This window comes from Malania oleifera, chromosome 5, assembly GCF_029873635.1.
Source record: "Malania oleifera isolate guangnan ecotype guangnan chromosome 5, ASM2987363v1, whole genome shotgun sequence".
In the NCBI taxonomy this organism is placed as follows: Eukaryota; Viridiplantae; Streptophyta; class Magnoliopsida; order Santalales; family Ximeniaceae; genus Malania; species Malania oleifera.
Window position 1 is genome coordinate 43,812,665 of NC_080421.1, and position 72,089 is coordinate 43,884,753.

Genomic DNA, 72,089 nt, shown 5'->3' on the forward strand with positions numbered 1-72,089 from the left:
AAGAGGTGTGAGTTTGATTGCTCCGCTTATGTGAAGAGTCTTGAGGATGGTTCACTTATTTTTCTGTTACTTTATGTTAATGACATGTTGATTACTACAAAGTATATGACTAAGGTAAATCAGTTGAAGACTCTATTAAATAAAGAGTTTGACATGAAGGATTTGGGTGCAGCCAAGATGATTCTTGGGATGGATATTCACAGAGACAGAGTTGCATGGAGATTGTGATCATCTCAAGGTAGATATGTGGAGAAGGTTTTGAAGAGGTTTAGCATAGTTAATGCAAAATCGGTAAGTACACCGTTGGCGAATCATTTTAAATTGTTTACTACCCAGTGCCCAAAGACGGATGATGATATTCGTGACATTTCAAAAGTCCCCTATGCTAACGCAGTGGGGTGTTTAATGTATGCTATGGTATGTACAAGACTAGATCTGGCACAAGCTGTCAGTGTGGTGAGTGAGTTCCTTTTAAATCCGGGTAGACAGCATTGTGATGCAGTCAAGTGGATTTTCAGATACTTGTTGGGTACTTCAAACTATGGCATCATGTTCGGCAGGCAATAGAGTGATCTGTCAGTTGTAAGATATGTGGATGCAAACTATGCAGGGGACTTGGATGGCAGGAGGTCTGCAATAGGATATGTGTTCACCCTTGCGGAAGGGCCTATTTGTTGGAGGTCCATGGTACAGTTTTTGGTTGCATTATCTATAACTGAGTCGGAGTATATGGTAGTCGCCGAAGCTACCAAGGAAGTATTGTGGCTTACATGATTTGTCAAGGAGTTGGGTATTCAGTAAGGTGGAGTTTAGCTGTGTTGTGATAGTGAGAGTGTCATTTATTTGGCGAAGAATTAGGTGTATCATACGAGAACCAAGCACAAAAATGTGAGGTTTCATAGGATCTAGGAATTGGTTTCTTCTAGTGAACTTATGTTTGAAAAAGTTCACACTTCATAGAATGCAACAAAGGTTTTGACAAAACTTATTACCATGGATAAGTTCAAGCATTGCTTGGACTTTCTTAATGTCTCCATTTGCTAGATAGGAGGCGATCCCAACTTATTGTCCCAGGTGGAGTTACGGTTAATGTTTTCAATTTCCTCCTAAGGGGTGTATATATTCACCAAGGTGAAGATTTTTGTAATATTTGGTTCATATATTGAGTGGAACACATGCACAAAGGAAACATGGTGGAAAAACAAAGAAGCTGACTTATAGGAAGAAACCGATGACGGTTTGCCCAAAACTTTCGACGATTTTGTTCAGGTGTAGAAGAAATAGTTGACGGATTTGTAGTGTTATATTAACTGTTTGATCTCAGCATTAAATCATTGACGGTTGTCTAAAACGGTCAATGGTTTTACTTGGTTACTTGGCACTGGTTTTTGAATTTTGAATTGGGAATTTGAATAGGTTGGGTTTCGAGGGGAAAACCTTCGGAAGGGTTATATATATACATGTTGTATGTTGTAACTCAATGTCTTTGGACACAAGATAGTGAAAATTCACAGTCGTTTTCTCCCGTGGATGTAGGCATTATCGAATCACATAATTTTTCGTGTCATTGTTTTATTGCTTTCATATAACCTGCGTGATTGTGTTATCTGTATATTTCATTGTTGGTTGTTACATTGTGTGATTCAGCTTTCCACTACGCATTGATTTGCACAACAGGGTTTAAATAAACTATGCCAGAGCCAAGAAAAATGGAAAGAAAAAAATGAAAAAAAAATGAAAAACAAAGGAAGGGGGGCCCGTCTAAAGTTGCCAACTATAGGCAATGGTTGGTAGTTTAGGTAGGGTTTGGAGGGTTGTGAAGTAAGAGAGGAAAGGATAGAGGTGTTAGGCTAGGCTATCAACATGAAAATAGGTAGAGAGTAAGGGAAATCGCGGCAAAAAATGGCATCTTTGGTAGAGGAAGTAGACCAGACAGTCCCAAAACAACTCAGTTTTTACTTTTAGAAGAAAAAAAGTTAACAAAATGGCGTCGTTCAACTTATGCGATAGGTGTGTGCATGCACACAACTGCTCATGGTCTCCACGCGCCTAACTATTTTTTAATTATTTTTTATTTTAAACTAAATCAAATGGAGTCGTTTTCCTCATGGTGTGTATGTGCGAATGGGCACCCACGCCCTAGCACATGCAACCACATGTCAACTCTGACTTTTTATTTTTCATTTTTTAAAATTTATCTTAGTTTTCTTTTTAAAATTTTTTCAAATATTTTAACATTATAATATGTAAATATTATATTATTTTTAAAAAAATATTTCATTAAAATAAAAAAAAAAAATGTCATGAAGTCCACCAAAATGGCTAAAAATTCTAAAAGTGTCCAAAAATGCTAAAAAAAGTACAAAAAAAAAAAAAAATCATAATTTTGCCCCAATTTTCATGCAAGAAGTCAAACATGTAGCTTGACCCTCTCATTTTGGACCGCTCCAGATCATTTGATGCAGTAAGATTTGGCAAAAAGAGTGTTGACTTTTTGAGTCCTATCCCGTTTTAATAATGACAAATCACAGCATCTCATTTGAGCATTAAGTATATGAACAGGATTAAGTTTTAGAAAGCATAAATGACCGATGCAAAATGGAATCCATGAAGCACTCAAATTTAGCACATCACTTGGCACATTCCATGGTATATTGAAGAGCAAAGCTTGAAGACGTGTATTTTTCAATTGTAATTCATTTATGTTACAATTGTACATGAATGTCTCGATTGATTTGATGTGAACCTCACTCATGACATAGATTGACCTTAGAAACTCAAGTTTTCATGGAAAACCTTTTTATTATAAACGATAAACTAATTCAAGAGGTTTGTAATAAGTTTGAACTTGAAAAAGGTTGAAAACTCAATTTTATAAAGGGTTCAACCGACCGGATATATAGCTCAATCAATCGAAGTTCTTTAGCTTATGATCCAATTGACTAGATCATTGGGCCAGTCGACCGAATGTCACTAAAAAGGAAATCGCCTTTGAGTCGATCGACCGGAACTCTCGGGCAAAGCCAAGAAAGGCAAAAAAAAAAAGCCATATTTTGAAATATAATATGATTTTAAAGGTCATAAAGGTCATATCTTACTTTTGCCTATAAATACCAAGCTTAAACACTTGTAGAACACTTTTGATGAATCATTAAATACTCTTAAATTATTTGAGCATCTTCTATACTCTTTTCACAAAATCAAAAGTTCTCCTACTCTCTTGATTTGCAAAAGTCCATTTGAGAAAATCTTTTCCAACTCAATTAAGCTTTATTCATATCTACAGAGAGTGCATTAGAAAGGTGTCTTCATTGTGCTTATCAACTCTTGAAGGAGCATTTGTTGTACATAAACCTTATTTCCATCCGTTATTTTGCGATTCAGGTTTTAACAGTCTCAAGCGAGGGTAAATCGCTTGGAGAGGTATCTCCGCCTATAAGGAGGGGTTGTAATAGGTATCTCCGCCTGAGTGAAGGAGGGTTGTACGAGGTAGCTTTGTCTTGGTTAAAGGAGTCGATAGTGGAAATCCTCAAGCAGTTGTCTTGAAGCAAGAACGTAGGGGGGTATAGCCGAACCTTGTAAGTCTCGATGTTGTTTTCTCTATCCTTACTCTCCTTAAGTTTCCACACTTGTATGTTTATATATTTTTTGCATTTGTGATTGATTCATAAACTCTAAACTTGAGATTGATATTGTTTGATAAGTAGGTTAAATAGTTGACCTAATTTTTAAATATCCAATTCACCCCTCCCCCTCTTGGGATTTCACCAAAACTAACAAAGAGAATCAAAAAGCTAGAAACGATGATCTATTGGATACCTGTATGGTAATGCATTGATGCGTCTGTGTGAACAAACTGGTGTGGTTATTCGTATGCATCTTAATATAACGTTGGCATGAGGAGGTTGTTATATTGCCTAGATATAAATCATGATATGACGTTGGCAGGTCGAGGAGCTCGTCATATTATCATTTATATGGGGTAGGACATTGGCAGGTCGAGGAGTTTGTTCTACTGATGTACGACGGGTAGGTCATGGGGATTGGATACTGGTGAATAGTGGTGCCTATGTGGGCCACGTGTCGCGGAAGCTAGAGTGGTGCTCGTGTGGGCCACGTTATAGCCTGTGTGGATAATGGCGCCTGTGTGGGCCATGTTATGCATCCTGTGTAGATGGTGGCACCTGTGTGGGCCATGTTATGTACCATGTGTGGGTAGTGGTGCCTATGTGGGCCACGTGTAGATAAGAAGTACGTAAGTGTCTATGTGGGCCACGTACTGACATGTACGCAATTGCTCTGTGTGGGCCACGTACTAAGGACATTGGAAGATGAAGTATGAGATGCATGATTCCTGTGTGGATTTGTTGTGTGCATGTGAATTTAATTATAGCATAAAAATAATGGTATAACATATTGTGAATGCATGTGTGTGCATGCGGCGAGGTAAACATACCACTGGGGGCTTGCTGAGAAAGGCGAGTGCTCTGCTAAGTAGTTTCTTGGTATCAGAGCAAAGGGATGCTACTTGTATGGGCGGGTCGACATCCCAATCCTCGGAAACCTTTGCCTTTAAAATAACAAAGATATGAGTACTGGCGGCGAGATAATACTTCACCTGAGGGCTTACTAAGTAAGGTCGGTGATCTGGTAGGTAGTTTTTAGTTCCAAAGCAGAGGGAACCTACTTGTATAGGCAGGTAATCTTCCTATCCTCGGGGACTTTTGCCTACATAAAAATTATGTACTTGTGTATATTGGATGTGTGTATGATATAAGATGTCAGGGATGTTATTAATGGTACACTTTCTCAGTTGTTATTGATATTATGTGAGAAGCAGTTTATTTTTATATGTAAATATTAAAACTTATTTGTCACACACTGTTATAATTTATTCCACCCTTACTGAGAAGTGTCTCACCCTAGTGGATTAAAAACTTTTCCAGTTCTTCTAGAGATCGGGCTTGAAGGCCTAGGCTGGGATTATTTTTGGTGGTTTTTTTTTTTTTTTTTTTGGCATTGTGAGATACTAGTGTATATACAGATACATTTGTACTGGGTTATGTTTTAAATAATGGTTGTGGATATGGATATCTGATGTTGTAGTGTTCATTTTTGGGTTGTTATATAGAACTCTGGTATTTATTTGAGGTTATTTATTTATATTCCACTACGTGTATGTTAATTATGGTATCAAATACAATTGATTGGAACACATGGCACCTGGGCCCCACATGGCAGGTTCGGGGCATCACATTGTGGTATCAGAGCATTAGGTTATAGGTTTTGTAGACTTTAGGATTGATTAATATCAGAGTACAGGTACGTATAAGGATAAGGATAGGAATGGATAGATTAGGATGTTGATAGGAGATTTTGAGTTTTATTTTGTAGCTTAGAGGCAGAAATCCCTTGATGGACTTCTATGAGTTTCTGAATCCGACCAGTTTTAGAAAATCACGGTAAATCCGTTGACAGTGATGTTTCTTAGCAGAGAGACTGAAACTCAGAATTAGAACTTGAGGGTTAAGTTGATTTGGGAATAAGATGGTTGTTTGATATTTTAATTGAGAATTTAAATATTAAACTGATTCGTTGTACTATAACTGTACCTAATGTGATATGAAGGTTCTAAATTCGCTTTTGTCTTGTCCACCGAATGGATTCCAGGGGAAAGGACGTTGATGTTAGAGAGGAGAATGAGATAGGAGCTACCAGTGTGGGAGAGATTGATACCTTCACTCTACTATGGGGTTTAGCTCGGCAGGTTCGAAAATAAATTAGGCGAGACTCTGAAGGACAGACTGCCCACCTGTGAACCAGGGCTGTTTGATTGACCTATTTACTTGCCTAAAACCTTCTACATTTGTGGGCAGTGTTGACCCACTCGTAACGGAGAGCTGGGTGCAAGAAATGGAGAAAATGTTGGCAGTGTTATCTTGCACTGAGGCACAAAAGGTTCTCTTCGCTACCTTTAAGCTAACAAGGGAGGCCGAGCGCTGGTGGCAAGCAGTGAATCTACTAGAGGAATAGCAGGGAGTACCCACGAATATGACTTGGAGTCGATTTAAGGAGCTTTTCTACGATCGATACTTCCCTGCCGCCACCAGGGCTGCAAAGGCAGAGGAATTCTTCCACTTGATGCAGGGGCAACTTACTGTGCAGCAATACGCTGCGAGGTTCATGGAGCTCTCCCGTTTTGCACCTTTTATGGTTCCAGATGAGTTCCAGAAGGTGAGGTGGTTTGAGAGGGGATTGAAATCGAGAATTCACGAGCAAGTGGAAGTTCTGAAGGTACAGAACTTTTCAGAACTGGTGGATAGAGCCACCGTGGCATAATTAAGTCTACAAAAGAGTGCAGAGATGGCAGAGCAGAGGAAGAGGCCTATGCCTCCCAGTTTTTCTGATGATGCCAGACAAGGCTTGTGGAAAAGGGACAAATATGTTGGGGGATAGAGATCTGATAGAGGTAATCAAGGATGTCAGAGCGATTCGTCACCTCCCTATTGTGTTCATTGTAAGTTAAGGCATTGGGGAGAATGCCTAGCAGGAACATTAAGTGCTATCGGTGCGACAGATACGACCACATGGCCTGAGATTGTCAGGGATTGCCGAACAACGCACCCGCTCCTGATCAACACCAGAGGAATGAGCCACTGCCTCGTGGTGGTCTAGCATGTGTATATACCATGGTTCTGACTGATAAGAATATTGCTCGTGGTGCAGGAGCAGGTATGATTTTATATTAAAGATTGATTTAATTTTAGATTCACATGCTTACTTAGAATTGTGGAGTATATTGAATTTGTGGTGTAATGATGATTAGGTAATTTTAGAATTTTGTAAAAGGATTGATTAGCGAATTTCGAGAACGAAATTCTTTTAAGGATGGGAGAATGTAACGACCAAAAAAATTTTAATTATTATTAAGAAAATTAATTAAATTAGGAATTTTGAGGATTGTGGGTGCATATATATATATATATATATATATATAAGTATATAAAAAGTATAAAGTAAGGATAAAGGAAAGAAAAAAAAAAAAGGAAACTTAGTGGTTAAGTTCCTGGAGCAAGCAGGAGAGGAAAGAAGAAAAAAAAAATTTCTCACGCTGCGCAGAACATGAAGGAAAGGGAAAGAAAGGAAGAGAAAAAAAAAACTCTCACAGCTCACGCTCTCCACTCCTCCTCTCTCTACGATTTTGCGGTGGATTCTCGCCCAATTGAAAATCCGAAAATACCACTAGACTCCATTCTCCGCTACCGACATATCTACCGAAGTGGATTTGTCGTAGGAGCAATATGGGCATATCTCTTGGGGTAAGGCAAATTCTCATTCTTGTCTCAATTTTTCTTAAATTTTAAGTCAAATTGACGATCGGACACCACCACGAGAATATAGGGATGATTCTTTATAAATCTAGTGGAGCGGATTTCTCGTGGGATCGTTGTGGGAATAGCCCCAAAACTAGGATAAATGAGTTATTTAAAAATTAATTATTATTTAATTAATGTAAATTAGGAAAGTTTAAAATAATATTTCATTGGGATTGATTTGATTGAATCAGGGTTCGGATGAGCGCTGCGGGTATAATTTTGGGAGCCTTGCAGGCGTGGTTCAGGGAATCAGGTAAGTGGGAATAAAATTATATCAGTATTTTATTAAGGTGAACCGGTTATTTATGAGCGTATGAAATTTATTATTTATCTATATGATTTTTAGAACCATCTAGGTGCTAGAAAATGATGATTTTGTTTAAGATTTATATTTGGGATAATTGCATATGATATTAAATTCATGTGACATGGGAACAATTTTTCCTAATAAATTGAATATGAATTACTGTAGTATTTAGATTTGTATGTGGAAATGTATTGATCTGTTGGACTACTGCGTGGGAATGTATTGATCTGTTGGATACCTGTGTGGTAATGCATTGATGCATCTATGTGAACTAACTGGTGTGGTTATTCGTATGCATCTCAATATAACGTTGGCATAAGGAGGTTGTTATATTGCCTAGATATAAATCATGATATGACGTTGGCGGGTCGAGGAGCTCGTCATATTGTCATTTATATAGGGTAGGACATTGGTATGTCGAGGAGCTTGTTCTACTGATGTACGACGGGTAGGTCATGGGGATTAGATACTGGTGAATAGTGGTGCTTGTGTGGGCCACGTGTCGCGAAAGCTGGAGTGGTGCCTGTGTGGGCCACGTTATATCCTATGTGGATAATGGCACTTATATGGGCCATGTTATGCATCCTGTGTAGATGGTGGCACCTATGTGGGCCATGTTATGTACCCTATGTGGGTAGTGGTGCCTGTGTGGGCCACGTGTAGATAAGAAGTACGTAGGTGCCTGTGTGAGCCATATACTGACATGTACGCAGTTGCTCTGTGTGGGCCACGTACTGAGGACATTGGAAGATGAAGTATGAGATGCATGATTCCTGTGTGGATGTGTTGTGCGCATGTGAATTTAATTATAGCATAAAAATAATGGTATAGCATATTGTGAATGCATGTGTGTGCATGCGGCGAGGTAAACATACCACCGGGGGCTTGCTGAGAAAGGCGAGTGCTCTACTAGGTAGTTTCTTGGTATCAGTGCAAAGGGATGCTACTTGTATGGGCGGGTCGACATCCCGATCCTTAGAAACATTCGCCCTTAACAATAAAAATGTGTGTAATAGCGGCGAGATAATACTTCACCTAAAGGCTTACTGAGTAAGGTGAGTACTCTAGTAGGTAGTTTTTAGTTCCAGTGCAGAGAGAAGCTACTTGTATGGGCGGGTAATCTTCCCTGTCCTTGGGGACTTTCATCCGCATAAAAATTATATACTTGTGCATATTAGATGTGTGTATGATATTAGATGTCGGGGATGTTATTAATGGTACATTTTCTCAGTTGTTATTGATATTATGTGAGAAGCAGTTTATTTTGATATGTAAATATTAAAACTCATTTGTCACACACTGTTATAATTTGTTCCACTCTTACTAAGAAGTGTCTCACCCTAGTGGATTAACAACTTTTTCGGTTCTTCTGGAGATTGGGCTTGAAGGTTTGGGCTGGGATTATTTTTGGTAGTTTTTTTTTTTTTGGGTATTGTGAGATACTAGTATATATACAGATACATTTGTAATGGGTTATGTTTTAAATAATGGTTGTGAATATGGATATTTAATGTTGTAGTATTCGTTTTTGGGTTGTTATATAGAACTTTGGTATTTATTTAAGGTATTTTATTTATATTCCGTTGCGTATATCTTAATTATGATATCAAATACAAGTGATTGGAACACGTGGCACCCGAGCCCCACATGGCGGGTTCGGGGCGTCACATGAAATGACAAGAATTTTACTTCGATTTGCATATTGATGGTCAAAATAACTATTTGATCTCTTTTTATCATTTTAGATTGCTCCGAATCACCTAGTGTGGACGGAATTAACAAAAAAAAAAAAATACCCCGAAATGATAGGGATTTACCTTGATTTGCTTGCACAAGGTCAAAACTGTTGTTGGACCTCACCTTCTCATTTTGGTTAGTCTCAAATCACCCAGTATAGTCCAAAATACCAAAAAAACAAAAACAAAAACAAAAAAAAAAAAAAAAGTAAAAAATTCAAAAACAGCAAGTAAAAGTTAAAGAGATGTAAAAGGACTTGTCAATATTTATTTTAGTCAATCGATCAAAATGGTCATCCACAATTCCAAATATGACCTTATCTAATTTTTTTAGAAATTAAAAAAAACAAGTTATCTTTTTTTTCTAATCAGCAAAAAAAAATATATTAGCAAGGCATCAAGAGAATACCAACCCTTGGTAGGAAACATCAACTACTTTAAAGAGTTATAAAACGACCATTAACAGTTTTCCCACTAAGCCAGCTGGAGATAGCAATAATCCATTGGACTTTGCAGGTTTGAAGTGAAGTAGATGAAATCTTTGAAAGCTCTTTTATTTCTTTCTTTCCAAACACACCAAAAGATGGCGAGAGGGATGAGGTTCAAAGTTTTTCGCTTCTTTTTTGTGGCTCTGATGCCTTTCCGTGCCCAAATCTCACCTCCAACTGAGTTTGTTGTAACCCAATGTTACTTAGTCAAGGAAAGAGTCAAATTCCATAATTTCCCTGTCCAGTAAGATTTAAATTGTGCTATATAAAACAAGGTATCCTTTTTGTGATTATTTTGAAATCTAAAAATGAAAAATAAAAAATTATTTTACATATTTAAACAAACTTTTATTTTCTACCTTAAAAAATACAAATTTTACAAAAATAAAAAAATAAGTTAAAATTTTCATAATTCTTTGAGAAAATAAAAATTAAAAATTAAAAATCAAAAAATATTTTCGTAACAAACGGACCCTAATTTTTTTATTTTCCGACAATTGCCATCTTCTTAATCCCCCTTATGGGGAAGCCGGGTTCTTGTATTGAAATTGATTTACCCCACCCCTTGGCTGCTGAGGTTGCAAGTATTGTCAAAGATGGGATAGGGCATTGCCGAGCTGTTCAAGGAGTGTAATAGAAATCAGATCATACCTATCTTCGACCCAATCTTTCACAATCAAGTTCTCAACCTGCAATTTAAGTAGCCTTGACAGGATCTCCAAATGGGTAAAATTCATTCTACAGTTTGCCCTCTGCCAACGCCCTAAATTTTTCGCATTTTTTTTCCCTATTGTAGTTGTCGTAGGGATATTTATCAAAGGTCCGGTGCTATTTTTAAGATCCCTAGACTTTTTTATTTTCTCGCACAGATGAAGTGCTCTGAAGGCCATCTTGCTTGGGGAGTAACAGCACCGCAATCATCTGCATATGCTCATTTGGACGACTTTAATTTACGAAGTCAAAAAGGGAGGAATTTGGCAAGTGTCGAAAAGTTTTTCAACACTGCAATCCATTTTCTTTGATATTAGAGGTCGTCATTCTTCTTAAGTTTTTCTAATTTTGTTTCGGCTTTGGCGGCAGCAGCCTCTCGTTTGTACTTGTCTCTGCTCTTTTGTTGTTTCCCCTCAACTCTCCTTGCCTTCTAAAAGAAATAGTAGTCACCTTTAATTGCTTCCTCAGCCGCTTAATTATCCTACTACCGTCTCTATAAGCATGGACACAACATTTACAATGCAAAATGGGAATAAAGACTAACCAATTATGTGAGAATTGGGAATCCAAACCCACACTCTTACAGAATTTTCAACATTTCTTACTAGTTGACAAGGAAGCAACAATCTTTATTGCATCATTAATTAAATGAGCCCGAGATATTCTTGCATATAAACATCAAACTCTATGATATAGAGCTGCTTTCCACTATCTATAATGACAACCACCTGTCTCTAAACCCCATTTACCATACCAATGAAGTTCTGCTTTTCTTCCACCCCAAGAAAGAAGATTATTGACAGCTTAACAATTGAGGGCGTAGCTTTTCCTGACAAGTGAGACGCCATGATGCACCTGCACATGTACTTAACTAGGCGCACCAAGTCAGGAAGGCGACATACCTGATAATCAAAATTTGGCTTCTTTTATCAATGAAAGTAGAGACCATTGCCGGCATGAGCCAAAAATAGAAAGAGCTCGAAAGTATCAAAGCACTCTTATCAGTCAGCTAAGGACATCTCAAGATTTGAGATCTTCCAAGAATCAATATGATTTCATTAGCTCGATGCGGGCTCATCAGCTCTTGCACGCTTAGAGGGTGGGGAACTAGACTTGCAAATATCTAGTTCAAGATTCGTAGAAGCTTCGGCTTCACATGCCTTCTGCTTCCCACCAGCCTTTTCAGAACTAATTTCCTCCAGTGCACGGTTGACATCAGAGGGAATTTCTGTTTTGCCCTGGTCTCCCTGGGAGGCTTCCCTTTCATTTTTTGCAGGGGAACTTTGCATTGCATCTGGTGATGCAGATGGGCTTTCCAGAGTGGAAGATGAGGCCTTCAATTTGTCAATACCCGACTTGCATTGCTTTTCAAACATCATCTGGAGGTATCTCCCTTGTTCTTCTATTCGCAGCTGTAAATTTCTTTGTATCTGCAGGGAAATGGAAGATATTACTCGAATAACACAGATTTTCCTGAAAGCTGTGCAACACATTTTAGTTGCATGTAAAACAAGTGTGCAGGAAACAGATTCTTAGAAAACAAATTTCAAGTAGCAAGCCAATACGCAAATGCATCTTAGTTTCAAGGCACCTTTTCACCCAATATGCACAAGCCAAGGCACTGCTAACATGAAAATCACCATTGCTATGTGGATTTTAGGTATATTGGCAGGCTATGAGGAAAATTAAAATTCAATGTTGCTTAAGATGACATGGACATTCTAAGGGAAAGTTTCAGTAACAATGCCAACTCACAGGAAATGGTTCCCTATCCCCATCCTATGCATGCATGTGATTGGATAAAAGTTGAGAGCGCTGTTATACTGCCCCTACCATTCTCATATAGAATCCACAAAAGATATACAAAGAAAGACATGTAATACTTCTCTTGATCAACACAAGCTAACAATTTCATAGCCTCCCTAAAAGGATGCAGAATAATTGCACTTTCACATCAACAGCACCATCATAACATAAGCATTACAGCATTAGTATATATCACCAAAATAACCACCTCCATACTGTGGCACTATCCATTCTCCACTTGGACTCATAACAGTGGCAGACCTAAATAGAAGTCAGCGGAGATATGCCTCCACCAGAAAATTTTTTCTTAGTACTAAAGTAAGCAATCCAAAAAGGTTAAAGTCCCATGAACACCCACTTCAATTTCAAAATTAGTAAATTGTACAATTTCCCTCACTAGAAGCACAAATGTTTATTCTCCACACCAGTGCAACCTAAGCTTGTTATGGAAAAACCTTCTTCAGAAGTTTTCTCACATTATGTGTTGTAACTCCATTTTTTTGGTAGTCTAAATTTTGCCCCCAGAAGACAATTTCTGGGTTCCACCACTGACTCCAAATAACAACATTAGGATCCCTTGCAAGACAGATTTACCTACTTCATTTATCCCTTGCCAAAGACAATATTTGGAATTGATTTGTCTGGCAAAGACGACTTTTTCTTCTAAGAATAGAAGAAAAAAATTGCTAATTTGATGAATGAATGAATACTTGGTAGGTTGACACATTAAATTGGCATATCTATTGCTTCCTGGAGGTTCTATCTTCAAACCTAACTGTCCATATCTGTATTATTCTATCCATTTGTCATTATATGTGCAGTGGGATCATACAAGAGGGGCAGTGCTAGCCCATTGTTGGTCCATTCCCTAACTGCTTAATTATTGGGGCCAAGAGGTCAAGTAACCAAAAAAACCAGAAAATTATACTCATAACACGAGAAGATATAATGGACTTTGAACCATCATAATTAATTTAGCTAAGCATCAAGAGGAGGCAACCATCTAATATATTGAATTCTCTTTGCCTCTCTTTGCCTTTTCAATAGCATTAGTTTTTTAAGATGAGTTTCTCACACGTGTCAGAACCAGCATAATTTCACATTCATTAAATCCTGAAGGATTTTGATGATGAGAATCATGATAGTAAGCCTGCCACAAAACTTAATCTTTGGGGCAAAAACAAAAATGCAGACCTCCCCAGAGCTTTGGCAAAGAAACACAGGACCTCTAAATTTCAAAAATCCCACAAACCCTCAGATGTAGGACCAGAAGCAAGACCATGGGTAGATCCTTTTTGGAGAATAATTCAAGAGAATTGGGACAAGGATTGTTGGGTTTAGTTAATAGTTTATTATCTGAGTTAGTTTAATTAGTATATTATTATGGTATTTGATTACCAGGACACTTATACCCAAGATTTGTGGGATTTTAAAATTAAGAAAGGAACACATCTTTTTACCAAACCTTAAAGGACGTTAGTGTCTTTTCCCAAATCTTTGTAAGCCATTTTAAGAGTCTGAATCAATAAACCACAGCATAGTTGTGCGCTGCACTACTAGTATGACTAATCAAATCTCCATACCAACTTTCTCATAAAACAATTAAGTAAAAAGATCGCTTCTGTCTTCTTTATTTTATCCGCCCATAATAATATAAAGATCAATGTAGGACTTCAACATATTAATGAACTTTTCATTGACATAAAACTCCTTACAAGAAACTACATTTTAGACTTAATTTTAGGCCCAAATTCAATTTCAAAATCCAACTTAGCACTCTTATTTAAGCTAGGAGCTAGTTTTGTCTGACTCCTGGCTTTTTTCAATTCAATCCCTTGAAACTGGATCTGCCTCTACCAGAAAGAGTTTTATTTGAAGTCCAAACACCAATTCACTACTCCACAGGTATTTCCTTTTCCCTTTAATATCCTCTCAACTATAGGATTCACAGGTGAAGAACTGCAAAAGTGTGAACATGATTGTGCCCAACTATCTAAATTTCCATTTGAAGTTTGAACTCCATTTTTCTGATGCTCCCAATTGCAAGAAAGATACCAAACAAACCATAAGAAGAGGACCGGAAAAGTTGTCAGTATTTGCATCTTTTAACACAAAAATTCACATTTCATTTGCCTTCAACATATCTTACATTTTCCTGTCCAAACATTTTAACATAAATTATCACAAAGCTAAACCTTTCATTTGCCCCCGTTGGCAGAGCCTAAAGGAGCATGGGAGTTGAAATTTTCGTTAAGGAGCTTAGGAGCACACTTAATGGAGAATTGACCAGTGCTCTCAAGTCCATAACGCATAAGAATTTTTAACATGGGAAATTGGAACTAGAATTGCATTTAATACTATCAAATATTTCAGTTAATAAAAACCTAATTACTTATTTTGATTAAAGCAATTAATAAGAATTAAACCCCAATTCACATTTTTTTCAGATACAGGAGACAAACAAAACTTTATGCCTACTAATTTATCAACCCAAAAATAGATCCTTCTACAGCCCCATGGATAATCTAATACCAATTAAATGAGCTTCCCATAACTTCTACATTTTTTCCACGCTAAAGTGTCAGAACTCAGAAGATCTGGGAGTAACATAATAAAGATAATCATTCTGAAAAAGACCAAGGCATCCAGGTATGGTGAAGGCTGGGAATTCCATCCAATTATCAATTTTATTTTCAGGGGAAGAGGTAAAGCTTTTTTTCTCCCACCTGTCAACCTTTTTCTTTTTGGCAGATTTGGTTGAGCTGCTTTTACACCACTTGACAAGTAAAAACAAGAATACCTTTGTATCTCACACTTACATGCTAAGCAGAAATCATCAAATGACAACACAATATATTGAGTTGGCAGAAAAAAGTCACCTCAAGCTGTTCATGCAAGCGCTTCTGCACTTCCATCTGTAATCGCAGTGCTTCAGTAATCTCAATACCCCTGCTATCCAAATGAAGTTAGAAATTTGATTATATTTTTCAAAAATATAATTGGATACAACATGCTAAAAGCCTTCATGTAGTAGCCTAGACCACATGTAGTCTCATGCTCAATTTGAATAAAAACAATCTGCAACTAGAGAACTACAATTCCAGATAGTAGCCTTAGCACTCAAAACCACAAAAGAAGTTCATCACTAAGGCAAAGCAATTCCATGATGTATTTGATGCATGACCATTAAATTCCTAAGGATTTATATACAATTTAGGCTACTGTCACACAAATATTGGTTTTCCAACAATTGGCAACTTCAAAAAAATCAACAAAATAATGAATAGTAAGCCAGATTTGCAAATTTCCATTCCCTGCTGAAGAACATTCAATCAATTTTATTGAAGCTATAATACAAGAATAATCAGCTTCAACATTTATTCACTGTAGGGATCAAAAACTATGTTTGCTGCTTTCCTGTGAGTTTCACCAATGTAATTTTCCTGCCACCAACTTGTTACAGGTATAGGTAGAAATTTACATCAGTGCCTCAGTAAATTTGCAAAATTTCAAGCCAAATTACCTTTCACATCCCAACATATTTTTTTTAAAAGGTATATTTTCAATTAACCCCCACTCCATACTATATCCCCAGTCTCCTCTTGTACATACAGTAACGGCTGCCCTACAATAAAATGAGCGTGATTCCGGTATACAAGTCCAGCAAATCAAAGTGGAAACACTTTTCAGGGACCTACAGCAAGTAATCTACATTTTCATATCGGCTATCATGAACTACAATTAAGTAATTTACAGTTAGTGTAGACGCACAACATATACCAAGATATGTCACAATAAGAAGTTCGAAATTGCAGACATACTAAAACAATTTCCCCTCAAATAAAAAGAAATTAAAAAATGAATTCAGTATGAATTTGACAAAAATAATACAAATGTATGCAAGCAAAAACAATTAAGCTTACGTTTTCAAGTCCAGGGATGAGATATCTTCAATAGGAGTAAGTTTTTTCTCTGAGGACACTGCAAACAGAAGATAACCCAGTAAATCAACTAAATATTCTACTTACCCATTTTCATGCATTGTGAACCATAAAAGGAATATAGAGAATTCAATAATATCAACATCAACTAAAATGAAACGCAACCTAGGCACAAAGACTCAAGGGGACAAAAAAGAAAAGACTACTTCACATTACATGTTGGCCATGACTAATGAATAATGAAAGACTGGATTTGTTATCTCATGTCTGCTTTTCTTTGAAAAAATACCAATTGAAGTGGAGGGTTTCTTCAAACAAGGCGCTGGGTCAACTATCCCACAAGGCAAATATTCATAGAGACCATAGTTGAGACAAAAATATTTAAATGGATGAAAGAAAAGTATATCAAAATTCAAGACTAACCCTATTTTTCAAATCTGCGAATTCTGACTTTGAATTTCAATTTATGTGAAGTTGAACAAAATGTAATATAAATCGTATTGAGTTACATCCAAGTCCACACAAATTCAAATCCAAGCACTGAAATCCATGCCCCCAAAAAACAAAGCACACAACTTGGAAAGATCTATGAAACACTAAATTTGGTAATAATACAAGAAAATATAGTTGTGTATGTGTGCTTTTGTGTGTGTGTGTGTGTGTGTGTGTGTGTGTGTGTGTGTGAGAGAGAGAGAGAGAGAGAGAGAGAGAGAGAGAGAGAGCTTGGTCTTAGATTAAAAACACAACTAAATAAGCGTCAAACAGGGGAACATAGGTAAAAATGATTAATTTAGAAAAAATAATGAAGTTTCATGCTTTAACCAATACTCAAAGAAACAGCTTAAAATTTATTTAAATCACAGAACATAGGATATATGGTGCCAATACTGGCTACCAAGGCTAGACTAGCTCAAAGATTAAAAAAAATAAAATAAAATACTCTGTTAAAAGCATATTTTGTAGAACCCTAGACATCGGTAACACCCCTCCAATCTCAACCATGCAAGCACCTCAAAAAAGAGCAACTGATATTTCGTCCAACCTAAAAAGAAAAACAAAACCTAACTTTGAGTAGGGCTTAATTTCCCAATAGGAACACAATGAGCCAAATGAAGGCCAAACCCAATACAAAAACAAAAACAACGGGGAAAGGAAAAGAAAAACAATGCCATCAATTGAAAAAACCACCAAAGTTTAAAGGTTGGGATGGAGTGATGTGACTTAAATTCACTCATTCCTTACCTTCTGAAGGCTCTGGCCTGTATCTGGCTGTCCTATATTTCTGCAATTCAACGATCAAGATGAAATTAACTAAAGTACCCCAAAAAATAGTCATTTGAGAAACTAGAGTCAAAATTATATAGAATACATGCCTGCAAATGGCTTTTTACATGATAGATGGTTAAGCCTTCAACTTTCATGAGCTTAAGCACACCCTTAGGAGTAGCTCCTGTAATTTGAAAAATAATAAATCAATACAAGCTGCAGCCTCATAACTTTGCCAGTTAAATAAAGTTAAAAAGTGGAGAAAGGCCAGCACAGGCACACACTTTCACTACCACCAAGTTGGTTGACTGCCTCCACAAAGGCCTCGTGAAGTTCTGGCGTCCAGCGCATGCGGGGCTTACTTGGACCACTACTTATAGAGGACGAGGGGGTTACAACGGTGTGAAATTCTGCTGATGGAATGGGAGGCTGCTGATTGACTTGGGATTGATGCGATGGGAAATTTGATGACGAATTGGGTAACTGATATGCCGTCTGAATTAACAAATGAGGACACAAAACCATATAAATCATAGCAGAAACAATTCATTTCTGTTCAAAAATGAAATTGAAAAAGAAATGAGATACACATATTGCAAAGGTCTAAATGCCCTAGTGTCATGAAGACTGCACCTTTGGTTCAGGATTAGCAACATTCGTATCAACAAGAAGATCATTCCAATTAGAAGTCAAAGAATCATCATCAGTAATCAGCTGGTCAGCCCATTCCTGCCAATCACTGCGTTTACAAAGGTCCTCAGATGCCATGACACCACTGCCACTACAGCTTTCTATTTGAGCATTCTGGACAGGGCTGTTCACTGGAAAATCAAGAAAACCCTGCAATGAATCTGTACACCAGGGGGCACTGTCGTTTTCATTAGCACAATGACTAGATGATGCCGACTGAAGCATTCCTGAATGAGAAGAATGTGTTAACGGTAAAGATGCTCCATCACTTGACTGGGCAATGAAAGGAGAATTTCTTGAATGCTTTTCACAAGGTGAAGCAGATGAAAAATGAAGATCCATGGAGAATCCTGAGGATGATGAAAAGATGTGACCAACCACCCCACTGTTAGAGGCCAATGGAGTCGCATGCATTGCCAGGGGCTTTGTCATAATTTCCTTCTCCATTGAAACCTCTTGGGAGTTTGGCAACTTGGGATATGCCTCTTCCAAAGCAGTGGGAAGGACTGGTGAAGAGGAAGAGAAAGTTCCAGATGCTCCAAAGTCACTAAGCTGCTTCACACCTGACCTCTGAAAAGATAAAGTAGGACGTGCCTCCATTGTTATCCTTGAATCAAGAAAGGGAGCCAACATCAGTTGTTTGCCAATTAATAATAAGCATAGGGGTGCAGTCTAAGAATACTTGACTTGAACTACTGAAAGCACACAAAAAATGGGTAAAAATCTACACATCTCTAAATGATTTTGTTAACACAATACATTAATAATATAATAATTTCTCAGTGCAGATAAGATTAAATCTTCAAATCTCAATGACAAGAGTTATTGAATGAAAACAACAAAAAAGTTTTAATAAAATACACCTCAGGCATCATGCACAAAATCAAATAAGCAAAACAATTATGAAACAAGTAGAGAGTCCACCATTAAACCAGCTCATCAACCCCATAACCCTGTGTGTGCCTAGCAAGAAAATCAATCCTCGTGTATTAGGATCCCACAAAATCACAATACAAGAGGAGAACTCTAAATCCAAATTTCAAGTTCTAGGAAACATTTTAAGGCTGGCTGCATCAGAGGGCAGAGCTTAAAGCCATCCATAGGTACATTCTGACATTCTAAATTTTTATATTCTTGCTATATTACCACTACTACTTCAGTTCTTTAAAGTAAAGTTTAATTTTAGGTGTTTCCAAGTACTTTTTTTTTTCATTTTTAAAAAATTTAAATTAAGTTATTCCCACATGCTGTGACCATATTTTGTACTCAAATAAGTTATTGAAGATAATCAAATTTCAAATCATTATTTCCAATTATCTACCAAGATTATGAGAGAAGGAAAGCTTAGGCGCAATGGTAAGGTTGGCGACGTATGACCTGGAGGTCACAGGTTCAAGGCGTGGAAACAGCCTCTTGAGAAAAATGCGAGGTAAGGCTGCGTACTATAGACCCATTGTGGTCTGCCCCTTCCCCGGACCCCGCATGCGCAGGAGCTTTGTGCACTAGGCTGCCCTTTTTTCTTTCTTTTTTTTTATTATGAGTCAAGACTCTAGAATCAATATTATTGTTTAGACACAAGAAAGGCATGTAAAATTCCTTTTCTTGTGTTAAGGACTAGGAAGATGAATAATCCCTCTTCAATCATTTGTTACCCTTTGTTTATCCTTATTCATTCATTTAATTTGAATAAAATTCTATAATAGTGGCCAAGTTTGTTATCATAAGAGATATAAACCCATGTTTCCTTCTGAACCATTGATGATTTAAAGAAAATAGATACGTTGAAAAACAAATCCAGATCTTTTTTTCTTTTCATGGAACTGATGGGAAAAAAAAATCTTATGCAGCTAAAAGGTGCATGCATTTGAATTTACATCAGCTTTCTGTGCCATCTTTTGATTCTTTTCTGAAGGCTATGTCAAGTAACTTTCTATCAGCTCAAATGATGAAGAGAAGTTCCCATATGGATCCACATGTCACTTAGGCAATGCCAACCAGCATCTCAACCATGACAGAGCCAGCAACTTCTTCCTGAGGTGCCATGTTAAAGGGTGTCCACAGACCACAAGGCTCCTTGCTTTGTGAGGGTAAGGGGAGGGACGTCAGTGTACAGAGCCTTACCCATGCTTTTATGCAAAGAGGCTGTTTCCTTGGAGTTGAACCTTTGACCAACTGGTCACAAAGGAGCAACTTTACCGTTAATCCAAGGCCCACCCTCTTGGGTGCCATATTCTGAAATACAGAGTAATCAAGATAAGTCCTCCTAATTTATATTTATTAAAACATCTTAAATATAAAGGGCGAAATGTGGCTCTGACACTGGAGACACCAGTTCTACTCGAGATTATAGTGAGACTATCATCACTCAGGAGAAATTACCATACTAGTCCCTAATATTCAGGCAATTCTGGATGCAGTAACACCACTATTATTCCAACAACGTGATAAATTGGCCTAATTCTTCATGGAACTGCCAACTTGTTAAGCAGAATCAGCTCATGTACGCAGCACGTGAGCTTTTATGGGGCCAATGTCTCACAATGCTGAAACATTTGGAGTTATTGTGTCCAAATTAAAACAATAAGCATGAAATTGACTCAGCCCCTAAAGTTTAGGAGTAGAAACTGCCAACCAGCACTTCAACCACTGAAATGGGAGTACTCCCATCATTACAGAGCAATCAACTTTTTCTTGGAATGCCATTCTGAAATCCAAAGTTGTTTTGGGGAACTAATCCAATTTATCGTCATTTAAACACCTTAAACAAAAAAAGAGTATTTTAGAATTTTCAAATCTTTGGGGTAGGTTGAGTGGCCTTCATTAAAAATGTGGTTCTGCCACTGGAGATACCAGCCAGTTGGTATCCACTGCATTTGACATGAAATTTACGAGATTTAAGAAAAAAAAAAATCAACAGGATAGAGATTTTTACTTCTCATTTCTTTACTAAAGTTGACTATTCATTTTATCCTTTGATTGGCAATTCATTCTATATATAGATACACACACACACATACACACAAACTTCAGCAAGGGAATCAACAAGTTCTCAAGGCAAAAGCCTCAACAAACTCTTAACAGCAATTAATTTCATAAAAGTCTAATGATCAAGCAACTCTACAAAGTACTATAAGTTTGTTGAGCATCTCACCATTATCACTTGATAAATATTTTCTTGAACACATTAAACATATTCAAGGCCTTGTCCTCATACTACAGGCTCAAGACCAAGTGCCTTTGGATGAGATTTACTTCTTCCTTCGATCAAGGAAATCAGTTATATGCACAATTTAGCAATATAGCATCCATAATCCACAAAACAATATAATATATAGTTTAACCAAAATATAATCTGTTAGCAGCATTCACAAAGGGTGTTACACAAGCTTTTTTTCCTGACTTGTGTGTTTAAGTTCATGCCTTGTGGTTGAGTCATGATGTTCTGCTGAGTCCACAACTGGTGCACTCAGTACAAGCAAAAACACTAAGGCTCTGCCGTGCAACTGTTCTTGGGCCATGTTTGTGAGGGTGGGTTTTTGATGTGTGCAGTTGGCTCCTTGTTCGTGATGTAGGAGCAGATGATGTGTTTTTAGTTTTTTTTAGTAGCTGTTTGCTTGGAGTCTCTCCTTGAGAGGGAGTCCATGAATTCAAAAAGAAGATGAATGGAAATAATTGCCACAGATCACCAGAAAAAAAGTTGAATGAAAATTATTACTTAAAAAGAGTGGTGCAAGGCTATCAAATTTATTTCCCAGGCCTAGGCAATTTGTACATCTCTTCAGCACAGTGATGACGAACAAAAGGGGGCATGGGTTTAAGAAGATGTGTTGATCATCTCTTTGCTAAGGAATTCAATGGAATCTCGTATCACATAGATGTCTATGCACCTTGCTATCTGTAAGGAGGTCTAGAACTATGTAAAACTCTTGTATTCCATTAAGGTGACTCGCATGTACAATATCTCCCTAGTGTACTTTTGAGCAACAATCAGGGAATTGAAGTGTTACCATGTACTTTGTTGAGTTGAAGTGAATTCACAAAGAATCTAATATATGCAACCATCACAACCAAAAGAGAGGGAACAGAGGACAGTTCTATGCGCTTTGGAAGGTTTGAAACCAAAGTATGAGACAGTCCAGTAACATTATTGTCAGTGCGGAGCTACCTTCCTTTGCAGATACCTATACTTGGGTGCTACATGCCCTCTCTAGTTTTTAGCACTCATCCCTCATCTCCTCCCACTTCAAGCTCTCAAAAGTCTGGTACTAAGAGATCAATGTTCCTGGTTATCAACTTGGCAGTAGTAGAGGCTCCTAGGGTGGTTCAAAATAATGTGGTGGTAGAGACGGGCATTGTAGAGGTACAACACGCAAGTGTACTCAATGTGGACATTGTGATCATAAGGTTGACCAATGTTGGGGCTGTCAACACAGGTTTCCATCTGACTTGCTACCGCCAGGAGAAGACTTTCTGCCTGCACCACCCTGCTCTCTCTCTCTCTCTCTCTCTGTTCTAGTTCCTTCAATTCTTTGCTGACAGCAACACAAACCCCAGCAGCTCCAATCCATCGCCAGCGGGCACTAGTCTCCAGAAAATAGACATGAATGGCTATTCTTTCTTTCTTTTTTTAAAGTTTTTGCTTTTTATTTATTTCTCTCTAACTTTTCTCTCTAAAGTCCAAACCCTCTCTCTAGAACCCTTCTCTCTAACTCTCTCTATCCTATCCCTTTCTCTCTCTCTCTGTCCTACCCCTCTACCAACTCTTTCTCCTATCCCTCTCTCTCTAACTCTCTCTTTCTCCTCCCTTTCTCTCTCTAAAATTTCATCAAGAATAGCCCAAGAACATTGAAAGAGGAGACAAAGAAGAAGACAAAGAAGAGGGAAACATAAATTGAAAACTTCATGAAGAAAAAATATGCATAGTACATGATTTCATTGCATGCTAATGAGGATATTCAAAATGCAAAAGTTTTCATGCTTGATTCCATCATCATAAAGCACAAAGATAGGTAAAATGAATGAAACCATACCTCAACCAATCCTCTACATGAAAACCAAGAGTACCACAAGCCACCTCTAAACATCTCTCTCCCCCCCCCCCTCTATTGTTCTAGAACGTTTTTCCTCCCCCCTTAGAGACAATAGAGCTTCCCACCTTATTTTAAAGGGTGTTTGGAGATGAACCACACCCTATTCTAAACAAGGAATGCTTAGAATAGGCGAAGGATACCTAATTAATCTCACAAAATTGGCCTCTAACCCCCACAAAACATGGAAATGGAGCCCAAAATTGACACAAATGATGTTGGGGATGTGGCTCATATTTTGAGTGGAACGCATGCACCGAGGGAAAGCATCGTGAAGCGAGGAACAAGATTTAGGTTTGTAGGATGGCAAGTTTGAGGGCAATCCATCGACGGTTTGGGTGTAATCGTCGACAGTTTCAAACAATGCTGCAGGGCATTCTTCTTGGCTTCAAACCGTCGATGGTTTGGCCTAAACCGTCGACGGTTACACTTGCAAACGTCACGGATTTCCAAATTAGAGATCAATAAATTGGGAGTTTTTGGAGGAATTTCCTCTGGGGGATTGCTACAGAAGTATTTTAAATATAGTCGAAGTTTTCTGTACGCATAGGATAAGTATTTAATCATTATTATGTAACCCTAGTTGGGTAAGCTTGATGTAAGCTTCACAGAGCTTTGTAAGCTTCATTGTGATAGTGAAAAACAGCCGCTGCTCCTGTGGAAGTAGGCAAATTGCCAAACCACGTAAATTCTTGTGTCTTTGATCGTTGCTTTTGTTTATTCTCATTGATGAGTGATTGCTTGTTTAGTATAGTTCATCATTGTGTGCTTGTCTTGCTTGTTCCATTGATTGTTTAGTGAGTTTGTGTGAGGTCTTCCGCTACGTACACTCGGCATCAACAATTGGTATCAGAGCGCCGATTGTTGCGAACAACAATTGGTATCAAAGCTATTGGCTCTCAATGGCTGGAATTTCTTTTGCGAGGTTCAAGGTTGGTAAGTTCGATGGAACCATGAATTTCGGGCTTTGGCAGAGGAGCGTGAAGGACTTGCTAGTGTAGCAATGGATGGTAAAGGGTTTATACGGAAAGAAGCCGGAAAGCATGGACGACACGAGTTGGAAGGAGCTGGAAACGAGAGCTATGTCCACTATCAAGTTATGTATGGCTAATGACGTGTTGTATACATCATGGATGAAGAATCGCCGGCAACGGTTTGGCTGAAACTAGAGCGCTGGTACACATCCAAGTCATTGACGAACAAGTTGTATCGTAAGCAAAAATTATATTAGCTTAAGATAGCAAAGTGTTCGGACTTGACTCAGTACATTAACACATTTAATTAGATCATTAGTGATTTGGGCCAAGTTGATGCGAAGTTTAAGGAAGAGGACAAAGCATTAATGCTGCTGAATTCCCTACCTAAGTCACCTACGTACCAGAATATGTTTACGACGCTGACTTGGGGGAAAGAAACCCTGGAGTTGAAGGACATCATGAGTGCATTGCCGGGGTTCCATCAAAGGAAGAAGGTCAGCGATGAGGGTTCACATGGCGAACGGCTCGTGGCGAAAGGTAATCAGGATCATGGAAGAGGCAAGTCTTGGAGCGGATTGAGTGGTAATAAAACACAATCGAAGTCCAGGAGAAGAAAGGACGTTCACTATTTTAAGTGCGGGAAAATATGGCACATAAAATCGGAATGTCCGAAGAGAGAGAAGGGGAAAGCAAAAACTTAAGAGGGTTCGTCAAAATTCACAAATGTAGTGGAACAAGGAGACTCAGGTAGTAGTGATTGTGAGATGCTTCCTGTTTCTTCAAGTTCAAAATGCCTCACGGATTCTTGGGTCCTAGACTCGGGATCTTCTTTTCACATGACACCCAACAAAGTCTGGTTCATCACTTACAGATTGGTGAGTTCTGCTTCCATTTGGACGGGAAACGATGCGGTCTGAAAAATTGTCGAAATGAGGAATATCATAATCAAGATGTATGATGGTGTGGTAAGGACGTTATGTGGTGTAAGGCATGTACCTGATCTACGGAAGAATGTGATATTATTGGGCACTTTGGATTGTAAAAGGTATAGTTACAAGTCTGAAGGTGGGACAATGAAGGTGTCTTGATGGTGATGAAGGGCCAGAGGATAGCAGGGAATCTCTATACACTACTAGGTAACACAGTTGTAGGTGGAATTGCAGCTAAGAGTCCTGAGTCAAATAATACCATTTTGTGTAACATAACCACACACAAAACAGAGGGTATTCTTAACTATATTGTTTTTTTATGTTTGGGGACCGGTGAGGGTAGCATCACGAGGGTTGGCCATGGGTATTTTGTGAGGTTATCACAAAAGGTTTGGGGGTATCTCATGCAGCACAAGTTGGAGAAATTTTCCAGGTGTAACTTGTGGATAAGGTGGAGTACCAAACCGGGAGAGAGTTCCTAAAGTTAGACATTGAAACTGAGTACGCCGGTGTTCAAGGAGTTTTGCGAGCATGGCATGGTGTATGCAAGGTTTGCAAGGGACTTCTTGGTAAAGTCAGCGAGTATGACGGGTTTCTCTATTAATCGATCGCCAAAGGTATCACTAGATAGGAGAGTTGCAGGAGAGACTTGGACAGGTTATGTATTAGACTTCTCTGGTTTGAGAGAGTTTGGAGGTCCAACCATGCACGTTTCTAGTGAGGTGGGATCAAAGCTTGGTGTTATATCTAGACAGTACATCTTTCTAAGGTATAAGAAAGATGGGTTCAAGCTGGTGATCCAATGGCAAACAGGGTGGCGATTGGTGGAGACATGATTTTAGGTGTTAAAGCCATGGGGTAGCGTACTCAGGTAGATGAAGAGAAACAGGTGCCAAAAAGCTACAGCAACGAGCATGTTGTGCAAGTGGAGTTGGAGTTGGAGAATCAGGACAGAAATGCAAGGAGTTCTAACTTATGAGACTTGCACTATCACAGTATAAACTGGAGCAGAAAAGAGATTATGATGCAGGTGGAGTTACAGACTTAGGGCAAAGATGACATTGGTCATAATACAGGGAGTTTAAGCTCGGGAGACCAACAAGATCACAATGGGCTCAGAGGCACTATCAAGCCACCGCCCAAGTATAAATCTTATGATCTGATGTCTTATGCATCCATTACTACCAGAAAGGATCCTACTACCTTTTAGGAGGCAGTACACGGCCAAGGGAAGGATAGGTGTCATGGTGGAGGAGATAGAGTTACTATATAAGAATCAGACGTGGAGGTTGGTGAAGCTCCTAGAGGGGGAGAGGGAGATAGGATGCAAGTGGGCAATTATTCTGTTGTTTTATGTGAGTAACATGCATATTGCTGGGAAGGTTCCGACTGAGGTAAATCAGTCAGGGACTTTGTTGAGAAAGGAAGTTGACAAGGAGGTTTTGGGTGCTGCTAAGAGGATTCTTGGGTTAGAGATTCGCAAGGATAAAACTGCAGGGAGATTGGAATTATCTCAGGGTGGCTGTGTGGACAAAACTACAAGGAGATTGTGGTTATCTCAGGGTGATTTTTTGGATCAGGTGTTGGAGAGATTTAGCATAGTTAATTTCAAACCGGTCACCGGTACACCATTGGCGAATCAAAGTAAACAGTCTACCGCTTAATACTTAAGGACGGACGGTGATGTTCAGGACATGTTATAGGTTTCCTACGCCGGTGTAGTGAGGTACTTCAGTGGGTAACAAAGTGATCCGTTAGTTGTGAGGTTCGTGGATGGAGACTCAACATGAGACTTGGATGACAAGAGGCCTACAATGGCGTATGTTATGGGAAGGCCTAATTTTTTAAAGTCCAGGGTACAGTCTCAGGTTGCACTAGTTACAACTGAATCAGAGTTCATAGCAATGGCTAAGGCTGCCAAGGTAGCATTGTGGTTTAAAGGATCGTTCAAGAAGCTAGGTGTTCAACTAGGTGGAGTTCCTGTTACCACGGACAAGTTCAAGCGTGGCTTGGACTTGGTTTACGTCTATAGGTGTTAGACGAAAAGCGGTCCAAATCTACTGGCCCAGATGGAGCAGCGGGGTTATGATTTCGGATTTCTCATAAGTGGTGAATATTCGCCAACGTGGAGATTGTTGGGGATGTGACTCATATTTTGAGTGGAACACATGCACTGAGGGAAAGCATCATGAAGTAAGGAACAAGAGAGAGGTTTGCAGGATGGCAAGTTTGAGGGCAAACCGTCGACAGTTTGGGTGTAATCATCGATGGTTTCAGGCAGTGCTGCAGGGTATTTTTCTCGGCTTCAAATTGTCGACAGTTTGGCCTAAACCGTCGATGGTTACACTCACAATGTCACAGATTTTCGAATCGGAGATCAATAGATTGGGAGTTTTTGGAGGAATTTCCTCTAGAGGATTGCTACAGAAGTGTTTTAGATATAGTAGAAGTCTTATGTACGCATAGGATGAGTATTTAATCATTATTATGTAACCCTAGTTGGGTAAGCTTGATGTAAGCTTCATTGTGATAGTGAAAAACAGCCGCTGCTCTCGTGGACGTAGGCAAATTTCCGAACCACGTAAATTCTTGTGTCTTTGATTGTTGCTTTTGTTTATTCTCATTGTTGAGTGATTGTTTGTAGTATAGTTCATCATTGAGTGCTTGTCTTGCTTGTTCCATTGATTGTTTAGGGAGTTTGTGTGAGGTATTTTGCTGCGCACACTCAGCATCAACAATTGGTATCAGAGCGCCGATTGTTGCAAACAACAAATGAGCCTTTTTTTCCCTCATAAACAAAGGAATATGGTTTATTCCCAAATTTCAAATGAAAATAGCATATTAAAAAAGTGCCCACTGCCCAGTCAAAATGGGCATCAACAAGGGTCTATATGACAAGCCTACTTGCCCTTCTAACACCACAACGCCAACCATATTATGCACCTACTAGCTCAACAAAATCAGAGGGAGAGTATCCTAAGTTCCATCAATATCATGCATCTCAACAAGCATCTCTTCCTATTGCATCTCTTGTCCACAAAGGTAAACCTATCGCCTGCTTGTGATTCAATACCTCTTCTTCTAGACCTTACATTATAGATTAGTTCAGCACAATGTGTCTGTGTTAGAGCAAGAGTTCCTTGAATATCACAATCTTAGCAAACATCTCTTCGATAGCATCTTTTGCCCGCAAAGGTAAACCATAAACCTATTGGTTGCTTGTCATTCACTACCTCTCTTCTAGACCTTGGATCATAGATTTTACTATCACTAATCAAGTATACTTAGTCTTTTTTATAAACTCCAATACTTTAACATGTTACCCCATGTTACCCATTCAAACGGCTCTACTACCACAGTTTGTTGGACAGGGAATGTGAGTCCTATTAATTACATTTCACTTAATTATGTTGTGTATATTCCTAAATTTGCCATTAACCTCATGTTTGTTATTAAATTGAAAAAATCCTTAAATTGTTCAATCACATTTTCCCCTAATTATGTTGTCTTCATACAAGGAGGATGATTGGCAAATGGCATGAAGCTAGGTGGCATTACAACTTTGACTCGCAATACAAATTCACTACCTGCATAGCAACAATCAGACTTTTATATTCATAGTTGCCCTAGTCCAGACAAGTTAAAGAAGTTGGTTCCTAGTTTTAAGTCCTATATCTACTCTAGAATGAGAGTCTCATCAATTAGGAAAGCATCATCATATCGCATTTGATTCCTAGGTCAATAAAGAAGAAATTAGTCCTTTCGTGTTAGTCCATTTAGATGTGTGGGTCCTAGTTGTATCCTCTTTAGATTGGGTTCTGATATTTTGCCACCTTTCCTGATGATCATTCAAGGATGAGCCGGCAATATTTGATGAAAGATCATTGTCTTTTGTTCTTATATTAAAACTCAGTTTAACATACCTAATCAAATTCTTTATTGTGGCAATGCTAAAGAGTACTTTAGTGCCCCTTTTATCATGCATACAACTACGTCAACAATGAGTCACCAATCCTTTTTTGCTCACACCCCATGACAAAAAAGGGTCCATGAACAAAAAATAGACATGGTTTCGAAGTCACTTGTACTCTATTATTCTAAATGAATGTGCCCAAAGCATTCAAGAGTGATGCAGCTTTTACTACATGCTCTCTTATTAGTCGAATGTCGTCATTCGTCCTCCTAGAGTAGATAAATTGGACCCATGCTCTCAAGTGTGTTTTCCTAGCATATTCTCATTTATAAAAAGGATAACGTTGTCATTTCCTTACCCTGAATAATCCCTTTGTTAACTTCTTTGAGTCTACTCCCAACTAAGAAAATTCTTGTCCATTACTTGCTCTTCCTTCTCCTCCTAATGTGGTATTTTGCTTCTTCCATCTGTTTGTCCTTTTGCAACTTCATCTTCATTGAGTCCTTGCTAACTCGATCGTCCTAACTTGAAGGTATATGCACAAAAGCACAACAAAGTAGGTCAGGCCTGTTCATTCTTGTGCTCTGCTTTCAGCTCCTCTATTGTCTACAAATCCTGTGTCTTATGTCATTATCTTCCCATTATTGTTTAGAAAAGTAATCAGATAAACACACATGTACCTAGCACTTCATATCTAACTTTGTGTCGTATGACTTAGCCAACTACCTATTACTATTTTGTTACCCCTTTGTCATCCATCTCTATTCCCAAGTCAGTAACTAAAGCTTTACCCAACTCTGGGCGGAGTTCTATCATCGACAAAAAAGGTGCGCACCTTACGGACCACTGTTGTTGGTTGCTGCTGGGTGTTTTTTGTGAGTTGTAACAGTCAAACCCAATGGTTCAGTTGCTCTCTCGAATGCTAGACCAGAGGCTACATTTGGTCGCATGGATTGGATTATTCGGACAGGTTCTGTTCTATGGCCAAAGTCACTTATGTTCATCTCTTTATCTCTTCTGCCGCTACGTTTCGTTGTCTTTGCACCAGTCAGATATAAAGAATGACTTTTCACATGGTGCTCATCAAGAAGAGTTCACATGAAGCAACCTCCTATGTTTGTAGCACACCTGCACACGGGGAATCAAGGTTGGTTTTCCGACAAATGTAGTCTTTGTATGGCAAAAAGCAGCCCCACAGAGCATTGTTCGGTCGCTCAATGCTATGGTGCTTGATTTTGGTCTTCCAAGATGTGCAGTAGATCACACCATATTATATTGTCATAATGCTCCAAGTGGGATACCTCCAATTGTTTATGTGGACAATATTGTCATGACAGGGGATTATACAACTTTTGAAGCAATTCTTTCAAACCAAATTACATTATAAGGATATAGGATCTTTTAAGTACTTGGGGATTGAGGTATCTAGATCACATATGGGGACTGTCCTATAACACAAAGAAAATATGTGCCTGATTTGTTGGATGCGACAGTGTTGTTGGGATCAAAGTCTGCCAATACACCCATGGGCCCTAAGAGCAAATTAATGCCAAATGAGGCTGAATTGTTAACTAATCCAAGACTAGAACAAAGGCTTGTTGGAAAACTGAATTATCTTATTGTTAGTCGGTCAATAACTCCTTTGCAAACAGTATTGGAAGTCACATTTATTCTCCCTTGCAACCATAAGTAAATTCTCTGACTCTCTTTGAACCAGTCATTAGGATGTTATTAATCATAACCTGAGTTATCTGAAGAATAGACCTTGAAGTGGTATCTCCTATTAAGATCATGGTCATACAAGCGTTCAAGGATATAGATGAAGATTGGGCTCATTCACACTTTGACAGAAGGTTCTCCGTTCTCTTATTGGACACTGTATTTGTTGGCGGCAACTTGGTGTCCAGGAAAAGTCCAAAGCAAATGGTAGTTGCAAGGTCAAAGGCAGATTCTGAGTATAGAGCACAGAATATACTAGCAGTTGACACAAGGCAAACTGTCCAACAACGTTTATTCTCCGTTCCAATCCCCCAAACTAATAAATAAGGGCCTATTATAGGCTTACAACCCTTGGAAGATAAGAAACTAATTTAAGAAACCTAAATCAACTAAAAATGCTTAGATGGATGAATGGGTGGTATAACCTTAAAATGATAGATTAAGAAATGAACATATTCGCGAAAAGTTAGGCATAGCTCTTGTAGAAGATAAGATAAGAGAGAGATGACTGGGATGGTTTGGGCACTTGCAACATAGGCCACATAGTGCGCCAAAGAGGAAGAGTGAGTTAGTTATTATGAGGGGCAGTAGAAGGGGTAGGGGTAAACCTAAAGTAACTTGGAATGAGATAATAAGGATTTATGATTGCATAAATTGACAGAACATGATTCATGCAGCTGACCCTATCCAGTGGGTCTTGAGGCTCCATTTTTTTTTGTTGTTGTTGTCATTTAAGTCAACTAACCCTATGTTTGGAAAGGTATTGTGTTTAGATTTTTATGGGATTTGGATAAGATGTAATCAAAATCCAAGATCTGAAATCCATGCTCCCAAATACAGCATAACAATTTTTTAAATAAAGTAAAATTACTAGAAAACCTAAACAAACTATAATATTAGTTCCTTGAATCAAGAATCCCCTAAAATATTGCTTCCTAAACCATAATATCCTGGAAATCTGGAATCTTGAAGAGATTACCCAAATAACCATAAACAAAACAAATGAAAATACAATAAAATTAGTAAAGTAAAAAAAAAAATCTTGCTTGTATGGTGCGTCATTCTCCCCTCAGTTAGCAAGAATTCGACCTCGAATTTTAAAAATACAAAGGATGGAGAATAAAATTTTAAAATAAGCTTACGAAACGTAAATTTGATGGATTCAAAATGACACAAGGGTGTATGATGGAAAAGCCCATGGAGGTGTAGCTGGCAAGTTTATTTGGAATGATTTCAACAGGTTCAGGATCAGGCCTCCCGATGCCGTGGTTTGTTAAACTCAAATGGTAGCTTCTTCAACTACCTCAATTGTTTGGGGCTCAAGCTCCCAATAATTCTACAATTTCAATAGTTGCTTCCTCAAATATCTCTTCTATATTGGCTGGAAAGGAAGGCTTGCCTTCTAATTCACAATAATTAGGATTGATGATCAATATAAGAAAACGAAGTGTAGAATCAAGCCTGCTTATCCTAGAATCAAGCATTTCCATGGCCAAGTTAAAGATCATGTCCTTTTTTTTCCCATTCTGCTGTTATCTTCTCTGGCTTATTCGTTCCATTTGGGCTGAAACAATTCGGTTCAGTCTGGTCTGACCAAACCACTTTGGTTCAGTCTGCTTAATTCATCCAGTTAAAGTGAATCTGTTTCGAAAAAATTGCTTCCTTGAACAAGATTAACCAAGGTACGGTTCTGACTACTTCACTTTGCACCAGGCCTATGCAGATCTGCAACGAGCAATGACACGGAAAGTGGTAGAAATTTCTGGGATCTTCCTTCAATTTTTCAAGCCTCTGCAGATTTGGCAGCAGTGCGCAACATCACAGCAATATTGAAGCAATTGACTGGCAGAACTTCTATAACATTGCAGTGGTTCACAATCAGTGAAGTGCTGTGAAGTCACTCGTGACAAGTGCTTGGAAACAGCATAGGGCTCAGTAGACAATGAAGACTCTGATGAGAACAAGCTCCATCACTTGCATTTGTTGCTTTGTTGTAATAATACAGGACTTGGACTCAACCTGGAGTTGGAAAGTAATTGAGAGAACCATGGGTTTGATTGAAGCTGTACGAACTTCACTCCAAGGTTCTGATTGGAGAACAAAAGGCTGCAGCAACGAGCACATGGACTTCAAATAATCTGGATCTGAAATAGAGGCAATGTTGGCTGAGGTTCTGACATCAGTCAAATTAGGGTTTTGCTGTGTTTATGTGCATGTGTGTGTGTGTGTGTATTTTTCCATCTCTTCTTTTAGTCCAGGAGATGTTTTTTCCCTGTTCTCTGCTGTTGTGAAAGGAACAGGCTGTAGTGCAAGGCAATTTAAATTAAAATTGTGAACCCTGCAAGCTTAACTGATACTCACAGAAAACCCTGTCAAGCACTCACAGCTTTGGGGTTTTGAGTTGAAATTGCAAACCCTGCCAAATAACACTGACAGCTGTGTCAAATTAGAGTCAGCTCTAATACCTCTTGATGCAGGAACAACTGTCAAACAACGTTATTTCTCATTCCAATCCCCTAAATTAATACATAGGGGCCTATTCATAGGCTTACAATGCTCAGACGATGAGAAAGTTAATTTTAAAAACCTAAATAAACTAAAACACTAGTTCCTTAAATAATAATGGCAAAAGATATTGCTTCCTAAATTATAATATCCTAGAATCTTGAAGATATGAACGAATAAAATATACCCTAAATAAAACAAACCAAAATACAATAAAATTAGGAAAGAAAAAACAATTCTTGCTTGTGTGCTGCAACATCTGTGAGTTGATTTGGCTCAAGAATATGCTCATAGAGCTTGGGTCGCAGCATTCACAGCCTATAGAGTTGATGGATAATAATTCAGCAGTTGTTCATATTACTACCAATCTGGTTCTCCATGAGAGTGTAAAACATATTGAGGTTGATTGCCATGTTGTGTGAGAAAATCTCGTAGAAAAGCTCATTGCAATGACTCATATGATGTCTGAATATCAATTGACCGATTTATTTACTAGGTGATATAGGATGGGAAGTGGGTATTTGGATAGGTATTTGGAGGCCAATTTCAAAGAATAGGATCAAGAATTGTTGGGTCCCAAACCCAAATGAGCTTAGTAAATTAATAATTTATTATGTGTGTGTAGTTTGCTTGTATTGCGATACATGTTTTTGTGGTTTGTTTGTAATATTTGTGTATTTAGGGGTTGGTTTGTAATTTCATGTATATTTAGGGGTATATGTGTAATTTCTGATATTATAGGCTTTCTTAAAAATAGTGTGTGAAAGCCATGTAAGAAGTGGTTATTGTTGAATTTGAATTGAGAACTGAATGTGTGTTCTTTCCTGCAATTGTATCCCCTTCCTCCTCTCTTCTTCCTTCTTCGGTTCTTCATGTTCTTCCCCTCCCCTTCTCTTCTCTATCTCCTCCAATTCCTCTCTTGGCCAATATCAGAGCAGGATCAATTCAGTTCCACATATTCCACAGCTGTAACTTCCTTCATTTCATCTCACTTCCATTTCTATCCAATTCTACCATCTATTCTCTCTCTCCACAATACCTATTTACACATCATTGCTGCAGCACTGCTCATTGGTCCCAAAAAAAAATACAACCACTGCCCTCAAATTTCGTACACCACTTTCCAAGTGTCATATCGCCACACCATCACTACTACTCAAAAACCTCTGAAAAGCCTCCCCCCGAATTTCTTCTCTGTCCGGCAATCCTTGTGGCTCCATGCGTGCTGGAGAAAGGTTCCCCAGCCATTGATCCTTTGAAATACCCAAGTTCCTGGGATTATTTCTGCACACCACCTCCACCACTGCAATTTGCACCTTCTGATGATTTGATCAACCTGCACTCCAAAGTTCATTGCTGAAAAGTCACTTCCGGCGCTACACACGTGCCCCACATGCTGGTGATGCATGTTTGGAAAATTCCCAGAAATTTCTGCAACTTCCAGAGTCAAAAGAAATTGTTTCCAACCATGAGATTACAGGTTTTGACCCTGATATTTTGATCTACAACATGATATTTTGATTTCGAGCATGATACTTTCTTTGCAAGCAAGTGCCTCACTGCAAGCATCAGCATCAGAAGAAGTTCGCTGATACATTAAAAGAATATACATGAAGAATAAGACATCTCCTTAACAAAATCTGAGACAAACCAGATAAAAATACAAAAAAGAGACGAGAAAGAAAAAAAAAAACAAAAAAAATTTTATCAAACCAAAAATATCACCAATTGTGCTGAATATCCAAAAAGCTCACCCCCCTTAAAATTCCCATAACCAGCAAACCAAAGAGATGCCATATAATGAATCTTCTCCCAAACCAGCAAAAAATTCAACTTCTTCCCTGAAAAAAATGCATGCATAATGTTCCTGCCACAGCCCCCAAATAACTGCAAAGAAAGCATATTTCCAAACCACTGCATTTTGTGATTATTTAACGGAATTAAACTAGAAGTTTTAGATTTCAATGGTGATTTTTCTCCCGATGAATTTCATGATTGGTTGGGTACTATTTCTTATAGTACAACATGAAAGAGGCTTAGGCTGAATCAAAATTGAAGGGAGCTGCTCGAATTTGGTGGATTAAACAACAGGAGACCTTTAGAAGGAGATTTTGGTGTGATTACGTGTGATGAGATGAAGCGAACCATGCACAAGCAACTTCTACCTTCCAACTACCAGTGTGTTCATCTGCAACTCTTTGATTTGAAGCAAAAAGAGAAGACCGCGACAGACTACCCAGTTGGTTCTATCATTTGGCTACTTATGCCAACATAGAATGAAAAGAGGATGTAACGGTAGCTTCACACAGGAAAGGGTTTAAGCCAGCTATTTCCTCCAAGTTTGCTGCATGTCGTCTCATTATAGTTGGGGATGCAGTATGGGTTGCCACTGAGATCGAGGAGGATATGAAGTGTATCCTCCTAGAGCAACTTCAACCCTTTAGTTTGAGAAGATACTAGTAGAGTTGTGTGAGAGAGGTCAGTTGAGCAATTGGGTAAAGGAATTCAGACTAATACCCCTTGGAGGAGGACCCCTGAAGGAACAACTTCTAAGGTCCAACCATCAATCAAGTGCTTCAAATGTCAAGGTTTTGGACATCAAGCCACACAATGTCCTGACCAAGTCGTGTCTGCCACAAAAAAAAAGATAAACAGAAGTCCTGAGTGATTTAGGTGATGATGACAATGTGAAGATCTATTTAGTACTCCAACCTATGCTCTCTTCCCACAAGGTTGGAGAAAGAGAATATTAGAGATGAACTAGCGTTTGTCAAACTCAAGTGATTTGTCATATGCAGCTTTATACTTTGGTTGTTGATAGTTGTTAAAGCTTGGTATACATTGTTCGCCCACAACCTAACAGCTAAAGTTTTTAGGTAAAGTGGTAATTTAACATGGTATCTGTTGAAGTTTGATATACATTGTTTCCTTCTCCTTCTCCCATTAGCCGCCCCATGAAAAAATTTGGTATTAAGTAGTAGTACTAGTTTAATAAAAAAAATTCCTTCTCCTTCTCCCATTAGCCGCCCCACGAAAAGATTTGGTATTAACAACAACAAGAATAACAATAACAATAATAATAATAATAATAATAATAATAATAATAATAATAATAATAATAGTAGTAGTAGAGTAGACATTAACCCATGCTTTACTTTGGAGATAGTATCCCATGATGGTTCAACTTGTGACACATTGAGAAGAAGAAGAAGAATAAGAATAAGAATAAGAATAAGAACAAGAATAATAATAATAATAATAATAATAATAATGCCCCACGAAAAAATTTGGTATTAACAACAAGAAGAAGAATAATAATAATAATAATAATAATAATAATAATAATACTACTAGTAGTAGTAGCAGTAGTCCCCACGAAAAGATTTGGTATTAAGTAGTAGTACTAGTTTAATAAAAAAAATTCCTTCTCCTCCTCCCATTAGCCGCCCCACGAAAAGATTTGGTATTAACAACAACAAGAATAATAATAATAATAATAATAATAATAATAATAATAATAATAATAATAATAATAATAATAGTAGTAGTAGTAGTAGTATAGACATTAACCCGTGTTTTACTTTGGAGACAATAACCCATGATGGTTCAACTTGTGACACATTGACGCACAAAAGCTCAAATGTTTTCATTTGAAATTTAAAGACTTCATGAGGAATTGGGTCAATGTTGCATAATGTTAGAACATAATGGGTTAAAATGACCAAATTGAAACATAGAGGACTCAATTGATATAACACCCAAATATTAAGGACTAAAAGTGTACTTTCCCCTAACCCTCCTCTTCTCAATACCCAATTTCTCTACTCTTAAATCTATATCAAATAGTATGATCATCCTTCACTTTGGCCCTCATTGAATTCCAATATCTCAGCAAGAGCTTCAATAATGTCCATCACATTTTCTTGCCATATTTAATTTTTCATGTCTTATTCCAAATATTGAATCCCTAGATAACCAACATGGATTAAACAAAAAAGGCATCTCTTTACAAGACTTCACGCATTAGAAATTAAAAGTTCATAATTAAAAAAAAAACATTGAGTTTCTAATTTTTCCACTAAGAACTTTGAAAATAGCTCAAGTAAGATTCCCCAAGGAAACAAAACTTTACAAGCCTAAATTACTCACACATTTTCATACTTCCCAGTCAAGTCGTTCAAAATCAATATTTTTGAATTGATATCCAGATGAAATTCACAAAGGAGATGACAAATCAAGATTGATCCCTAAGGGGTCATTTGGCATCATTGTCAAAAATTATGAAAACGAAAACCAGAAATGAAAACCAAAAACCAAAAACCAACTACCAGTTTGGTTAATATTTCTAAACTAAGACAAATTAAAATTTTGATTAAACAAATGTTCATTTTTGTCCTTGAATAAACTAATAGTTACAAGATATGATTAAAATAATAAAATTAAAAAGTAATATAAATTAAAGATACTATAATAAAAATAAAAAATATTATAATCATTTTACTAATTATTATATTTCAAAATTCACTTTACAAGACCAATTTTTTTGTATATGACAATTGAAATAGAGTAAAACTATTTTGTAAATGGATTTAATTGCTTTTTAATTTTTTTGAAATTTAATGGGCATTTTTATTTTAGTCATATTTTAAATTCATATGATCATTTTATTTTGATTTTATTTAAAAAGTATAAATAAAATGAATGAGTTAATCCAAAAAAGTTAATTTTAGATACTAAAACATTCTAGCAATAGGTTGCCAAAACAACTGAAAAACCATAAAATTTGGTTCTCAGTTTTTTCGCAGACTAGTGAAAACCGTAAACAGAGACAGAGAACTAACTTAAACAAACACGTTTTCATAATATTATTTTTCATTGTATAATGACTATAAAAAAAATAAAATAAAATAAAATAAAAACGATACCAAATAGGCCCTAAAAGTTTCCCAATGTTTTTTCTCCAGAGTCCTCATAGGTTACATTATTTTTTGCCCTAATACCAAGCAAATAAACCCTAAAATACCACAAAATCCCTGTATACCGTCCATTAAAAAAAAATCATACTAATAGAGCAAAAGAAAATATGAAACAAAGCCAAATTAACAAGCTACATACATTCTTCCTAATTCCAAGAAATCTATCTCCTCACGAGGATATTAATCCTACATGAATATGGGAGATCAACTGCTAAGACACAGTCCAAAGCAACAAAGTAAAGATCTTATGCCTTTAGAAGTACAGAGCTTTTGGTGCAAACTGTTGAATAATTGGGTAGAATGGAAGACCCAATCACAATGGTATGTCTCTCCCTCTATTTGTAATACATGTCAAAGTACATTCCAAAGACTATAATACCCTTACTAACTCTAACTTGTTAACAAAACATTCACACACTGACAATGCTAAATAAATAAGATAACCATCAACACTCCCCGTAAAGTTGGAGCATATATATCATACGCTCCTAGCTTGTTACAAATGAATTTAACACAAGGACTTCACATGAGTGGTGGTAAGGAGCTTCTACACAAGTTTCGCCCGAACATATGGCAATAAACTTCAATGTGTTTTATCTACTCATGGAATATCAGGTTGGAGGCAATATGAATAGCAACTTGATTATCACACTTCATCTCCATAGACTGAGAATGTGGAAAACTCAGTTCTTCCAACATGTACTTCAACCAAACAAGTTCACATGTAGCGTGAGCCATGGCCCTATACTCTAGCTCAGCACTTAACCTAACCACCACAGTTTGTTTCTCACTCCACCAAGAAACCAAATTTCCACCAACAAAGATACAATACACGGCTATGGATTTTTCGTCGAAAGGTGACCCGACCTAATCTACATCAATATATTCCTAAATATGAGTATGACTTCGATCCTAATATAAGAGACCTTTCCCAAGTGGTTGCTCCATATAGATCTCCTTCAAAAGATCGCCATGTAGGAAAGCATTCTTCACGTCCAGCTAGCATAGAGGCCAGTAATAGGTGGTGGCTAAAGAGATGAACTAACGTACTAAGGCAAGTTTGGCTACAAAGGAAAATGTGTCTAAATAGTCCAAGCCACACACTCGAGTAAATCCCTTAACAACAAGGTGGTCCTTCAATCAAGCCATAGAACCATCTAGATAGACCTTCATAGTATACACTCAACGACAACCAACCACAGACTTACCAAGAGGAAGACATACCAATTCCCAAGTATCATTATCTGTAGAGCATGTATCCCTTCTATCATTGCATTCCTCCGACCAGAATAGGACGACACTTCAAAACTAGACTTGAGAAGAGCAATAGAATACAAGGGACTAACAAGACAGTAGTAAGAGGGTGAAAAGAAATCATAAGAAACAAAATTAGAGATTGGATGTTGGGTACAAGTTCGTTTACTTTTTTGAATAGCAATAGGAGGATCAGCCACTTGAGTAAGAGGATCATCTAATGAGGGAACTAGAAGCATAGAAGTGGAAGCTAAAGGAGGCTCTCCTCCCTTGGGTCACCGTGTGTACATTTGTAGATGGGACGATCCAAGCAACACGAAGGACTCAAACTAGATGAAGATGTAGGAAGACTAGACGAAGAAAATTAGTTAGGATCGAAAAGGCTAAGCAGAGGAAGGGACTCATCAAGGTCAACAAAGCTCACGTGACATGAATCAAACCCCAAACATCGGAACAAACTAACATAAATGGGTTAATGGCTTCATTTTATTGACTTGGGAGGCAAAGGTAACACAATGTTGCTTTCCTAATTGACAAGACTCGCAGTCGATGTTAAACACGAAACTCAAAGTAGGAACTAGCTATTTTAGCTTGTCCAATCATGGATAACCAAGGCGATAATGGATTTGATGTGGTGTAGCAACAACATTATAGGCAATAGGAGAAGAAAGCAACTCAAAGCAGTAAAGTCCACCAACCTCATGTCTTGTGCCAATCATCTTCCTTGTCTTCAGAGTTCAAATCCTAATAAAGGACAAAATCAAGAAAAAAGGTTTTAGTGACTTTGTAATTTTATCAACAAAAATAAGATTAAAAAGGGATTTAGGAATGTAGAGAATAGAAGAAAGAGAGATGGAGGGAGTAGGATTTACTGTTCCTATTCCCTTAGTAGCTGTAGTGGACCCATTAGTAAGGGCAACTTGAGGTAGATCTGTAGAATACTTAAGAGAAGAAAAGAGGTTGGTGACACTTGTCATATGATCAGTAGCAGTAGAGATAATAACCCAAGGACTAGTGGGAGAGATATTGGATGACATACAGATGCTATGGCTACTTTTTGAGCAAAAGAGGCAATGTGATGAGATGCTTGTTGGGATGCCTAATACCGCAAGAACCTTGAATACTCCTCCTTAAGACAGCTATAGCACAATATTCAGTTAAACAAGTAACTAACAAGAGAGAGAGGCATTTTTTGGGATTTGGAAACTCAATCCTAACACACATACAACCTCGATAGAGCAGCAGATCAAAAATACGGCAGGCAACATTTTTTCAAATTCACCAACTTGATCCCAACATACACAACCTTCAACAACCAATGCAAACCACAAGTCCACAACATACAAATCAAAAACACCACAAATACCACTATTTCAGGCCCAATAAACTCAATAAACATTGACAAACAGCAACTAGAAGCATCAAACATCCATTCCTCATATGCTGTAAATGACTATTTCAAGTCCAATAAACTCAATAACATTGATAAACATCTGCTATAAGCATCAAACAACCATTCCTTGGATGTCGTAAATGAGCAACTAAAAAAGGAGAGATCTTCAGACCAAAAGCATCATGAAGAACTTCAATAATATGTTTATAGAGGGATTCAGCACTGCTGGAGGAATTCAGGCCAGAAACATGCCTGAAGTTGGCTTCATGCCCCGGCTCGTGGGGTTGGCTTTGGCAACCTTTGACCAGTGCATGAGGGCGCATGGGGAAGCTTCTGGAGATGGGATTTCAGTGGGAGGCAGATCGGCAAGGTTTGTGGATTAATATGGTGTTGTTTTTGCAAAATCTATAGTAGATTTTGTGTTCCTAAACTGGCAGGGTGGACCAGGAATTTTCCGGCAACTGCTCTTGCTTCCAGCAGCTGCTGGCTGTATTTTAGGGCTATAGCGTTGTTGCAAATTCTTCTACGATGGTAGACAGGCAACAGATTCAGGGCTTTAGGCTTGTGCTTTAATGGTGGCTATGACAATTAGGGTTTAGGTCTCAAAATCATGCTTTGATACGATGTTGAATAATTGGGTAAATTGAAAACCTAATTACAATGATAGGTCTCTCCCTCTTTTTATAATATATGTCAAAGTACAGACCAATGACCATAATACCTTTACTAACTCTCACTTGCTAACATAACACTCACACAGTAACAATGCTAAATGACTAAGATAACCGTCAACACCATCTATTTGAAAATTAGGGAAAATTAGGGGATACTGTGATTTTTAAAATTGCACAAGCATAATAATGAATGATACAACCTTAGAAGCTGGACACTACATTCCCAAGGATTATGACTGCTCTCATTTCTCCCCAACATTTTTGCAGTTGCCAGAGAACTTACAAATAGAGGTATTATTATTTCATTAAAGAACTAAAAACTGAACCAAAACCAAACTGATTTTACAATTAATTTGGCATTTTGGTTTGAAAATCCTTTTTGGTATAGGCGTCAACGGAACAGCAAATAGCAAAGCAAAAGATTTCTTTCCTTACTTCAGCCCACATTTATTTCCTTATATTTCAATTCATTATTTTGTACAGTTAGCACATATTTAGTTTACATGTATAGGGCTTGACAGATTATAGTTTACTTGTATAGGGCTAGAATCATGCTAGACCTTATTTACTTTCCATGTATAGCATACTTGTAAGTCTATGTATAATATACAGAACTCAAGGCCAATTTGATTCGGCCATTCACAAAATATTTGACATGGTATCAGAGCCAGCTGATTGCTAGGTTTTTTTTCCCTTTGATTTTTTTTGTCTTCTCAGTTCTTGGTTGTTGTGGTTTTTTTTCTCTTCTAGAATTTTTCTCTGTTCTTTCGGTACTTCTGTGGCTGCATGGTTGTCGGCAAAGCAGGTTTTTGGGTTGCCATTTCTTATGCTGTACAGCAAGTCAACCAGTTTCTTCAAACTCCTCGTCATCTTCATTTGGCTGCTATCCGTAGGATAATACGCTATGTTCAAGAGACTTCTTCATTCTTCCCTGCAGGCAATTCCACTCGCCTTGCTGCTTATAGCGATGATGATTAGGCTAGTTGTGCGGATACATATCACTTCATCACTGGTTGGTGTGTGTTCTTAGGTGATACATTGATCTCTTGGAAGAGCAAGAAGCAAGACAGAGTTTCTAAGTCATCGACGAAATCTAAATACCGGGCGATGTCTCTGGCTTGTTCTGAAATTATTTGGCTTCGAGGCTTGCTTGCTGAGCTAGATTTTTCTAAGACCGATCCTACACCTCTACATGTCGATAATACGAGCGTTATCCAAATCACAGTCAATCTTTCTATCATGAGTGCACAAAGCATATTGAAGTCGATTGTCACTCTACCCATGAAGCATTTGAAGCTCATGTTATCACTCTTCCACACATTTCCACTAAATTACAAATTGCGGATATCTTCACCAAGGCTCTCACTCGTCATCGACATTGCTTCTTAAGTAGCAAATTGATGCCTGTTGATCAACCCACATCAATTTGAGGGGGACTGTCAACGAAACAGCAAACAGCAAAGCAAAAGATTTCTTTCCTTACTTCAGCCCACATTTATTTCCTTATATTTCAATTCATTATTTCGTACAGTTAGCATATATTTAGTTTACATGTATAGGGCTTAAGAGATTATAGTTTACTTGTATAGGGCTTGATAGATTATAGTTTACTTGTATAGGGCTAGAATCATGCTAGTCCTTATTTACTTTCCACGTATAGCATTCTTGTAAAGTCTATATATAATATACAGAACTCAAGGCCAATTTGATTCAGCCATTCACAAAATATTTGACAATAGGGTTTTAATGGTTTCATTATTCACATGTGTTGAGAGTCTAACCGAAATATCAAAATATTGAAAAAGGAATTTATATTTTTTAGCCCACAATTATGTATATTACATACAAGAATATATGTGGCATTGTGTGCAATGTGTGTCCACCACAGTGGTTAGTTCTTGAAATACATTTGTGTCTGCACTCTGCATAGTTACTAGTTGTACTTCAAAACAGAGCCTGAAGATTTAGCCTGAGCTGGAGGGAATGCTTGCATAAATGAAGAAATAAAGATCTTCAATGGTATTGTAGCAACCATTATTGTCTGCTACATGCCATTATACCCTCACATTGATTGTGAACTGCTTAAAATAATTTTTCTACACTATATTGCCTTTTTTTTCCAAATTTGAAGCTTTAAAAAAAAAAACCTGATGATCAAATTTATAAACTGTATTCATCAGATTTGCTATCAAATGGTCAAGATGGAACTAAAAATTAAAACTAAATTATTAAGGGAAACAAACCCATGTTACATGGAACAGTAAAAACACATATTTTGGAAGGTCTTCCAATGATTCCCCAAGGAAGTACAACCATTTGATCTGAACTGCTCCGCCCTAATAACCAGTTGATCAAAATGTCTATGCATTTATGTGATCATGCTTTGAATTATGAAATATGATTGTGTTTCCATTGTCTATGTTTCATTATTTTTTAATTTCTTAGTTAGGTTACATACATACTCTATAAAATAATGAATGGTAACAATTTCAAAGTTGTTTCTCCTTTCTGAAATCAAATATATATATATATAACTCCACATGTTTACCATACGTTGCATGTAAACTAACTTAAAATAATCTTAAGATGTTAGTAGGTAACATTTTTGGAGTCAAAACATGTGAATCTGCAAGTCATAAAAATCTTCTACTGCAATAAACAAATTCACAATCGCTTGTTACATGTCTTGTAACATCTGAAAAAACCATTACAGCATGACCGTTTTACAAACAAACAGTGAGTGCTTTTTAAAAATATGGTCTCATTATACACAGCTACCAAATCCAATTAAGTTGGCGGGGGTGCAACTCTGTTCTTGGCCAGATTAAGAGTCAGGTAGGGTTCAGTTTGCTATCTTTTTATATCAAATCAATTTCATTTCTTGGGGCCCAATAAGAATCACATGTTGGTATATATGTTGCTCAAATTCTACAATAGTCAATAGACTGCATAATTCTCCATTCTTTTCAGCACCTTGACACAGATTCCATTGGGTGCTAAAATTAAACTTGGTTTTGTCTTGTTCTCTCTTGAATTCTTTTTTTGTCTACATAATAAATTGCGAAATATTGTGTGTGATGAAGTAGGACTTGCAACAAACTTAGTTCATAAGATGGCCTTTGGGCTTGAACCGATATTCAGAGAGAATAAAGAACTTGCTATCCTAGTTAGAGTGTTTCTTTTCATACTTCTTTCTGTCTTTTCTAGTTTTCTAGGTTGGACAACTTCTCCCTTGTTGTAGCATCATCTCCTTTTCTTCCTGTATAAATTTTTCTCCATTTTATTTAGAATGGAAAAAATATATTGAAGGTTACAAACTTTCTATATGTACGAGACACTAATGCAAATGTGTGTGCAAGATCATGCTAATATCAATTTATAGCCACACTGAACTCAAACTCAGGCTCAGGATCACAACCAAAGCTCCTGCCCGTTCCAAGTAACCTTAAAGATACCCAGCGCAGCTCCACCGTTCTACTCAACAAAGCCTTCCGCCAACTGCCAGTTTAATTTAGTTTTTTTAAATAAAAAAAAAAAAAAATGAGACAAAAAATTATTTAGCTAAGGGTCATTTTCTGGGTAAATCAGAAAACTAACCCCGAAAATATAAACCAAAAACTAACAACAAGCTCCATCAATTTATATACATAACATTTGCACACCAAGCTCGTCAAAAACTGAAATTCATAGTCCATATTTCTAACCATGTGAAAGCATTAACAACACAACCAAAACAAAACAAATCATCCTGACAATAAAGATAGAATTCAGTTTGTAACAAATTGAAACAAGAAAACACTGAAATTCAAGCGCACTCAATATGAGAAATCCAAGCTACACAGTAACAAAACAACATAACGTTACAAAAGGGAAAATAAATCTAAAACTATGGAATTTTCGATTATATCCCAAAAAGGGGAGCAAGTTAAACAGAATAAGGAGATAGGCACGTCCAAATTCAAACCTAAAACTTCATAGAAAGCTCAAATCTCGAACCCTAGAAAGCTTGAAATCGAATCGATAAATTATCGAGCGAAAATATTGGAGGGGCAACGCGAGGGGCGCACTTAATTCCCGTCACCGGCGAACCACAGAAGTGAGCGGTGACGCGTGCGCCTTTCTTTGTCTTGGCTCTTTCGGGCCTCCAACAGTGCGAGCTGGATTTCAAGTTGCCGTCTCATTTCCACGCGCTCACATCCGTGGACTGCTTGAGTGGGACGCATTAGGGGGTTAGGATTGGTGGGTCGGAGGCACTGGCGGGTTGCGCGTCGGCTCGTATTTCTCATATCATTGGAGATGCTATGGTGTCCTCTAGATGCTAGGGCGGCTGAACGAACCAACCCACGCTGGACGTCTCCCAATTTTGTTCTACACTTCTAAAAATTTCTCTAATTATAATTATTTTTATACATATAATCTTTATTAAATAAATTTTAATATTATTTTATACTGCACCTCACTAAAATCTTGAATTTAATACATTTCCAAAACTGCATTATCATAAAATCTTGAATTTAATATATTTTCATATGGAGTGAAAATATTGAAGGGGTATCAGCAGTTGTAACAAACCCAACTAAATCCCCAACAGATTATTCCCTTTTGGTTTATTTGTAACCTCTTTTGTAACCATTTTTTTTATTCTTTTGATTCCCTCTGTAATTGTATATAAAGGCCTTTGCATTATGAATAAAATATGCCAGATAGCACAGCCACTATTTATTGGCTTCTTACATGGTATCACAGCAATCGAAATCCATGGAGCTATCATCTTCTTCTTCTATTCCTCCATCTTCCTCAGCTTCTTCTCTTTCTCACATTATCACAACCAAACTCACCACAGAAAACATCTTATACACTCATTGAGCTTCATGTTTTATTATTTGAGTATATACTAGAATTTCTATTGTACTCACTAGTTTGGTTAGAAGCATTTTGAGTTTTATAGAAATTGTATTCATTATTTTGTATTTACGGTTCGGGTTGTGAAATGGGGTTGAGGAGGAAGTTATGCCTCTTGTAAGCAGTGGATTGTAAGAGAAGCTCTGTCCCAGTTAAAAGAGCAGATTTTTGGTGGAATCCTTGAGTAGGTTGCTCAAGGTGAAGACATAGGTTGGGGTAAGTCGAACCTCATAAAAATCGAGTTTGTGTCTCTCTTCCCTTAACTCTTTTTTAATTTCTGCTAGCATTTAAATTATCTACTTATTGTGTATGTATTGAACATTTGGTACGTTTGTGAGTAATTGGGTAAAATTGTATGTTTAATAAAGACACACATTAAATTGATTAATTGTGAAATATTAAGTTAGTGGTTAAGTAGTTTACAAGTTTGTAATTGATAGTTTTCAAAATTAGAACTTGAAGGGCTTAATTTTAAAAATACCCAATTCACCCCCCTCTTGGGATAACACCGGAATTTACAAATTTAAGCACAAAATATTTGAGAGAGTATTTAGGCTAATCTTGCTGCTAATTGTGCTAATAAAAAGGGTATACATAGAGTTTTTAAAAAAAATGACCGTTTGGGGACACGAAGGGCATTTTAAATTTGTTTATTTAAAATTAAAGATGTTTTTAGTGCTGAAAAATTGGGCAACTTGATAGGATCGGTTGACTAACGACTTCGTTGGTTGGCTGACCTAAGCTAAAAATTCAAATTTCTTAGGGGCTCAATCGCAAATTGTCGGTCAGCTATACACAAGAGCTAGTCGGTTGAATGAACAGTGTCGGTCGACTGAAGCCATTTTGTTCTAAAAATGTTGGTCGGCTGAGGTATGCAGATGTGCCAAGTTCTAAGGTTGGTCGACTATGGAAAATTAATTGAAAAAATGGTCGGTCGATTGAGCATTGTCACACTTTGACCTTTGGCCTAAAGCATGTCAATCAACTAAGCTAGTTTAAACTAGTAAGGGTCGGTCGACTGAGGTCTTTGAACACTTGAGTTTTTGCCTTAATTCTGACCTTAAAGTTATTCCAAAACCCTTATATGATTTTAGCTTTTATGAAAATGATTTTTCATTAAAGTTTAGGTCCCACTAAGGTCTGTCTACAGTCATTCTGAGCATTTAAACATATCATATAGAGCATGCATTATTATAGACCAAAAAACCTAAATGTATTACAAATTAAAATACATGTCTTCTCTTCTTTGCTCTTTGATCATCCAATGGAATACGCTAGGAGTATAATCTTTAAGTTTTTCATTGGCTTCCATGTTTAGTCCCCTTATGTGTGTGTTGAAATATAAACATGTTCACATACTGAATACACACATAAGATACTTGTGTTTTGTCAGAATCAAAAAGGGATCAGACTCAAAAAGTCAACATTCTTGGTGAGAGATTAGGGCACGTCCAAGTGAAGGCAAGGTGAGAATTTTGTGAAGATAAAAGAGTTCAAAAAAATGTTTTTATTTGAAAGAAATAAAGAAATTCTTATTCATTCAAGTTTGAAAAGGGGTTTTGAGGATGATCTACACAAAAAGTGGTTCTTACTTGATATATAAAGTGAAAGAAATATCCCATTTTAGTGTTTATCCCTTCCTTTAATTCAATTTCATTCGTTTCTGTAAGTATGACATACATGTTCCTTAGAAGCATATTTTAGGTTTTCCATGTGATCTACTTTGTTTTTTTTTTTTTTTTCCATGTTTCCATAATGCAAACCATGTCATTTTGTAGTGTCAATGTTTGTCTTTAATATGTATGCAAATATGTGTGAGAGAAGTGCCAAAATTGGCATGAAAATACAAAATTTCAGTGCAAGTTGTCAATTGTCCTGCACATTTTTGAAAATGAAGTCATTGGGCTATCGGGTGGTTGACTGTCCCTCTGAATTTTTTGGTGGGCCATTGACCTCCAAATCATAAGAGGTGCAATCTGAATTTTCCTTAGGATTTGTCCTTGTTTTGAGTTTCCACACTCGCCTAATTGTAGTTGGTTGATTCACACACTAATATTGCAATCATTTTCATGGATTTTTCATAAAAAAAACCAAGTTCTCATGAAAATCAAACACACTCATCCATGTTTTTCAAAGTTTTCTCAAGTTTTTTTCTTTAAAACCTTGGAATTATAAACCCATGTTGTGGCTTTTCGGTGTTCTTCAAGTTCCAAACCGAGACTTCAAGTCGGGTTTGTTGTTCTCCCTAAAAAAATCTATAATTTTCCAAATGGTTTTATAATTTTCCTCTAAATTGAACCAAAAATGTCTTTTAGAAAATTTAAATTTTTAATGAACCATTCATGGTGTGGTTGTTTAATGGATTAAGAAGCCTATTTTCTAAAAGATAATTCAAGGGATTTCAAGTTAGGTTTTATGCCTTTTTTCCTCCCTAATAAACCAAATCATGCATATTCAAATATTTTCATAAAAATAACTCAAAAATATTTTAAAACTTTGATTAAATTATTTTTTTGTGAACTACAAATGGATTGATTCCACTTTTGAGGATATATATAAGCAATCTACTTAGTAGATTCAACCATACCAAACTAAAAAACTCAAATTTTTCTTTCATTTCTTATTTATTTGCATTCTTGTATATGTCTTATATGTTTCGTTTTGATAAAGCATTAGAGTAGTAGGAATTTTGGGGTTATTTCCTCTACATAAGTCCTACGAAACCTTTTCAAAAGGGAAATGATGGGGTAATCTTCTGAAATAAACAATGCAAGGAAGTATAGGGCAGTCAAACATCTGGTTTTCAAAAAGTGTACCTCATGTTCTTTTCCAAAAACTTAAGCGTTTATTTTTAGAAATTATTTCAAAATGGGATGTACATACACGGACAATATAAGCATGACAATCGTTCAATTGAATGGGTGTTTTAGGGTGCTAAAATTTTGAATTCCAACCAAATAGAATTTAAAATGTTGCCTTCCCTATTCACAATTGTACTCCTAAACCTAATATGTTTAAAAGGTTTTCCTTTATTTTGGCTTTTCAAAAATTAAAATAAAGTGGTGACTCCATTTTTTTAAAGTAAAAAGGACAAATTATAGAACAATAATTTGGTAGTTTACACTTGTTTGATTTTAAAATAGTCACTAAATGTTGGGAACGTTAATGAATTCTCAAAACCCGATATAGTTTTTTATTTTTGAATCTTGTTTTTCTTGTATTTTAAACATTGGTTAGCACACCCCTTGAAAGCTTCGCCCACAGATGAAGGGACTAATATTTATTGGCATTTTTCTTAAATGATAAAGTGAGCTCATGGTTTATGCATGATTTCTTCTTCTCATCACATATTCCATCTCATATCTATCTTCATCCATGGCCATGATTTCATTATAAAATCTCACATATAGTGTGAAAATGACATTGGTTGCAAATTTAATACCCTGCTTAGAGGGAATAGAGGCAGTAAATGAATCAAGCAAGGAAGATGAAGAAGAAGACCCTAAGGGTCTTTTTTCCAAATAAATATGAACTACACAGTTATGAGAATTTCCATGATGAACTGACATTGAACATGTCATTTGGACTGCAAGGCAACATTTCAAGATCTTTCAAGAATCCTAAGGGCCTTCACATTTCAATATATTGAGAAAGCTTGTGAATACCATGTTAAGGCTATGTCTAAGTCATGGGTTGCCATCATTTAGCCAACCTATAATTCCATTTTCCCTAAATTACATATATTTATATTTCCCTTTTCACTTTCTAACTCATTGACCCTTTTACGAGCCTTTGCTTCATTCACCCATATCCACATAATAACCTTGTATAAACCCCTGATATCTTATTTTCCTAAGGAAAATATGGAAATTAAAAGGAAGAGAGGCTATCATGCTAATACCCTTTCAAATATAAAACATCCCTCGCCGCCCCATTTTGAGCCTACAGTTTATTTTTTTAATCTTAATTAGAAATCAATCTCTCACTGAGGCTAATAATAGATGGTTCACCCCCTTTTATTGAGGTAATTTTGTTTTTTAAAAATAAAAAGAAAAGGACGAAAGAAGAAAATAAAATCAAGAAGGAAAATAAAAGGGACAAAAAAATGAAATAAAAACAGTAAAAAAGGGAAAGGAGATCTGTCACGCCCCGAACTCGGAAATGGGACCACGAGGGTGAAAATTTAATCTAACATGTTCCTGTATCATACAAATCATCACAGATACAGTACAAATGATGAAAGTTCGACCCCGTGGGGTTCCCAGGAACCCAAAACACATTTAATCATAATCATATACGCAGCGAAAAAAGTCATTCTATATCAACATATGCAGTACCATACTAGAGTTTATACAAGAGCAGAACATGGCTCTAGCAAAACGTACAAACTGGGTGCCCAAATACAACTCAAAATGGCAACCCAACAAAACTACAGTCCTAGCACTTACCCAAGCGCTAACACAGTACACCGGCCACTACGCTCCCTACACCAGGACGCTAGTTCCGGTTACCCGAAAGACCTGTAAAAATATACGTACAGTAGGGGTGAGACACCTCTTAATAAGGAAGAACACAGGTTATATCGGTGTGTGGCATTTGAGTGTTATCATGACACAACATACAAGCAGTTGAATGCAATTCAGTACTCATACACACAATGCATACATGCATGCACACGGCGGTCATTTATACGCAGCCCCATACAATACACGCACATGATTAGTAACCCGGTGTCGTCACACCCATCGGCCCGAAGTCGGTCCGACATTTCGGCGTTGGCCCTTAGCCAACCTGCGAAGCATGGCGCCACCGACACATGACTAATCCTCGACTCTTATGGCATCGTACCGGCGCTAATTGGTGGATCCACACCCTTCGACTTGATCTGCCGGAATAGGCTCATGCCTTCAGATATACAGCCGGTCACTCTTGCCTACGTGGCAGGCGATAAACACATGCCCTCAGATATAGAGCCGGACACTCTCACTACCTGGAATCATTTTGGAATCGCAATCCTATCAGCAATTCCGGAACCGCGTTCCTATCAGCAATTCCGAATATCACACACACATGCATGCTTATATAACCAAACAAACCACACTCATTTGGTAATCTAAATCATAGTTTTCCAAACAAATATAGTTTAAACAAAGTCAAGGCACGACCATCCCAATATCATAGTATAAATCACACATATACTCGGTTTTCAACAAAACCTGGGATTCAGCCCGTCAGTCCCTTTTTCCCAAAACTGTAATAATGAAAAACCCATAGTTTTCCCCGTTAGATTCCCCCAAATGAGTAACCAAAACACACACAGGACCGTGGACCACAGTTCCACCAAGTCCGATTTCAAAAATAACCAATATAACATAGTTTCTTCTTACCTTAACGTCGTAAGCAAATCCCAAACTCCGAAGTCCCTAAACAACAAACCGAGTTTCAAAACCTACAAATAACAGTACAAAATATACTCATAAGACTGATACCTACAAAACTACGGAATCAAAATTAAAAACCGAACCTTACCTCGATTTTATGCCGAAACCCAAAAATCTCCGAAACGAGATTCCGATCCGTAGAAGTTGTAGAGAATCCTTCCACGATCCTCGTGGTAGCTTCCATTTTCCAATTCCGTCAACGATCGGCGAAGAATTCTAGAGAGAAGGAGAGAGTAGAGAGAGTTTAAAGAGAGAGAGAGATAGGATTGAGTTTACTTAATGAAGAAGTAATAGAAATTTCCTTTTATAGCCCTTGACCCAAAAATTTCCAATTTTGCCTCTCTCTTAATATTTAAACCCATTTTTCATATTTTGGGTTCTTACAAGATCTAGAGAGAAGAAAAGGAAAAGAAAAAGAAAAGGAATGAGTAAGGAAATGAAAGGTGATCCTTATCCATTTTTTACCCAAATAAATTTTTAGCTTAAGAATTCTATCTTTTTTCTTAACCTAAACACCCCAACCTCATCACAACCAAAGTGAAAGTCTTCTCAAATTAAGACATCCATCTAGTCTTTAAAAAATGCCTTGCAAACCCAAACTACATAAGGACTTGATCCCATATATTGGGTATGTAGGTATCTTGCTAAAGAAGTAACTTTAGTCTCCAACTTCAGTCTCCCTTTTCACCTTTCAATTATCCCCTTCCATCATCTTTACTAGGGGATTGGTTTAACATTAGGTTTTAAGCCTAGTTTCCTATAATTTCTTTCACCCTAAGTCAATATACATTTTGTCCTATGTCATTTAGTTCACCTTGATATAACAAGTTTAGCATAGTACTCAAGGGTATTTCGATGTCTCAAATTCAAGGCCAGACAAGGATAGCCTGCCTTAATATTCTCAAGCTCCAAAAGAAGCTAAGATCACTTGTAGTATCTTCATATAATAACTTTATGTAGTTTGATAGATCATTTGTTTATATGTATGGCAAAAAACTATAAAAGTTCTATACATACAGAGCCGGCCTTTGGCAAAACTAAGAGACAAGGTTAAAAAAAATAAAAAGAAAACAAAAGGAAGATAAAAGAAAAGGGAAAAAAAGAAAGACAGAGCAAAAAATGACGAGCTTGAAAGGAAATATTTCCTAAAAACACACAAAGAAGATAGGCACCTATCGCGATGTCCGGGAGCGCGTGTGCCTCGGGGTTGGCGAAATAAAAATTATTTTATACTTTCAAGAAAAATGGTGTAATGGAGTCGTCACTAACCTTTTAGTGTGGTTAGACACTGGTTTACTACCCAATAATAATAATAATAATAATGATAATAAACATAATAATAATAACACTAAATAAATAACAACAGTAATAATAATAATACTAATAATAATAATAATAATAATAATAATAATAGTAGTAGTAATTCCATAATGATAATAATAAATAATATTAATGGTAACAATATACACACATTAACAATAATTACATATTCTGAATATCATAATGGTACCGTAATAATTTCACACATGATAATAATAAACCAATATGGAAATAATTAATCAAGGAAATAAACCAAATTTAGAATTAAAACATGGAAACCAATGAAAGGGTAAGGAAATAATAAACTTATGAAAATAAATTACATTCTAAAATGTGTATAATCACCGAAATTAGTATACAATCCTAAAAAAATAAAATTAAATCCTGCAAGAAAAACATGAAAATCAGTGTTAAATATTATCATATTAAAAATAACAACATTCATTATTTAATATATACTAGTATATACAATAAAAATTTAAACCTAAATGAATCTTAAAGGAAGAACAAACCATGAATATTATGACAAAAAAAAAAAAAATCCTTGGAGTTTCTGCGTTCGGGAGCAGTGGCTGGGGCACCGCCGGAAAGATGACCGGAGCAGGGAAGGGTTGTGGCGGAACCATAGCCGCTGAGTAAGAGTTACAGAACTACTGCTGTTGGGGAGAGGTCTTGGAGGTTGTGCCGGAGATCCTGGAGGCCGTGAAGCAGGGTTGTAAGGTGCGACTGTGAGATGGGAATGGGAGGACGTGGCCGGAGCTGCAAGGATGATATCGGCGTCGCAAAGACAATGCTGGAGATGAAAATGAGCCAGGTGGGTGACGGCGATGACAAGGGGTGTGGGCAACAGTGACGGCGTGCTGGGCTATCTGGTGTGTGGAGGCAAGTGGGGGAGATGGTGCGACGGTTGATGATGTTGGTGGTGGTGGTTCGGTGAGGACGAGATGCTGAGGGTGGAGGCTGTGCGGATGGGTGGATTGAAGGAGATGAGGGAAAGGCTGGATGGTGATGCTGGTGTCGGGGAGAGGCGAAGGAGGTGATGAACAGTGCCCAGCGGCTATGAACGGTGTGTGAGGGAGAAGGGCCGTCGTGTGTGAGCGTGAGCGAAGAGGAAGAATAATGGAGTAATGTGGTGTGCGGTCGTGTGAGAAGGAGAGGGAGAGGAGAGAGATGTGCGTCCCCTCCAGCCGTGTCTGTGGGTGTTCCCCGTGAGCATTTTTATAGGCTTTGTCCACAAACCCTAAAATAATAATAATAATAATAATAATAATAATAATAATAATATTTAAAAATATTGATAATACTAATAATAATAATAATAAATAGAAATAGTAAAAATAATAACAATAATTATAGTAAAGTAATAATAAAATAGAAATAGTAAGAATGATAAAATACATAAAAATAATAATAGTAAAGTAATAATAATAACAATAACAATAAAAATAATAATAATAATAATAATAATATAGTAACTCCTTTGTTATATTTGGTTTGGGCAAAAATAGGGTATTCACAACTGCCCCTCTTTGTAGGCTTTGTTGTTTCAAGGTAACAGCAGGAGCTCTTTTATGTTACCTTTAGTAACAAACATATAAAGATAAAAGACATCTATTTTAGTCAGGCCACACAACTGCCTAGGGCTTTTCAATTAGGTACTATTTGCTTTTACCAATCAGGGATAACAAGGAGCGACTAGGGCAATCTAAGAATGTTTAGCACGATTCTCTATGAGATGACTTCTTGAATGAACATGGTAATCCAACTGATATTTTTGAAAGGGTCAATAGGAACTGAAGAGGATGACTTGCATCAGGTTTGAGAATCCAAATGTTGAAGTACATGATGATGACTTGGATCGAGTGTGAGAACCCGAGCACCGAAGTACATAAGAATGACTTGCACCGAGTTTGAGAATCTAACTGCTGAAGTATATGATGATGACTTGCATCGGGTGTGAGAACCCGAGCACTGAAGTACCTGAATATGACTTGCACTAGGTTTGAGAACCCGAGCACCGAAGTACATGGTGATGACTTGCACCGGGTTTGAGAACCCGAGTGCCGAAGTATATGATGATGACTTGCACCGAGTGTGAGAACTCGAGCCGAAATATATGAGAATGACTTACACGAGGTTTGATAACTTGAGTACTAAAGCACATGAATATGACTTGCACTAGGTTTGAGAACTTGAGTGCCAAAGTATATGGTGATGACTTGCAGCGGGTTTGAGAGCCCGAGCACTGAAGCACATGAGAATGACTTGCACTGGGTGTGAGAACTCATATGCCAAAGCACATAACTAATGACTTGCACCAGGTTTGAGAACCTGAACGCCAAAGTACATAAGAATAACTTGCACTGTGTTTGAGAACCCGAGCGTCGAAGTATATGAATAATGACTTGTACCAGGTTTGAGAACTTGAGCACTGAAGTACACAATAATGACTTGCACCAGTTTTGAGAACCTGAGCGCCGAAGTATATAAGAATAACTTGCACTGGGTTTGAGAACCCAAGTGCCGAAGCACATGAGAATGACTTGCATTGGGTGTGAGAACCCAAGTGTCGAAGTACATGAGGATGACTTGCACCGAGTTTGGGAACCCAAGTGCCGAAGTACATGAGAATAATTTGCACTGGGTTTTAGAACCCGAGCGCCGAAGCATATGAGAATGATTTGCACTGGGTGTGAGAACCCAAGTGCCGAAGTACATGAGAATGACTTGCACCAGGTTTGAGAACCCAAGTGTCGAAGCACACAATAATGACTTGCATCAGGTTTGAGAACCGGAGCACCGAAGTACATGAGAATAACTTGCACTGGGTTTAAGAACTCTAGCGCCGAAGCACACAATAATGACTTGCGCCAGGTTTGAGAACTTGAGCACTGAAGCGCACAACAATGACTTGACTTAGACCCAGACCATTTGCCCCAGTATTAAAGCATTAGTGAAACAAAGGTTGCTTGGACAATGATGAAAAGAGATGTACGACAAGATGAGTATGACTAAATGATGTTATATGATGCATGAATGTTGCTATCGATGATGCTAGAATGCAAGGGTGCATGCATGTTGTTTGATATGATACTAGAACATGGGGATATGTATGCATGTTGCATGATATGACATGCATGCATTTATTTTATTTTATTTTATTTATTTTATTTTTTTATTTTTTTTGTACAATGCATGAAATGCAGGATGATGTATGAACTTCCTTTTTCCAATGCGTTTGTAATCAACAACTTAATCTCTGATCTTGGCTGTGTTGTCTCTGAATCAGTTCCTTTGAAACTGATCCCAAAACCTACGCCAGTTGAATGGATCTATGACTGATCTTAGCCCGATTTTCTCAATGGAGGTGGTCGACTTGGCTCAAATGAAACTTAATCACAAAATTTGCTTCAGTTGAATGGATCTATAACTGATCTTGGCTTGTTATGTTGTTAAATTCCTCTTGAATAAACATATCTCTGAATCGGCTCGTGTGAAACTTATCATGACATTTGCCCCAGTTAGGTTATTCTGTGACTAATTCTACTCGCATCGTACATTCCCAACGGAGACTTTCTCTACAAGAAGCCTACTGATGATTCTGAAACACTTCGACTATCTGTATTCTTTTCAAGCTTTGGAAGAGTAAGAAGGTTTTTTTTTTTTTTTTATATAACACCTAATGACATGCCAATTTCCCAATAAGCCCGTAACAAACTAAATTTTGATCTTGGCCATATTTTGGAATTCCCATTTGACATAGATGTCCCTGAATGTGTTCCTCTAAAACTCGACATGACACCTGCCCCAGTAGATGCATTGGTAGTTGATCCTGTCCATCTTACATTTTCTCCAAAAAGACGTTCTATGGATTGCATCCTTAGTGTTTAAAATCTCTTTGAAATTTAAATAAATAAGCATGCAATCAGAATCTCAATAGGAATATAGATGGAATGCACAAACTTACTTGTCTTTACTTGATTTTTTGTGCTTGTTAAATAGGAGACAACTTTTACCAGTACTTTGACACTAATGTAACTTTACTAGCTTAGAGAATCATATCAATGGGAAAAACTTTTTTTTTTTTCGTTATTTTTTTTAACCTCATAACCTTACCTCCTCCACTGTATCACCACTTAGAGATTATTTCTTACTTATTTCAAGCTTATTTCAAATTCTTTGTCTTGAATTATAACTAGTGTCTCATTAAGTAGCCTAATCAATATTCCAATCTCAGGGTGGACTTTAAGACACGAGACGAAATATAGGCTTAGGATTTAGGTTTCACCAAGAAGAAGGAAACTAAGGCTAAAAAATCTCATCCCATAATTAAAGTTTTTGCCCCAGTTTGTGGTGCTGTATTTGCAAAGTATTGATCGAACTTGTTATTTGAACAAGCTACCTACGTATCTTTTCAAGATTAGGTCATTACGTAGTTCAGATTCAACATCGAGTCTGACAAATCATTTGAGACAACAATGTATACCAATATGGTAAGGACTTTCATATGGACCGTAACGTAGGCTAGGGGTATGGGTTAAAGAAAAAAAGACTTAAATAAGGCTCAAAATTTAGCAATTTCATCACAGGTATTCGTTAGTCAAAGATCACATATGTAGTATGTCCCTTATTTCTTTTTTTTTTTTCTTTTTTTGTTTTTTCATCTTTTTATTTTACCACAACTTTTGCTTTTCCTTTTATGAAGGAATATTAACTTCATTTTCATTTGAATTCCATTTGGGATTGATCTTTTTAAAACTGCCCCAGTATGGGGTGTGATCCTTTGATGGGCTAATTAAGAATTGAATTTTTTAGGCCCAAAAAGGGCTTGCAAGAGATTTCTTCTTTGACTTTATTTTGGGTAGTAGAAAAATAGCCTACCATCATTTTGGTAGTGACCATTGCCTCAAATGATTTGTCAAATACTAGGAGACCCAAACCCAGGTTGAATTTCTGAAGAACTGACTTTTAATAAAAGATTGGTTTAACATTCAAACCCAACTTGGTTAACAAATGGTAAATTATTATTTGATCCATTTTTTTTATGGGAATACTGGTCGGCCAAAGATGGTCAACTCTCATTTGATCAGAATATAATCATTATACTCTTAAGACACCAATTATAACTTTGATAACAAAGATAAGAGACTTTGTTCATCGATTTCATCAAACAAACGTATGACAAAGCTTGATAAGTCATTTCTGTATATTTCTCCTACTACTCTTCATCATTTTGAAATCCAAAATGGGTTAGTTTTTATTAGAGGGTAGTTGAGCATGAAGTCAAGATCATATTTCTTCCCCTAACTTTAATATTTAGACATTTTTTTAAGATAGAAAAGCAAAGGCAATCCCAACATTCAGATAACTTTTATTTAAAGAGAGTTTTTGCCCTTTCCTCTTGTTATCATTTTTTTTTATATTCAGTCAGAATGGACATTTTTTCTTTTCCTAATGTCTTCAAGTGAAGATACTAGCAAAAAAGGGGCTTTGATCAATAGCCATTTTAAATGAACACTTGTTTTAGTTGACGCCTCCTTCAAAACTAGAAAATAGCTCATGGTTGCGTGTTTAGGTGAGAGCTTAGAGTTTATTTGTGCTCATTTTGGGCATCAATTACATGTTTTGAGGGTTAGAAACCAAATTTTCAAGGTTAACTAGGCATCCTTAATCAATTTTCAGCATTCCCTGCATATAATAAAATAGGTTTTTTTGACTAAGCACTCTTTAGGACAAGGAGGCAAGCTTTTTTTTTTTTTTTTAAGGGATATATATTGTTGACTCTATGAGTCTAATCCTGTTTTGATAATGACAAATCACTTGGTATTTGATCTGTGTAATTGAGATTATGAACAAGAACTATATTAAGCATGTACAGAAGGATAACAAGTAATAGAAGTCATGAAGATTTAAGCTTACATATCTTGACATATTTTATGGAATTTAAAGAATACGAGAATCAAGATGCAAGCGGCAAAGTTCAAAAACGTCATGGGAATGGGTACTTAGAGCTAATGTACTTACACTTTCATATGATTTAGTTTGAGACTCAAATCATATTTTAGAATGATTTTAGGACTCATGCATTTCATGAACATTTTTAGGGGAATTATATGGACTTAGAAACTTATTTAAAAAACCTGAGGAAAAGTTTTATAAAAAGATAAATAAAGAGAGCAAATCATATTTTGAATTGAGTGTGAAAAATTAGAAGAACAGAACCTTAGAAGACTGAAGTTTCTGTTCAGAAGCATGAAGTGGCAACTTCAGATGACTGAACTTAAGTTTGGTTGACTAAAGAATTACTTCAGATGTTTGAAGAATAAGTTCGGTCGTCTGAAGATTTATGAGTGAGAAATAGAAACTAGCAGAAGCACCTCAGATGACTGAACTTTGACTTTAGTCGTTTGAACTCGATGCTTCGGTCATCTGACCCTTGACCTCAGTCATCTGACCCTGTGTCTAGGCTATTTTTTTCAAAGGATAAAAAGGACTTTAGTCATCTAGGCCCCCAACCTCAGTCGTCTGAACTTGCGGGAAAGATTAAAAATTTAATTTTTATTGTACAAACACATGAGCTATCTTTTGATCCAATAGTTTAGATCTATTCTAAGGGTAAGACATTATATATATTGAATATCTAAACCCTAGTACGTTAGCCATGATCAACAAGAAGAAAAGAGAGCACTTTTTGAAAGGGAATTGAGAAACTTGAGTTGATTGCGATACGTTTGCCTGCACTTCAACTTATATTCATCTTCTTTGGGCAAATCTACTTAGAAAACCAAAAGGGATCTCACTCATTCGTCTTTCGTTCGATTTGGTATTGAGGTTTGATTAATCTATTTAGCTTTTTCAAGAGATTCTCATATCAACATCTGTTCTTGAACATCTTTAGAGAACTTTGACATTGAGTGTGCATATATATATATATATATATATATTGTTTTTGACAATATCATTGCTAGAGAAAGGTTTTGGCTACTGATTGAAAAGTTATTGATTCAAGAGTATATTTTTTTTATGGAGCTTATCATTGCAAAATCTACTTTTGAATATTTGATAAGAGGTTGACTGTGTGTGTGTATAGAGCAAATCATTTTTGAAAAGATTACCACTTGAGAAGGGCTTTAGTTATTGATTAAAATATTTTTGGTTCAAGTGAGTTTTCATTCAAAGAGCTGGTAGTTTTTCAATATAACAAATCTACTTATTTGAAGATCCTTTATGTTTATAACTATATACGTATTGAAGGATATTTTCTGAAAATCATATAGTAAGTGTGTTGATCTTTGGTATTCTAATCATATAGTTACATATTAAGTCAAATATTACCAAGATCACCTTGAGATTGAAATATTAAGAGAAATATTGTTTTTTGACAAAGTGTGTTCAAATTTTTTGCAATCATTTTATATTCAAAGATTTACCCTAATAATTCTCCAAAGCGCTTAAATTTATCACTACTTGGGAGTTTTGATAAAAAGAAAATTTGTGTGTTGAAGCATATCATTCATAAACGATTGTATTGTTTTATACATTCTGAACTTCAAATTTCATCATATGATGAATGTATTAGGAATTTGAATTGTACTCACGAGCTTTATTTGGAATCAATTTTGAGTGTTTTACTGATTTTATTGTATTCACGGTTCGGTGTGTGAACCAGGTTTGAGAAGAGAGCTGTTGTCACGCCCCGAACTCGGAAATGGGACTCAGGGGTGAGATTGTAACTTAACATGTCCCTGTATCATACAAATCATCACAGATACAGTACAAAGGATGAGGGTCTGACCCCCGTGGGGTTCTTAGGCACCCTAAATACATCCAATCATAATCATATATGCAGCGGGAAAAAGTCATTCTATATCAACATATGCAGTACCATACCAGAGTCTATACAAGAGCAGAACATGACTCTAACAAAATGTACAAACTGGGTGCCCAAATACAACTCAAAATGGCAACCCAACAAAACTACAGTCCTAACACTTACCCAAGCGCTAACGCAGTACATCGGCCACTACGCTCCTTACACCAGGATGCTAGTTCCGGTTACCCGAAGGACCTGTAAAAATATATGTACAGTAGGGGTGAGACACCTCTCAGTAAGGAAGAACACATATTATATCGGTGTGTGACATTTGAGTGTTATCATGATACAATATACACGTAGTTAAATGCATTCTAGTACTAATTTACACAGTGCATACACGCACACATACGGCGGCCATTTATACGCAGCCCCGTCACAATACATACACATGATCAGTAATCCTCAGTGTCGTCATCCTCTTCGGCCCAAAGCCAGCCTGCGACATACGGCGTTGGTCCGTAGCCAACCCGCGAACACGGCGCCACCGGCACATGGCTAGTCCCCGACTCCCATGGCATCGTATCGGCGCTAAACTGGTGGATCCACACCTTTCGGCCTAATTTGCCGGAATAGGCTCACACCCTCAGATATAAATCCGGACACTCTTGCCTACATGGCAGGCGATAACATGCCCTCGGATATAGAGTCGGACACTCTCAGTACCTGGAACAATTTCGGAACCGCGTTCCTACTAGCATTTCAACATATCACACACACATGCATGCTCATATAACCAAACAAACCACACTCATTTGGTAATCTAAATCATGGTTTCCAAACAAATACAGTTTAAACAAAGTCAAGGCACAGCCATCCCAATATCACAGTATAAATCACACGTATACTCGGTTTTCAACAAAACCCGGGATTCAGCCCGTCACCTCCTTTTTCCCAAAATTGTAATAATGAAAAACTCATAGTTTTCCCCATTAGATCCCCCAATTGAGTAGCCAAAACACACACAAGACCGTGGACCACAGTTCCACCGAGTCTGATTTCAAAAATAACCAATATAAACATAGTTCCCTTTACCTTAACCCCGTAAGCAAATCCCGAAATCCAAGGTCTCTAAACAGCGAACCGAGTTCCAAAACCTACAAATCATAGTACATAATATGTTCAAAAAATAGTTACCTACAAATCGACTGGATCAGAATTGAAAACCAAGCCTTACCTCGATTTTACGCCGAAACCCAAAAATCTCCGAAACAAGATTCCGATCCGTAGAAGTTGTAGAGAATCCTTCCACGATCCTCATGGTAGCTTCCATTTTCCGATTCCGTCAACGATCGGCGAAGAATTCTAGAGAGAAGGAGTAAGGAGAGGTTTAGAGAGAGAGATATATATATATTTGAGATTTCTTAATAAGGAAGCAAAGGAAATTTCCTTTTATAGCCCTTTGACCCGAAAATTTCCATTTTTTCCTCTCTCTTAATATTTAAACGCATTTTTCATATTTTGGGTTCTTACAATCTCCCCTCCTTACAAAAATTTTGCCCTTGAAATTTGCCATCTCTCATTCCCAGACTCATACATACAATCAAATATATAGACACAACTCAAGAGCGAACTGGCGATCACCACAGCGCAGTCTCATTATACACATACACATAGACACAACTCAAGAGCGAACTGGCGATCACCACAGTGCAGTCCCATCATACGCATACACATACATACCCTCACTTATGGCGGAGGAATATCGTGGTTACATATACAACAGTCTCAGGAGTTCACAATACTCGCACTCCCGACGACTAGCCACCTATCCCAACCCACAATAGGATCATGTACAAGTGCTCAAAATAACTGTGAATACTTCCGACATATTTCTGTTTCCAATTCCCAAGAAGCTTCCTCAACCTTGTGGTTTCGCCACAATACCTTCACTAACGGTATCTCTCTGGTACGAAGCTTTTGAACTTTACAGTCCAGAACCTAAACAGGTATCTCCTCATACGCTAAAGTATCCCTAATTTCCAACTCACTATAACTAATCACATGTGAAGGATCCAACACGTACCTCCTCAACATGGAGACGTGAAACACATCATGGACCCTCGAAAGTGCTGGAGGTAATGCAACTCTGTAGGCTACCGGACCCACTCGCTCAAGTACCTCAAATGGTCCGATATACCTCAGACTCAACTTGCCCTTCCTACCGAATCTCATCACTCCTTTCATCAGAGCAATACACAGTAATACCTTACCTCCCATTTCGAACTCTAAATCATGGCGGTGAACATCTACATAACTCTTCTGCCAACTCTGAGCTAATCTAATCCTCTCCCGGATCAAACCCACTTTCTCAGACGCCTGCTGCACAAGTTCAGGTCCTAACACCTGCCGTTCACCAACTTCATCCCAACACAAGGGAGTTCGACACCTCTGACCATACAAAGCCTCGAACGGTGCCATCTCGATACTAGAATGGAAGCTGTTATTATAAGCGAACTCCACAAGTGGCATAAACTGTATCCAACTACCACCAAAGTCTAACACACAAGCTCGCAACATATCCTCCAATATCTGTATCGTCCTCTCCGATTGTCCATCAGTATGGGGGTGGAACGCTGTACTGAAAGTAAGCTTCATCCCCAATGCCTTCTACAAACTTGTCCAGAATCGAGAAGTAAACCTCGGATCTCGATCAGACACAATGGACACCGGTACCCCGAGCATTCTCATAATCTCATGCACATACAAATCTGCTAGCCTACTTAAAGGATAGCTAACCTTCATCGATATGAAATGAGCATATTTCGTCAATCTATCCACGATCACCCAGATAGCATTTTGGCTGTGAAACGTTGGTGGCAATCTGATTACAAAATCCATGGAAATATGCTCCAATTTCCACACCGGAATAGGCAAAGGCTGCAACGGCCCTGCCAACCTCTGATGTTCAGCTTTCACCTGCTGACACGTCAGACACTGCTCCACTGAGCAATCTGCCTCTTCATACCAGACCACCAAAAGGTCTCGCGCAAGTCCCGCTACATTTTTGTACTACTAGGATGTACCGTATACATAGAACGATGCGCCTCCTCTAAAATCGTCCTTTTGATCTCATCATCATTCGGAACACACAATCTGGTCCCAAAACTCAACACACCTCCTTTAGAGATGTTAAACTCTGTAGCCAATCCCTGCTATACTTTTTCCATAGCCTCTACCAACTCTGCATCATTAGCTTGCGCGACTTTTATGCGCTCAAATAGGGTCGGTTGGACCACCAAACCAGCAAAATAAGCCTGATGATCACCAACCACCAACTCTATACTTGAGCTCTCCAAATCCTGTCTGATGTGACATTGAGTTACAACTGCAGATACAGCTGTAGGTCCTACTTTCGACTCAACGCATCAGCCACCACATTTGCCTTCCCCAGGTGATAACTGATCGTGCAATCGTAGTCCTTAATCAACTTTAGCCACCGCCTCTGCCTCATATTCAACTCCTTCTATGTGAAGAAATACTTGAGGCTCTTATGTTCAGTGAAGATCTCACACTGCACCCCGTACAAATAGTGTCGCCAGATTTTTAGCGCATACACAACAACAGTTAATTCCAAATCATGCGTAAGGTAGTTGTTCTCATATTCTTTCAATTGCCAAGAAGCATACACTAGAACCTTACCCTGCTGCATAAGCACACATCCTAAGCCCTTTAGAGATGCGTCCCTATAAATCACAAATCCACCATCCTTTGAAGGAATGGTCAACACTGGAGCAGTAACCAGCCGGTGCTTCAACTCTTGAAAGCACTGCTCGCAATCATTGGTCCACTCAAACTGGACTCCATTCCTGGTTAATCGAGTCAGAGGTCCAGACAGTTTAGAGAAACCCTCTACGAACCGACGATAATAACCCGCTAGTCCTAGAAAACTCCGAACCTCCTGCACATCCTTCGGCCTTACCCAGTCGACCACAGCTTCAATCTTGCTAGGATCAACTAATATTCCATCCCCAGTAACCACATGGCCTAAGAACGCAATCTGACTCAGCCAAAATTCATATTTCTTCAACTTAGCATACAACTTCTTCTCTCGCAAAATCTGTAACACTAACCTCAAATGTTCCACGTGTTCTTCCGTACTCCTCAAGTATACCAGAATGTCATCAATGAATACCACCATGAACCGATCTAAGTACTCATGGAAAACCCTGTTCATCAGATCCATGAACACCAATGGAGTATTCGTCAACCCAAAAGGCATGACTAAAAACTCGTAGTACCCATATCTGGTTCGGAAAGCCGTTTTTGCTACATCCTCCGCCTCACCTGATGATATCCTGACCGCAAATCGATCTTCGAAAAGACCCGCATCCCCTGCAACTGGTCAAAGAGATCATCTATACAAGGTAAAGGATAACGATTCTTCATAGTTACCTTGTTAATCTTACGGTAAACAATGCACATCCGCATCAACCCATCCTTCTTCTTCACAAATAGTACTGGAACTCCCCAGGGCGAAACACCAGGTCGAATGAATCCCCTGTCCAGTAATTCCTGTAGCTGCTCCTTCAACTCCTGAAGTTCTGCTGGAGCCATTCGGTACGGAGCTTTAGAGATTGGTACCGTACCAGGCAGCAACTCTATCGCAAACTCTACCTCACGATTCGAAGACAAACTGGGTAAATCATTTGGGAACACATCCGGGAATTCGCTGATTACCCGAATATCCTCGAGTCTTAACTCATCCTGTGGCGGTTCCTCCACACAAGCTAAGTACCCCTGACATCCGTCCAAAAGTAGCCTTCTCACCTGTAATGCCGACAGAATCTGTGGCGCTGAACGCACACACGATCCCACGAATTCGTACTCCTGCTCTCCAGGAGGTTTGAAAACTACCACCTTCCTACGACAGTCAATCACGACATAACTGGAGAACAACAAATCCATCCTCAGAATAACATCAAACCCTGACATGTCGTATACCATAAGATTCGTCAGTAGCAGCTTCTCTTGAATTTCCACTAGACAGTCTACCCATATCTTCCTACAGAAGGATAAACTCCCAGATGGTGTAGTAATAGATAACACCTCATTCATATCTCGATTCTCAACCCCACACCGTCCCATAAAATTCATAGACACAAAGGAATGGGTTGCACCTGAATCAAACAAAATAGAAGCTTTATTCGAAAACAATAATAAGGTACCTGTCACCACGTTACTTGCATGCTCAGCATCCGCTAGAGTAAGAGAGTATACTCTGGCCAGAACTGTATTCGTCTGAGCAGTTCCCTGAGGTATCTGATTACCCCCTTGGTCCCCACTAACTGCAGGCACGTCTCGCCTCAGTGCTCGACAATCATGAGACATGTGGCTGGCTAGCCACAGTTGTAGCAACTACCCCCAAATGACTGGCACTCTCCCTCGTGCCACCTATGACATCTGGTACAACAACCACCGGTCTGGCTCGTATGAGAGTCTTGGCGCTCGATATTCTAGCGATAACCTGAGCCCTTGCTCCTCTTCTTCCACGATCCCTGACGAGATCCTATCTAAGAACTAGAAGGTACTATCCTCTTCCTCGATTCCTGATCCGCTTCATCCTCTCGAATACCACTCTCGATCACTGTGGCCTTATCCACCAATATCGAGAACTCACAGATCTGAAGCATACCCACCAATCTATGGATATCCTTCCTTAAACCCTTCTTGAACCTCCGAGTCTTCTCATACTCGCTCGAGATCATACATCATGCAAAACGAGATAGCTCTATGTATCAAGCCGCATACCCCTACACCGTCAAACTCCCCCGTGTCAGAGCAGAAAACTCATCTGCCTTTGCATCACGTACTGAAACAGGGAAGCATCTGTCAAAGAACACCTCCTTGAAACGGCTCCATGTCATCTCCTCAGGACTAGCTCTCTGCCTCTCCAGCAGACTCACCGTAGTCCACCATCGACTCGCCTCCCTAGACAGCTGGAAAGTAGCATAGAGGACTCGCTGCCTATCCGTGCAGTGCAGAACTCCTAGAATCCTCTCAATCTTCTCCATCCAGTCCTTTGCTGTCATCGAGTCAGGTCCTCCAGAGAACGTCGAAGGATACATGCGTGTGAACCTCTCAATGGTGCACCCCGCAGTAGTAGGAGAGCGCTCGCATCTCCTCACACTTCCCTCGATCTCTTGTAATACCTGCCTCGTCAAACCTTAAGGCACAGAAGGGGACTCATCACTCGCAGTCTCCTCGGAGCCACTTTTCATATTATTATCCTTGGGCTCCATTCTGCAACACAATAGGAATCTATCAGTATCCCTATAACACATACAGTTAACACAATGATCTACACTAATCTTGTTAACTACTTCCTTCTAGGTCTAGGTCTGTCCTATCACACGGACACGAAAGTCATCAATGATTTGCCCTACTTTTACTGGAATCGTCATCCTAGGAAAAACACGGAATACCATCGACAATTCCCAGTCTAGCAACCGAACAACCCTCAACCAACTCTACCCATATCCACATCCTATACTCTGGTATGTAATCAAAACTAAGCCTAACCAAGTCTACAAGATCTAGTAACCTGGTTAGCTCTGATACTAAGCTGTCATGCCCCGAACCCGAAAATAGGACCCATGGGTGAGATTGTAACCTAACATGTCCTTATATCATACAAATCATCACAGATACAGTACAAAGGATAAGGGTCCGACCCCGTGGCGTTCCCAGGCACCCTAAATACATCTAATCATAATCATATACGTAGCAGGAAAAAGTCATTTTATATTAACATATGCAGTACCATACCAGAGTCTATACAAGAGCAGAACATGGATTTAACAAAACACACAAACTGGGTGCCCAAATACAACTGAAAATGGCAACTCAACAAAACTACAGTCCTAGCACTTACCCAAGCGCTAACGCAGTACACCGGCCACTACGGTCCCTACACCAAGACGCTAGTTCCAGTTACCCGAAGGACCTGTAAAAATGAACGGACAGTAGGGGTGAGACACCTCTCAGTAAGGAAGAACATAGGTTATATCAGTGTGTGGCATTTGAGTGTTATCATGATACAATATACACGTAGTTAAATGCATTCTAGTACTAATTTACACAGTGCATACACGCACACACACGGCGGCCATTTATACGCAGCCCCGTTATAATACATACACATGATCAGTAATCCTCAGTGTTGTCACACTCTTCGGCTCAAAGCTGGCCACTGACATACGACATTGGCTCGTAGCCAACCCGCGAACACGGCGCCATTGGCACATGGCTAGTCCCAGACTCCCATGGCATTGTACCGACGCTAAACTGGTGGATCCACTCCCTTCGGCCTGATCTACTGGAATAGGCTCACACCCTCGGATATAGAGCCAGACACTCTTGCCTACATGGCAGGCGATAACACGCCCTCGAATATAGAGCCGGACACTCTCAGTACCTAGAACAATTTCGGAACCGTGTTCCTACTAGCGTTTCAACATATCACACACACATGCATGCTCATATAACCAAACAAACCACACTCATTTGGTAATCTAAATCATGGTTTTTCAAACAAATACAGTTTAAACAAAGTCAAGGCACAGCCATCCCAATATCACAGTATAAATCACACATATACTCGGTTTTCAACAAAACCCAGGATTTAGCCCGTTGCCCCCTTTTTCCCAAAACTGTAATAATGAAAAACCCATATTTTCCCTCGTTAGATCCCCCAAATGAGTAGCCAAAAAACACACAGGTTTGTGGACCACAGTTCTACCAAGTCTGATTTCAAAAATAACCAATATAACATAGTTTCTTCTTACCTTAACCCCGTAAGCAAATCCCGAACTCCAAGGTCCCTAAACAGCGAACTGAGTTCCAAAACCTACAAATCACAGTATAGAATATGTTCACAAAACAGTTACCTACAAATCTACTAGATCAAAATTGAAAATCGAGCCTTACCTTGATTTTACGCTGAAACCCGAAAATCTCTGAAACGAGATTTTGATCCATAGAAGTTGTAGAGAGTCCTTCCACGATCCTCGTGGTAGCTTTCGTTTTCCAATTCCGTCAACGATCGACGAAGAATTCTAGAGAGAAGGAGTAGGGAGAGGTTTAGAGAGAGAGAGAGAGAGAGATATTTGAGATTTCTTAATAAGGAAGCAAAGAAAATATCCTTTTATATCCCTTTGACCCAAAAATTTCCAATTTTGCCCATCTCTTAATATTTAAAGCCATTTTTCATATTTTGGGTTCTTACAGCTGTATCTCTTGTAAGAAGCGGATTAGGAGGGAGTTATACCTCTTGTAAGCAGCGGATTGTAAGGGAAGCTCCGTCTTAATTTAAGGAGTAGGGATTATAGTGGAATCCTTGAGTGGGTTGCTTAAGGCGAGGACATAGGCCGGGTTGGCTGAACCTCATAAAATCGCTTTTGCATTCTCTCTTCCCTTATCTTTTTATTTTCCGCATTGTTTTTCAATATCTTGCTTGCTTGCATGTATGTTGAATAATCTCACACGAACTTGATAAGTAATTGGTTAAATTTAGACATAGGGACTAAGAGGTGAATAAGTTTCAAAGAATTTTTTAAAATACTCAATTCACCCCCCTCTAAGGATTACACCTAAATCAACATATATATATATATTAAATGGGTGGATTTATGGAAAATCACGCCCTATTTCTTTATTAATAGAGGTTATGAAAGCACTAAGAGAAAAAGGAAGAAAGAAGAAAGAAGAAAGGAGGAAAAACTCTAGAACAAGATAGAAGGAGAGAAAAGGAGTCTTAGGAGATTTGTGGTGGATTTTTTGTCTACATGTCCTAAAGGCTCACCACTGCCAGTGTGAATCTTTGAATCACCTTGGCATAAGTGGCAAACTCGAATATGAAATTTATGTTTTGGGAATGATAGTTGGGTTAATAACCTGTCAACGGAGTTGCCACTAACCTACTTTGTTCTAGGTCAAGTTAGTACACCTAAAGATTTACTACTAATTAATTAATTGTTCACACAACTAACCTAAGGCCCAAGGAGTTGATAGTCAATGGTTTATGCACCAGAGTCAAGTTCAGAGTGCAGTTATGTGAAGGAAAGGTACTAGCACCCCTACGCACTTGTTTTACAAACAATATTTAATTAGCTTATGGATACCTTTGAATTCAACCCATCAATACTTTAATCCTTTTATTTTGCATTTACTGACCTTTAATCTATTGGATAAACCCACACAAGAGGACGATTATCCTCACTTCGAGATCCTCAAAAGTATGCGCCAGTTATAACTTTGAGATCCATCATGGGATGGATTTTGTCATGTAAATGTATTTTGATAAAATTTTACCCTCCATTAGCTATTGGGTCAACCCCGTGTAAGATGACGATCCTCACTTTGAGATTCTCTTAGGCATGCACAAGACACCACCTTAAGACCTGTCATCGAATTCATTAAAGTATTTTAGGGTTTTAAGATTTTCTAAATATTCAGCCATTCAACATTTGGATAAGAATTCAAGGTGGTCTCATCTTAGGATAAAACAACATCACATGTTATAAAAGGCATCATATGCAATTCACACCGTCATGAACCTAAGAAAAATTCATAAGAATGTCATACCATTGCATTTTAGCACAATTCACTCATCCAAGCATATGCAAATAAATAAATGTGCAAAAAATGAGGTATCATAGGCCGTCGAGACTCGATTTTTGTACATTCTTTGATCCCCACACTCAAATTAGGAAGCAAAGGAGTTCAAAACACCTTTAAAATCTCATACACTGAAAATTTTGATAATTTTCAGGATTTTTTTTTTTTGTAATTTTTATGATTTTTTATTAATTTATAGAGGTTATAAATCACAAGAAAAATTAATATAAAATAATTAAGAGGTCTAGAAATTAATCTAAAAATTCCTAAAGATTGAAAATGGGTTTCCTAAATTTTCCAAACAAACATAAAGAAAAACCTAAAAGAAAATATTTTTTAAATTAGAAACAACCTAATTAAAATAAAAATTTAAAATAAATAGTAAATATATAAAATAAATTGATAAAAAATTTAAAATAAATATAATTTTTTAGGCTATCTCCTAAAATTTTCATAATTTTCTAAGATTAAATATTATTTAAATTTTTTTTTTCTAAAAATGAAAACAAAATTTTAAACAAACAGTAAATAAAAAATGGGTGAACCAATCGACTAACCTAGGCTGACTGGTCAATTGGTCCACGGACGCAACACACATAGTGTGTGTAGGAAAGGTTGTCACTAGAATTACTATTCCGACTTCATCATTGGCAAGTCACCGACAACGAGACTAGAACCATAAAACATCTAACAGTTATATCTTTTTTATTTGAACTCCAAATTGAGTGCAGTTTTTTTTTTTGTTCAACTCCTTTTACCCCAAGAATCTTTCCAATCAAAAATTTTCCCAAAAACCCATGAAATACGGCTTGCATCAAACTTGGTTGGCCATTGTCGCCAACCATATTGGTGACATCTAGATTTGGGTTGTTTAAGGGCTTTTTTTTTTTTTTTTACTTGTGTTTCGCACCTATTTAGACCTTAGGAGCCTTACTTGACCTATTTTACACCCTATGAATGTCTTATGTATGTAAAAAGTTATTTTTTTTCAATCTATCCTATCCTCTCCATTTTTTGGTAGGCGAAGCTCTGACAAACCCTCTCCACTGTATTTTTCTCTGCATTTCTAAGCTTTTTCCAACCATACTCCAAGCTTTACTTTGATTTCCATGCAAAACTTAGGCTAGCATATCTTGAATCATAAACACCCTTAAATATGCTTTAATGGCCAACCGTGTGCAATTAAA

General features: G+C 37.8%; 1 protein-coding gene across 6 annotated transcripts; it reads right to left on the reverse strand.

Moving 5' to 3' along the window:
* Positions 1–11,226: 11,226 nt before the first annotated feature.
* On the reverse strand, positions 11,227–46,062 carry LOC131155072 (protein PHOSPHATE STARVATION RESPONSE 1). Of its 6 annotated transcripts, none has more exons than XM_058107985.1 (11): positions 45,713–46,062; positions 40,721–40,820; positions 40,554–40,612; positions 40,380–40,425; positions 18,265–18,928; positions 17,916–18,126; positions 17,739–17,815; positions 17,608–17,647; positions 16,348–16,405; positions 15,304–15,376; positions 11,227–12,048 (listed from the first exon to the last, which is right to left on the reverse strand). In XM_058107985.1, exons 4-11 carry the CDS (start codon positions 40,382–40,384, stop codon positions 11,677–11,679), a joined length of 1,500 nt encoding a protein of 499 aa, XP_057963968.1. In that variant the 5' UTR covers positions 40,385–40,425; positions 40,554–40,612; positions 40,721–40,820; positions 45,713–46,062; the 3' UTR covers positions 11,227–11,676. The 6 variants fall into 6 exon arrangements, with proteins under 6 accessions (XP_057963968.1, XP_057963967.1, XP_057963972.1 ...); XM_058107984.1 differs by having other exon boundaries at positions 40,554–40,622; XM_058107989.1 differs by having other exon boundaries at positions 15,304–15,373; positions 45,713–46,061.
* Between the last annotated feature and the right edge of the window lie 26,027 nt (positions 46,063–72,089).

Coding starts and splice junctions, on each gene's coding strand:
- LOC131155072 (XM_058107986.1), bottom strand. Junction 18,127..18,264: donor TTGCTAATCCTGAACCAAAG/GTGCAGTCTTCA, acceptor TTGTTAATTCAG/ACGGCATATCAGTTACCCAA. Junction 17,648..17,738: donor ATGTAAAAAGCCATTTGCAG/GCATGTATTCTA, acceptor GTTGAATTGCAG/AAATATAGGACAGCCAGATA.